The sequence below is a fragment of the Oryctolagus cuniculus genome, chromosome 3 (assembly GCF_964237555.1).
Source record: "Oryctolagus cuniculus chromosome 3, mOryCun1.1, whole genome shotgun sequence".
Lineage (NCBI taxonomy): Eukaryota > Metazoa > Chordata > Mammalia > Lagomorpha > Leporidae > Oryctolagus > Oryctolagus cuniculus.
The window spans coordinates 118,143,429-118,213,377 of record NC_091434.1 but is presented as its reverse complement, the minus strand read 5'-3'; the positions used below and the strand labels follow the sequence as shown (position 1 = coordinate 118,213,377).

The 69,949-nt window shown below is 56.7% G+C and overlaps 3 long non-coding RNA genes across 4 annotated transcripts in view; 1 reads left to right on the top strand and 2 right to left on the bottom strand.

The window, feature by feature from the left end:
* Positions 1–794, bottom strand: part of LOC138849184 (uncharacterized) — a 20,038-nt gene extending 19,244 nt beyond the window's left edge. Inside the window, exon 1 of the long non-coding RNA XR_011387614.1 lies at positions 1–794. This exon is cut by the window's left edge and continues 923 nt beyond it. This is a non-coding gene — a long non-coding RNA (uncharacterized lncRNA).
* Positions 795–28,966: 28,172 nt separating this feature from the next.
* On the bottom strand, positions 28,967–50,791 carry LOC103348738 (uncharacterized). Of its 2 annotated transcripts, none has more exons than XR_517026.3 (3): positions 50,609–50,791; positions 49,129–49,207; positions 28,967–29,234 (listed from the first exon to the last, which is right to left on the bottom strand). It is a non-coding gene; the product is annotated as an uncharacterized lncRNA (long non-coding RNA). The 2 variants fall into 2 exon arrangements; XR_011387613.1 differs by lacking the exon at positions 50,609–50,791 and adding an exon at positions 50,067–50,204.
* A 1,050-nt stretch (positions 50,792–51,841) lies between these two features.
* On the top strand, positions 51,842–56,978 carry LOC127491627 (uncharacterized). The gene is made up of 2 exons (XR_007920445.2): positions 51,842–51,981; positions 56,840–56,978. It is a non-coding gene; the product is annotated as an uncharacterized lncRNA (long non-coding RNA).
* Positions 56,979–69,949: the final 12,971 nt, after the last annotated feature.

Genomic DNA, 69,949 nt, shown 5'->3' with positions numbered 1-69,949 from the left:
GGCTCTGGAGAACAGGATGGGGCCGGGCGAGGCAGGAGAGGAACAGCGGGAGAGGCCGGGGGCAGGCGGGGGCGCGGGAGGAAGTGTCACTGTCAATCAGGGCGCTGACCCATCTAATCCAGCCTCCCGGCTCTCCTGATCCCAGGGACAGATGCCGAGTAAAAAGGTGCAAACTCGGCGGGCCGGGCCCTCCCCGCAGGCCTGCAATACGGGCCCCTCCGTGGAGAGCCGGCTTAATCTTGCCAAGAGATAAGCTGTCCAAAAGGCGCTCTGCGCCGCGCCCGCGCGCTTCCGCCGGCCTCCACCCCCACCCCGCGCGAGTCGCACTGCACACCGCGCACCGCAGATCGGCCGCGTGTGAGAGGTGGGCCCGGGGGGCCTGCCCGGCCCTCAAGGGCGGTGTCGCACGCGGACTTTGGGCTGGTCAGTCAGCCAGCGTGACGGATGAGCTCACGGCCCTGAGGAGCCATGGGAGGCAGCTCCCCAGGACGACGCCACCCCCAGTCTGTCCGTCCATCTGTCCATGCGTTGCAACGGTCAGGAGTGGATCTGCACAGCAGCGGCTCCACCCGCGTCCTGTGCAGGTGAGCACCAAGCCCAAGACGGAATTCACATCTCCCTGGGGAGCTCTTCACGCACTCCTCTTCCCTGCAACCCTCCGCAAGCTTCCACGGCCTTGCTCTGACACCAGGAAGTGGCTCGTGCCCCGGAAGTACTGACGCTTAGTGGGAGGTGCACCAGACCGGAAGCGGAAGTGGAAGCGACCGGGGGCCCCGGGAATGGAGACTGTGGTAGTGTCAGAGGGGCTTCCGGGAGGCCCGTGGGTCCTGGGGGCCCTGGGGTGCCTAGGGCCCTGGGAGACTTCGTGTGTGACCTCGACGCCCTTTAGGCCCTGTGGCAGAGCTGTGAAGTCACAGCCTGCCTTCAACTGAGCCTAATTCCATTCAGAAGTCCTTAAAGTTTTCCGTTGTTGCTCTGGGCGGCAGTGGCAGCCCCGCGGTGGGGGAGGAAGTGGGCAGGAGGTGTCCGCAAACTTCTTAAGCCTGGCCCTTCCCCCAGAGCCGTGGGACGCGGCTTGGCCCGAGGTGAGCCTGCAGCGTCACCCTGGAGTGCCTGCCACTGAGCACCCAAGTCCGGCATTGCAATATCTGGCTTCCAGGCTGCCTCTGGCTCCTGACTCCAGCTTCCTGCTAACGGATCATGGGAGGCAGCAAGGATGGCTCACACGATGGCGTGCTTGCCACCCCTGTGAAAGGCCTGGGCTGCTTTTCCTGGCTCCTGGCACCAACCTCGGCCTACCTCCAACTATTATGGACAGTTGGGTTATGAACTGTTATGAACCAGAAGGTGGGAGCACTCTCCCTGTCTCTCAAATAACTTTTTAAAAATTAACTTATTTGAAAGTTACGGAGTGAGAGGCACACACACACACACACACACACATCTGCTAGCTCACTCCCAAATGGCTACAATGGCCAGGGTTGGGCCATGCTTCAAAACACAGCAGGACCCACGCGCTTGAGGTGCCTCTCGGGTAAACCCACCTACTGCACTGCCATGCTGTAAAAACGCAGCCTGTGGGCTTAGCACTGAGGTGCCACGAGGAAAGCCACTTCCTGCAACACCAGCATCCCATATGGGCACCAGTTCAAGTCCCGGCTGCTCCACTTCTGATCCAGCTCTCTGCTGTGGCCTGGGAAAGCAGTAAAAGATGGCCCAGGTCCTTGGGCCCCTGCACCCATGTGGGAGACACAGAGGAAGCTCTTGGCTCCTGGCTTTAGCCTGGTCCACTGCTGGCAATTGTGGCCATCTGGGTAGTGAACCAGAAGATGGAAGATTCTCTCTCTCTCTCTCTCTCTCTCTCTCTCTCTCTCTGTAATTCTGCTTCTCAAATAAATAAATAAATAAATCTTTATTTAAAAAATACAGTATGTGGCATTATGGGCAGCAGCTAGAACTTGTAATGATATCACCGAGATGTGCATTGATTATGCTACCCTTTTCATCATTATTGCAGGGTGCGTGCCTTCTACTTACACAGGGGAAGTTCACTGTCAGGCAGCCGACCATGTTATGTGGGCAGCAACCTCATACATTTGTTCATTGCGTCTCCCAAATGCATCAAGAGGCCACGCTGAGTGATAGACCCGCCCACCGACATGTGCACAGGTCTCCACGAGGGTCACTCAACTACACAACAGCCTAAGGACCCATTTCTCAGAGGCCACCAAGACTGTGTGTGACACCAGGGCTTCTCAACAGAGTGCAATTCCCCCGGTGTCTCCCGCGAGCCAGGGGCAGACCCTGGGGGATGTGTCTGGGCCATCAGCTAGCTGGCTCTTCCGGACAACCTGCAGCTCCAGGCAGCTGTCCCCAGGCCCGGGAGTGTGCTGAGAGCTGTCCAGAGATAGGGGGGATGAGGAAAGTCCCAAAAGCCATGGCTGGTGAAGGGCTTGGCAGCGTGGGAGGTAGGGCAGGTGTTTGTGGGGACCTTTCCCTACCAGGCCTGCCAGGCTGGCACTACTGTGCCCAATTCACAGATGAGGACACTGAGCCCAGAGTAGCCGTCCATCCAGTGTCCCTTGGTGACAGTGCCTGGAATGGGTCTGAGCTCAGGGGACACCCCTTGGCTGATGGAATGGAGGGGATCCCGAGTTTGAGTGGGCCAAGAAGATGAGGGCGGGGTTGACACCAAGTCTGTGAGGGGCAGAGCCTTGGGGGCGAGCCCAGCTGAGGCAGAGGGGCCTTGCTACCCACTTCTGTGTACAACGGGAGAGGCGGCCCCAGAGTAACTCGGGTTGGGAGGTGAGGGTGGCTTTGGGGTAACCCAAGTGAAAGAGGAAACAGACCTATGCACATCCCCGCCCCAGTCCAGCTGTGCTGCTCCACAGCTGTGACCTTGGCCTCTCCGTGACTCAGTTTCCCCACTTGTAGATTAAAGCTGCTCTCCCCTTGCAGGATCGCTGGAGTTTTAAGTAAGACCACGGATGTAAAATGTACAGCCTGGCGCGAGGCCTCCAGTGGGCTCCTGGGAAGTCCTCTTCCTCCTCCTCCCTCTCCTCTTCTTCCTCCTCTTCACCAGGACATTATCTTTCTTTGTGGGCCTCCCTTGAGCACAGGGCCAGGACCACTGGCAGCCTGAGGGCATTGGGTGAGGCTCAAGATAGCAGCAGGGTGGGCATCAAGGGACAACTCTAGCATTTTTTATGAAAACATTTACCTATTTATTTGAAAGGAGAGTTACAGAGTTACCGAGAGGAGAGAGAGAAATCTTCCATCTGATGGTTCACTTCCCAAATGGCTGCAATGGCCAGGGCTGGCCCAAGCTGGAGCCCAGAGCTCCATCTGAGTCTCCCACATGGGTGCAGGGGCTCAGGCACTTGGGCCGTCTTCTGCTGCTCAAACCAGCACTCACATGAGATGTGGGCACCACAGCTGGCCAGCTTAACCCCCTGCGCCGCAAGGCCCGCCCCTTGGCATTCTCGTCGCTCTTCACGGTCGTAGGTCACTGGTGAGGGTCACTTCCGCTTCCTTGACCTCATTTTATCACTGTGAGACGGAAAGGAGAAAGGTGGAACTGGTCAGGTCCTGAGACCTCCTCTGACTGCAGAAGCAGCTGACGGAGGGCTGTGGGGGAGCTAGGGCAGACCCAGTTCCCCACAGGGGGGCCCTCATTGGTCAGACGTGTGTGTCCCATCTCCATGGCAGTGGGGGGATGTGGCTTGAAGGGCGTGCTTCCCAGCTCCTCTCCCAGTGAGAGGTGGCCCCATAACCAGCCCCTGGGTGACAGGCAGCCTCAGGAACATGCCTTCACAGGTTAAGGTGTGCCGGCAACACCAGCATCTCATACAGGAGTATGGGTTTGAACCCTGGCTACTCTGTTTCCAATTCAACTGCTTGTTAAAGGGCCTGGGAAGGCAGCATAGGATGGCTCATATAATTGGGTTTCTGCCACCCACGTGGGAGGACAGGGTGGAGCTCCTGGCTCCTGGCTTCGGCCTGGCCCAGCCGTGGCCATTGCGACCATTTAGGGAGTGAACCAGTGGATGGAAGATCTCTCTCTCTCTCTTTCTGTTTCTCTTTCAAATAAATAAATAAATAAATAAATCGAGAGAGAGAGAGAGAGAGGGAGCGCACAGTACAACCTTATCCCTTATTCCCTAACCCTTTCCTTTCTCCAGCGGGTCAGAGCATGGGGTGATGGCTGCAGCAGCCACTGGATGTCAGGTATCGTTGGGACCCAAGGCCACGCGTAGTAGAGCAACAAGCTAGAAGAAGCCTGGGCCCCGAGGACCTCATGGGGCAGTCACCCAGCTAGCTGGAGAGAGAAAAGTCTCATTCTCTCTTGCTTAAACAACGTTATTTTGGTCTCTGTTACTTGCTACCAAAACTTAAGTCACCTGACCCTATGCCTCGAGAAATTGGGTTCCTGCCCACCCACCTGGGAGACCGACATTGAACTCCTGGCTCCCAGCTTCAGGCCCAGCCCAGCCCAGCCCCCAACTGTCGCAAGCATTTGAATAAGAGCTCTGTTGGTTTTTCTGTCTGTCTGTTTCTCTCCCTACCCCTCAGATAAATAAAAATAAAGTTTATAAAAGTTATGGGACAAAAGCTGACTTTGTCTCCCTTAGAAAGCACCTAGTGTGTGCAAGCAGAGCTGGCTTAGAGGCAGCTGGCCTGAGAACTTCTCATCGCTTCACACAACTGGCCAGGGGTCCTGGAAGCATTGTGAGTGGGCCTCATGCAGGTGTGTGTGTGTGCTTGCGGACGGGAGTCCCATAGGCACCACGTGTTCCAGCGTGTGTCTACCTGGACGTGTGACTTTGCATGCCTGCACATACATGAGTGTGTGTGTGCACGTGTGTGCGTTTATGTCCACGCACGCCTAGGTGCATGTCAGTGCATGTGTGTGTCAGTCTCACAAGGGCCCATCTGGTTTGCACTACACAGAGAACGTCTTCTCCCACCCAGGGTGTGAGCGGGGCCCAGACTTCCTGATTGCTGCTCTCCTGAGCCGTGCAATCACTCAACTTGGTCACCCCCGTGTTATGGGGTTGGGGGCCGAGGGATGCTGGCCTCTCTTTGGGTTTGTGTCTTAGTTGGCCCCGAGCACTGGGTGGTGTCCCCCCTCCCAGCTAATGCTGCGAATTGTCCTTTTGCAAGCATCCGTCTCGGACCACATCTGTTCACAGTAAATACCAGTGCCGAACAGGGCCAGTGATGAGAAATTCATGTATTAGGGTCATGTCTATACTTCCATTGTCAACGGTGGTCGTTATTTATTTGAAAGGAGGCCTTTCTCATTTACCGGGCATCACTGCCGTGAGTAGGAGCATGTTTAAGCCTTAATAGTTTTCATATGTCCAGGACTCCAAGAGGGGAGGGTGGGGGCTCCCTGTGGCAGCCAGGAGGAGCGTGGTCCCACGGGGAGTGCTGGCCTCGCATCACAGAAAGGGAAGTGCAGGCACGAGATAGGAGAGGCGACGGTCAGCGAGCACCTGGTGGCCCCAAACACGCTCCAGCTTCTTGGCCCAGACAAATGACCTCCCAGGATACCCGGGGAATTTGCAGATGTGAACTCAGACCCTCCGTCAGGAATCTTGGCGACGTCTTTGAGAGCTGGAGGCTGGGTCCACGAGCACATCTGTCAACCCCCAAACAGGAAGCCAGCACATTTCTAGCAACTGCAGCTGGCGGGGAGCAGTGTGCTGCTGGGGAAAGAGAATGTGGACTGCAAAGAGCCTGGAGGGAGTCTTCCCGGCTTGCGTGACCTTGTGCAGATCTTTTGAGCCTGACTGTCCTCATCTGTGAAATGGGATCATTGCAGGCTGAGACTGAGACTGGCCCTCTGTTCATTCCGCATCGTCAGATTCCACCGACCGTGGATCAACCGGTCGGGGTGCTGGATTCTGTCCCGGTTGCTCCTCTTCCAGTCCAGCTCTCTGCTGTGGCCCGGGAAGGCAGTGGAGGATGGCTCAGGTCCTTGGGCCCTGCACCCGCATGGGAGACCAGGAGGAGGCACCTGGCTCCTGGCTTAGGATCAGCACAGCGCGCAGGCCGTAGCAGCCACTTGGGGGGTGAACCAATGGAAAAAGGAAGACCTTTCTCTCTGTCTCTGTCTCTCTCTCTCACTGTCTAACTCTGCCTGTCAAAAAAATTATAATAAAAATAAATGTTTGGAGAAACCACTGTGTTTGTACTAAATGTAGCAAGACTATTCTTTGTCATTCTTCCCCAAACAGCGCAGTGTAGCAACTATTTGCAGCTACTTGATTTGGGGTGTACGGAGAAAAGTCGCATAGGTGATAGGCAAGCGCCATGCGCGGCTTACCCAGGGGACTCGAGCATGCGCAGATGCGGGTGTCTGCAGGGGGTCCTGGAACTGGTCCCCAGCAGACACCAAAGGCACTGTCCAAGTTTTCTCCGTGCAGGCCAGGCACAGCGTCTGCTGAGAGATGAAGAAGGGGCTTGGAAAGGATAGGAGATCGTGACGGGGTCACCTCTACCGTGCTCTCAGTGGACATCCGGGCCTCCGGGGTCAGAGGAAGCGGTCAGCCGGATGCTGCGAACATTGCCAAAGGCTTCTCTGGTCACAGGGCTGACACCGTCCACCTGGATGGGGCGTGGGCTCCGTGGGCCCTGGAGGAAGTGGGGAAGAGCTGCCGGGCTGTTATAACAGGTCGTTGGACTTTCAACTGTTAAACAATTGTATTCAAAGAGGAATGACCGCTGGCCCTGGACCCACGGGAAGGGCCACCAGCACAGTGACCCAGAGCTCAGTGACCCACCGACCAACCGTCCTCTTTTCATGCCCCGGAGCGGATTTTTTTAATCCATGCGTTCAATAAAAACTTGGAAGTGGTGCTTATTCCATGTCCAGACAACACACAGAGTGGGTGGCTAAGCAGGAGGCAGGTCGGCGTTTTACAAACTGATTTTTTCCTGGACAGGCTGAGTGCCTTGCCTAAGAGTTAGGTTAGGAGGTGGTGGAGCCCAGCTTTGGGGGAGGAGGGGAGGCAGGGTCGACGTGGCAGCTCCTGGCCTCTCAGAAACTCCCTCCTCAGGCCTTCTTCGTCCCTCCATTTGACCACCACTCCGGGGACACCTGGCGTCTGCCCCCGGCCCATTCCAGGCCCTGATGATTCAGCAGAAGCCACAGCACCCAGCCCGTCTTTCCCTCACAGCGCAGGGAGAGGAGCAGGTCAGGGAGAGAAAACAATGACAAAATACACAAGAGAATGAGTGAGGCGATCTCAGGAGGTGATAGCCAGGGTGGAACACTCCTTGCGTGCCAGGTACTGCTCTGGGCTTTCTGTGTATTTCCCAACGGCATCTTTGTAACACTCCTAAGAAACAGGTGCTAGCATTGTTCCTCCTTTACAGCGGAGGGAAACTGAGGCACGGACAGCTTGGGTGCCAGAGTTGTGTCCTTCACACTCCCAGGGGGTTGCCGGGCTTCTTTTGAAAAACAATGCAGAACAAGATTGAGTTCATCTATCTGAAAGGCAGGGTAGCAGAGAGGAGAGACAGAGAAAAAGAGATCTCCCATCCACCAGTTCACTCCCCAGCTGGGCCAGGCCAAAGTCAGGAGCCAGGAACTCCATCCAGATCTTCCACGTAGGAGCATGGCTCCAGGTACTTGGGCCATCTTCTGCTGCTTTCCCAGGCGCCTTAGCAGGGAGCTGGATCAGAAGCGGAGCAGCCAGGACTTTGAACTGGTGCTGTGATGTGGGATGCTGGCTAGTCACTAGTGGCAGCTTAACCCACTGTGCCATGACACCAGCCCCGACTAGGAACTGTTTGAGCCTGGACCATGTCCTGCTTGGCATTGCCATGGATAGAGATCAGGGAGAGCTTAAGATGATGCTAAGGAAGCCCCAGGAAGGTCAGAGGGGATGGCAGGTGCCCAGGGTCAAGGGGATGGTAGAGACGGGCTACATGGTTGAGAAATAGAAAGACTCCCGGAGTGACTGAACTTGAGGGAGAATGGGGTCAGGGTCACGGGCAGGGCCAGGGGGCTGGGGTTTTGTAGGCCTTGGCAAAGTGGTTGGAGTCTCTTCCCTTTCACAGGGGTTTATGCAGAAGAACAGCCATGAGGTCTGTTTCTATCGGGGCCCCAGGTTCCTGACGAGCCCAGAACTGAGGCTCATAGCTTGTCCATAGTCCCCCAGGACTTGACACTCCGAGTGGTGGGGAATGGGGAGGGGTGGAGCTGGAGAAGAGGAAGCAGGGGAGGAGGGACAGGGGAGGAGGGTGGGGCTGGCTTAGCAGAGGGAGTCAGGGAAAGGGACAATTACAGACCCTGCGGGAGCTGCCAGGCAGGGCCAGGGGGTGGCTGCTCTGGGTGTTTGCTTGTCCCCATTTGGCCCCCTCTGGACGAAGGCCTCTCCACTGCCACAGCCTAGGGCAGTCCGGGCATGGAGCAGGTGTAGGTAAATATTTGCTGAAGGAGGGGAGCTGGGGGTAGGTGATGCTCCCTGCACTCGGCTCCTGCCCCAGCAGCCCACACCTGGCCCCATGGGCAGTGGGGAGGAGGGCCTGGGTCCCCAGGGAGGCCTGGGTGTTGGGAGTACCAGGACCGCCAGCTGAGCAGGGAGAGGAGTCAGGGGTGTGCCCTGGGGAAGCCCACAGGGGAGGAGCTCCAGGGGGCACCGTACAGTCACAAACATGGACTGGGCTGGGCTGGCTTGGGATGCAGGGCGAGAAGGAGTGACTGCTGAGAGCAGGTCCTGGCTCCACACACACACACACACACACACGCACACACACACGCACACACACGCACACACACAGGCTCCACACACACACACACATGCACACACACACACACACACACACACACTGAGCATCTCTTGTGTGCCTGGCTGCCGGCAGGGTGCTGGGACAATCAGAGCCAGCCCTGCCTTCAGGATAGCATTTTGTGTGGGCAACAGCCCAGGTACCAGCAGATACCACGCGGTATGATCAGTCACCACTCGGTGTTGCTGGAAAAGATAGGACAAGTCTAGGAGGGCTTCCTGAGGGAGGTGCTGACAGAGTGAAGATCGTAAGAACAGAGGAGAGGCTTGGCTAGCAGCTGCAGAAGGTGGGACTGAATTGCTCATGTCTCAGCTGCTACAGATACAGGGGGCTCCACCCCAGGCTGCAAAGAGGAGGGTACTGTAGGGAAGGGGAGCGGAGCGGAGGCTGGGGAGCCACAGCTCTGGGACAGCCCCTGGGTGCCACCACAGTGCCTGCACCATCTGCCCAGTGACTGGGCCAGCCATGGAAATCAGAGTTGCTGCATGGCTCCCCAGGGAAGGAGACGGCTGGAAGGTAAGAAGCCCACGCCTGACCTCACAGTGCCTGGATTTCACCCCTGACGGCAGCTCCTGACCCTGGGAGGCTGCAGTGATGGTTCAAGCAATTGCAAGACCTGGGTTGAGTCCCTAGGTCCTGGCTTCTGCCCTGCTGAGCCCTGGCTGTTGTGGGCGTTTGAGGAGTGAACCAGTGGATGGGAGATTTCTCTTTCTCTTTGCCTCATAAATATACATGCATATCTTCATATCTATCTATCTATCTATCTATATCTCTCTTATTTTTTTAAACCCTTAACTCTTCATCAATTTCCTGACTTTGGAATACATGGTGGTGATGTGGGCAGTAGCCACTAGGGGCAGCTGGGTGATGGGTAAACAGGACCTCCTTCTGCTCTTTCAAACTAAAGATAAATAAATAAAAACAAACAGCAAAGCTCCTGCTCTGGAATCACACGCAGCCACCTCGAGCCCTCCTCCTGACACGAACGGCGTGTTGTGCAAGGAAGCAATTGTTTCCCATTTCGTAAGTTTTAAAGGATCTGCTTTTGGACGCGCTCATGAATTTGTGGTTTATGATGTTCCCTTTCAAATTCAATCTTATTTCTCTTGGCATAATTTTATCAAGTAAACGAAATATGAGTTTCTCCCTGTGGGCGCTTCCTGTCTCTTTTTAATCCCAGACCGTGAACTAAATGGCTTATTTTCTAATGAGCCCTCTGGCCTGTCCAAGGCCACTGGGGGCCTCTGGAGTGGGTGGTGTTTGGGTGAACTGGGGCCAGGGCGGTGTCGGGGGGCTGCAAGCCCGCAGCTGCAGGAGGCAAGCTTAGGCAGGCAGGTGCAAAGCCCCGGAGCTCTGGACACTTCTGATGAGCAGGGAGGATGTGGCTGAGCAAGAATCCCCTTTCCACCTGGGAAAAGTGCCCCCTGCACCTTCCTGTTGCTCTCAGCATTCCAGGGAGGGCGCTGAGGGGTCTGGGCCTCGGCTCGATCCTGGGGTGTGCTCGCCCGGGCAGGAGCATCTTGTTCTGTTTCCCTCTGACACTCACACTGGTCAGCTGGGCCACCAGCAGGTGCACCCTGCAGCATCTAGCAGGAGGAGTGTAGCAGGCCTGACCCTGGGTGACTGGGATGCTCAGGACATCCTGGGAGCCCTGGCAGGGGCTCCTGCCAGTCTGGCCTGTGTGTTGAGTGGACAGCAAGAACACGTTTGCGTGCCGAGTCCCCAAGCTCCACCCACGCCGGGCTCTGAATGGAAACATGACCACAATTTAATTACCTTTCCCCATCGCAGCCTGAGAAACCTCACTCTTTGCCCAGAATGCCAACCTCCAGCAGAGCCAGCGCTGAGCGGAAGCTGTGCCCTACCAGGGGCGATGGGAGAGGCCCCAGGGGCCACGCAACCTTCAGTGACAGTTCAAAGTGGCCCACGGGCCCCTGGCCCACAGCGGGACCCGGCAGGTCCCCCCCACCAGCCATGGACAGCGAACCCCAGAGCCAGCCGGGCACATGGATTTTGTTTGGAATCTCTTAAGGGTTTTTTTTTCCTCCTTCTTTCTTTTCATTTCTTCTTCTTCCTCTTCTTCTTCTTCTTCTTTTTTTTTTTTAATAAAATGAGTGATAAAGGGTCCTGCCAGGAACCATTGTCTTCCGAAGTCTAAAGTGTTTGAAATTAATTTATCCGCTTAGGACGGTGTATAAATTTCTCATTACGAGTGTCAGTGATGAACAAGAAATCATTCCAAGAAATGTCTCGGGCCCTTGCCAAGCCCCGGGCCCTGGGTCCCTGGCGGAGCCGGTGCCGTGACAAAGGCTTTCACACGGTGAGGAGCGTTAACTATGCATGCTTTCCCGTTGCCCGGGCTCAGCCAAATGCCCTGTGAGAACCACACGTCCACACCCGCTGTTATTATTCCACACAGATGCCGGCTTGCTGTGTATTTGCAGCTTTGTGGAGCGGAGTGTGGGGTGCTGGGGGTTTTGTGGGGAGGGGGCGTGTGCTCTTTTTACTCTACGCCCCTTCTTTTGGGGACCCGCTCCCATCCGCTCTCCACTCCCACCCTAAAAAAAGGCTGGGCCGAGGACAAGGCGGGAGTGTGTGTGTGTGTGTGTGTGTGTGTGTGTTTGGGGCGGTAGTGGGGGTAGGCCCAGAAGGTTCTTGGAAGGGCCCAGGGTGGAGTGGAGGAGGGGATTAATGAATTGAGTCTCTTTGAGGTGTGTGTTTGGGGGTGGTGGGGGTGGGATTGGAAACCAAAGAGAGGAAGGGGAGGGGGAGGTTAAACCCTGGGAAAAAAATGGCACCCCGGGCCCTGGCTGGGCCAGGCAGCAGCAGGAGATCCTTGCTCCTGTAGCCCCGCCCAGCACCTGGGCCCCACCTCCCAGCTGGCCCCAGGAGGGCCCTCGCAACAGAGGAGATGTGTGTGTCACCCTCCAATTCCCAAATGCAGATGGCACCCTGGGAAGAGGTGGCAGGGCTGGGACTCAAACCCAGGGCGCTGGTGATGCTGTTAAATCCTTCCGCCCGCTCCTCCCCCCAACTGCCCCGGGGAAGGATTCCCTGTTCCCCTCCCAAGCCCATCCAGGAGGAGCCCCACGGGAAAGGCTGCACCGGCCTGGGCTCTGGTTCTGCGCTTCCTGCTCAGAGCTCCAGGCAGGGTCTTCTCTGGCTAAGAAGGCCCAGAGTGGAGCAGGGAGCCAGCCCCTCGGAGCCGAGCAGAAGCGGCTTGGCGGGGCCTTCCTGGGGTGGCGACAATGCTGAGACCTCGCGGGACTCTGCAGGGGCGTTCTGCATGTGTCAGCATTTGCTCGTGTGTCCTCTCTGACCCTCAGAGTTGTCTTCTACCCACGAAGGGCTGGGTCCAGGGATCCCCGGGGCAGCCCCTAGCTCTGGGCTGCGGGATGGCAAATAGAGGTGGAAAGTGCTAGCCATGGATGCCACCTGCACTGACCACAGACTCAGCAGCTCGGACTTATTGGGGTTCCCCTGCTCTGTGGGAGCAGACCCTGGACCAGGTACCAAGGCCCAGCCCTATGATGGCACAGCCTGCAGTAACCACCCCCAACCCTCAAACACACACCAGCCCCTGAGGTAGGCCTGGCCTCTTTCTGGACCTCGAGCCCGGCCAGGGGGCTGGGCTGGGCATGCTCAGACACAGGGACTGCCGCGCGGAACTGCCAGTCCCGGCTGGCACGCTCACGGCCGGCCTCTGCTCCTGGACGCCAAGGGCAAGGCCTCTCCAGAGTGGCTGATTGGGATGCTTGGCAAGTCACGGGCCCCGGGCAGAGGGCCAGCCCGCAGCCCCTGTGGAGGTGGCCTCATTAAAGGCCTCATGGTCCAGTGGGCAGGGCATCAGACTGGACATCTGGAGGCTTGGGGCCTGGTCCAGCTTGCTGCTGCTTTGCTGGGCGACCTTAAGCAGATTACTTGGCCTCTCAGTGCCCCATCTGCCCCCTACCTCCTCCCTGTCTGGCAAGGCTCCCTGGAAGGAATATTAATGGGGCAGCTCGCCGGGGCTTGGACTCTATGGCATCAGGGCTTTAGCCACTGCAGCCAGGCCACGGTTAGCAGCGTCGCGCAGGAGCCCTTCCTCCCGTAACCCTGGAAGACCTCACCAGCTTTGCTTTCTGGGCCTCCTGGGGCTGTACCTGAGGGGCCAGACTGTGCGGGGCGGGGGATGGGTGGGTGCAGGAAGGAGGGCTGTAGCCTCTGAGGGCAGGACCTGTGGGCAGCTGGAGGAGCTGGGGCCAGGACACACAGCCCGGAGGGCACTGCTGGTCTGGGAACCCGAGCGTCCCTTCTCCTGCACCTGCATTTCTCCCCGAGTGGTTCGCTGCAGACTCTCTTCCCAACACCGGCGCTGATAGGACCCCACCCACCCTCACTGACCTCCCATTCACCAGGTGGGCAGCACCTTGGCCTGCATCCCAGCCCCCTTCTCTGCAGGTTGCCTCTGTTCCCTTCCTGTCACCCTGTACAGCCTAAGCTGTGGTGTCACCAAGGCGTTAGCTCCGGCCCTCCATGCTTACCTGGGACCCCTGCCCTGTGCCATTCCAGCCACCTGGAGGGCCCTCCTCAGCTTGTCTCCTGGGTGAACCAATATCTCCCCCTGTAACACACCTCTCTCTCTTTAAAGATTTTGTTATTTATTTGAGAGGTAGAGTTACAGGCAGAGGGAGAGACAGAGAGAAAGGTCTTCCATCCATTGGTTCACTCCCCAAAAGCCAGGAGCCAGGAGCTTCTTCCGGGTCTCCCACACAGGTGCAGGGACCCAAGGACTTGGCCATCTTCTACTGCTTTCCCAGGCCATCAGCAGGGAGCTGGATTGGAAGAGGAGCAGCCGGGCCTCAAACTGGTGCCCATATAGGATGCGGGCGCCACAGGCGGCCCCTGCCCATGGCCCTCTCTGACAGCGGGGCAAGCAGATACTCTGTGGGACACCTGCTTTAAGCTGTCTCCAAGGACACCACCAGCGTCCCTCCTCTTCAGTCCCGCAGGACACAGCCTGGGCGGTGGTGGCCTCACAGGACAGGGCCTGCCTCTCAGCCAAGGGTACTGGCTGCCCAGTAGATGAAGGCTCACGAGGTCCAAGCCAGCATCCTGACCCCATAAGCTCCCTGACCCCTGCCTCCTACTCTCCTCTCCCCTCTTGAATGGAAAGCTTGGTCCAAGGGTGATGACACCTTAGGTTCCCAGCTGCTGCTTAGTGGAGCCAGCCTGGGCCCATCTGCCCGAAGCCTTCAACTCCTGTCTGTGTTGCTGCATCCCAGGCTAATAATAACAATGACAATGATGGGGTTAATAATAATAATAATAATAATTAGTAATTTTTGCTTATTGTACTCTTACTTTATATGACTTGCAAAATAATATCTTTTCCTGAAATCAACCTTTCAGCTCAGGGTGTAGCCGAGGAAAGCCAAGTTCAGGGAGATGAAGTGGCCTGCCCGGAGTCACACGGCTCACAGCGTCAGAGCTGGGAGCTGAGCCCAAATCTGAGTGGCTTCACAGCCCAGGCGCCGGCCCCTGCCAACACCTGCTCTTCTCCACGAGCTGTCGGGGTGCTGTTGAGAAACAGGACATCAGCCACGTCACTGACACCAAAGAGGGCTTCCTGTGCCCGGCTTTCCCTCAGCTCCAGGGGCTATGGAGCTTCCTGCAAAGTCGGCTTGAGGGTGACATCTCAGATGTGGGACTGTCTCGCGTTAGCTGCTCCATCTCTGGTCGGCTACTCCCGCCCCCCTCCCTCCACTCTAGATTGGCTCAAGCACTTGTGTGGGTGTGTATTTAAAGATTTTATGTATTTGAGAGATAGAGTTACAGAGAGAGAGAGAGAGAGAGAGAGAGAAAGGTCTTCCATCTACTGGTTCACTCCCCAAATGGCCTCAACAGGCTGGAGTTGTGCTGATCTGAGGTCTACAGCCAGGTGCAGGTGGAGGGTGCAGGGGCCCAAGCACTGGGGTCATCTTCCACTGCTTTCCCAGGTGCATTAGCAGGAAGCTGGAGCAGAAGTGGAGCAGCCGGGACTCAAACCGGCACCCATATGGGATGGTGGTGCTGCAGGAGGATACTTAACCACAGCGCCAGTCCTTTACCTGTGGTTTTTAATTGACCTTTTCAAGTGCTGTGACTCAGGGCAGCAGTAAGAATTAAAATGTTGATCAAAATCCCCCAAGGACTTAAGAATCAGATCTACCCCAGTTGATCTATAGATTCAACACAATCTCAAAGTCTTAGCAGGATTTTTTTTAAAAAATTAGAAATTGAAGGGCCAGTGTTGTGGCACAGCAGTAGTGGCTTGCAACACAGGCATTCCCTATCGGAGCTCCGGTTCAAGTCCTGGCTGTTCGGCTTCCACTTCTGATCCAGCTCCCTGCTAATGCTCCTGGGAAGGCAGCAGAAGATGGCCCAAGTGCTTGGACTCCTGCCACCCACGTGGAGACCTGGATGGAGTTCCTGGTTCTGGCTTTGGCCTCGTCCAGTCATGGCTGTTGCAGCCATTTGGGAAGTGGATGGAAGATTTCTCTCTCTCTCGTTCTCTCTCTCTTTCTTCCTCTCTCTCTCTCTCCCTCCCTCTCCCTTTGTTACTCTGCTTTTCAAATAAGTAAAATAAATCTTTTTAAAAATTTAGAAATTGACAATTCTTTTCTAAAGTATTTAATGAAAACACAAAGAAATTATAAGAATCAAAACAAGCTTAAAAGGAAAAAAGTTAATGGAGTCATCTTCCCTGATTTCAAGACTTACTGTACAGCAGCAAAAATCAGTATGGTGTGGTACTGGCAAAAAGATAAACACATAGACCAATGGGAAGAAACCAGGTGTTCAAAATGCATTCCATATGTATGGTCGGCTGATTTTCGACAAAGATGGCGGCAGACAGTGAAGAGTCTCTGAACAAATGGTTGAGATCGACACACAAAGAAACGAGTTTGGACCTTTCCTCATGCTTTCAACAAAAATTAACTCAAAATGGATCACAGGCCAATAGCAGGATAACTGGAGCCAATAAAAGGCATAAACATACTTAACAAATGAGTAGGAAATGGGATTAAGAGATAAGTTTATTTTGGTGCAAAAACTTTTTGAAATCCATGAAATCCAGTTGTTCATCACATCCATTCCCATGAACTTTTGGAAGACCCTTCGTATTGTGTATTTCAAAACAGTTAGAAGCAAAGTCTTTGTGTGCTCTCATCACAAATAAACGATGCATATTTAAGGTGATAGATATGCTAATTACCCTGCTTTGAGCAGCACACAATATATATGTACCAAAACATCACCTTGTATCCTCAAAATATGTACGATTAGGTGTCAGCAATAAATTTATAAAAAAAGGATCCTAGATGTCAACATAAAGCCTAAACCTATAAAACTTCTAGGAGAAAACTTGACCTTGGGTTGAAAAGATTCCTTAGATACAACATGAAAGCACAAAACATAAAAAAGTTGACACATCAGATTTCATCAAAATGAAAACCTGTGTGTGTGTGTGTGGTGTGTGTGTATTTAAATTTATTTCACAGACAGTGAGAGAGAAAGAGAGGCAGGAAGACAGACAGATAGAGCTCTCATCTCTGGCTCACTCCCCAAGTGCTCGCAATGACTGGGGATTGAGGATCCAAAGCCAGGAACCCAATCCAGGTCTCCCATGTGCAAGGCAAAAACCCAATTATTCAGTCATTACTGCTGCCTCCCAGGGCCTGCATTAGTCAGCAGTCAGAGCTGGGAACTGTAGCCAGGACTCCAGTGTGGGACGTGGCCACCTTAACCACTAGACTAAGAGGGTCCGTCCACTTGGGGGCAAACAGTTCTCTTGCCTCTCAGCGATGTACTGTTTTGGTTCAGTTCAAGAACTGATATTAATGATCAACTATCAGGTTATCAGGGGTGGGCATTTGGCTGCTTAGGACACCTGCGTTGCACACTGGACCTCCTGGATTTGACTCCCAGCTCCGGCGCCTGACTCCAGCTTCCTGCTAATGCAGACCCTGGGAGGCAGCAGTGATGCCTCAAGCCATTGATCCCCCACTACTCTCACGGGAGACCTGGATTGAGGTCTTTTTTTTTTTTTTTTTAAGATTTGTTTATTTGAGAGGCAGAGTTAGAGAGGGAGAGAGAAAGTCTTCCATCTGTTGGTTCATTCCCCAAATGGCCACATGGCCAGAGCTGGACCAATCCAAAGCCAGGAGCCAGGAGCTTTCTTCCAGGTCTCCCACACGGGTTCAGGGGCCCAAAGATCTGGGCCATCTTCTGCTGCTTTCCCAGGCCATAGCAGAGAGCTGGATCGGAAGAGGAGCAGCCGGACTTGATCTGGAACCCATATGGATGCAGTGGAAGCTTCCCGGCATTGCGCCACAGCCCCAGCCCCTGGGTTGAGTTCTTAGATGCTAGCTTTAGCTCCCCAGCCATTACAGGCATTTGGGGAGCGAACCAGCAGGTAAGTGTGTTCTCTTACTCTTTCTGTTTCTCAAATAAATAGAATTGAAAATAAAACAATGTTGTGATAAAGTTCAGTTCTCTTTAGGTCAGGAGAGTGCATATTTAGAAAGTGATTGATGCAGATAGAGACAGGAAAAGCCTGTGGCCTCATAGGGTACATTGTCCATCGTGTGGAAGCGTCGGTCACACAGCCACTTCACCCTCTGAGCAGGCTGGAGGACTGGGGTGCTTCAGCTCAATGGAGGCAGCAGTCAGGGGTACCCCGGGCCCCAGAGTAGGGAGTCCGGCAGACTGGCAGTCTCCCCCCAACTGGGGCTGCGGCCAAGCTGGGCTCTTCCCAGTTCCTCCAACCTTCTGATCCGCCCTCCACCCACGCCCACCTTAGGGACAGCCCACTCCCGGCCCCCTGCATTTCTCCAGCTCATCCTGTAGATCTCAACTTCACGGTGGCTTCCCCAGCGAGGCCAGCCCAGACCCGCCCCTCCATGCGCACTCGGTGTGTTGCTGGCAGGAGGGACTAGGCAGGTGCATCCACTGTCTCCTTTCTGTGGCCTCTGCGAAACCAAAGGCTCCTGGGCCCGGAGCTGCAGAGGCGGCCGGAGACAGGTGCAGGAACCTGCCGTGTGTGAAGTCAGGTCCTTTCATCCAGATCCTATATGACACGGTGGCATGGCTGGGCCTCCACTCAGAGTGACAGTTCCAGAGAGCTGGCTGGAGCCCGATGGAGGACGAAGGTCCACCGTCAGACGTGGAACCTGCTGCATTCGCATCAGCTTGGGCAGGGACAGTGCCAGCCCTCAGGCCCCGGGCTCTGTGTGGCCCAGGTGCCCCCTTCCTCATCCTCCTAGCTCACTGCTCTCTCACTCTCATTTTTCGCCCTGGGGCCTCACACTGTGCGTTGCTGGCATCATGGCTGTGTGCAGAGCCGCTGTCTCCGATCATTCTCGTTTCCTTTGTAAAAATACTGGTTTATTTGACAGACAGAGAGGCACCCACGGACAGCTCTCCTATCTGCTGGGTTACTCCCCAGATGTCCACAGCCAACCAGATTGAGGCCAGAGCCAGGTCTCCCAGGTGGGCAGCAGGAACACAATCACTAGAGCCATGCCTGCTGCCTCCTGGGGTATACGGATTAGCAAGACACTGGCATTAGGAGCAGAACTGGGACTCAAACTTAGGCACCTGGATATGGGACGCAGGTGTCCCAGTGGCGCTCCACAATCTGCTGGCTGTGCTGACCGCTTTCTGCCAAACCTTTGGGTCACAGGCGGCTGGGGGTGGGGACCCTGGGATCAACTCCCTGCTTGGGATCTGAGCAGGGGACCCTGACACCGTGTCGCTCCTGCACCCGCACTGTGCTTCCTTGGCAATTGCTCCTAGGGGGCTGGGGGTCTGCAGGAAAAGCCTAGCCCCACCTAGCCAGTGTCTGCCACTCAGCTGTCACCCCTAAATGACAGTCCCTCCCCTTCCTGAGGCCACTCTGCTGGCCTCGCAGGGCAGGCACTGTGGGCTCAGTTCACAGCCCTACAGTCCCAGGGATTGGGTGTCCTATCCCCTGCCTCTCAGCTCAAAAGCGACAAGGTGCCCCAGCTTCCGGTGGCGGGGTCTTTGCAAGACAGCACACCCCTGGGAACAGGGGTGAAGCGGGGTGGAGAGCAGAGGATGGTAGGGGTGCTGGGGTGCCATCGACAGGGCCTCTGCACGGCCCAACAGTGTCGCAGTGCTGCCAAAAGGGCGGAGAGGCTGGGAGCATCCTTGTCACCATCAGGATGGGCCCCAGGGCCAGAGGCGGGGGTGGGGGGGTGGGCAGAGTCAGAGCAGCTCTCCCGGACTTGCCCCACCTGGGCACAAGGTCACTGTGACCCTGGAGAGATGAGCGTCCCCGCAGGGCTCCCGGGCACCACGGCAGGCACATCAAGTCATGGCACGTCCGCCTTATTTGCCAATCTGTTGACCGTGCCCCCACTGGCCCTTGAGGCCTATTCATCGGGCAGTAAACATGTTACCTAGCAACCGAGTGTCAATATCAACAAAGGCACGGATGAAGTTGTTAATCTGGGCAAGACTGACAGTGGGGCCAACGGGCTCGGCACACTGCTCCTCCATGTATTGTCTGATACTTGGCCTTGCCCATGAGGGCATCGGCACTCAAAGGGGCCCCCAGCTCCCTGCTCCATGAGAATTAAATGAAGTGTGCATCACCCCTGGGGAGAAGGCCCGGCACTAGCCTGCCTGGGGTCTTTCTTTCTCCCTCCCTCCAGTGCCACAGCCTGGGGCGTGCGGTGCTTCCCCTGAGTGCAGCCTCTGTGTGGGAGCCTCCAGGCTCATTCCCCAACCCTCGACCCAAGGAGACACACCTGTCATTTGTCCTGTCTGTAGGGCCCCAGGTGGGATAAGGAGGGCGCAGGCCCAAGCCAGGCTGTGGGCTGAGCTGGACCCACGTGACGGGTGTTGCGTGGGGTGGGTGCTCAGAGATTGGCACCAGCAAAGCCTCAGGACTCTGCTTCCTGGAGCTCATGTTGCAGTGGAGAGAAGCAATTGGCAAGGACAGAAAGGGTCCCCCAAGCTAATGCTGTGCAGGTGCCTGGGCACAGAGCTTTGCAGGATACGGGGACGGCTGAGAAAAGCTTATGGAAGGCGGATGCCTGGAGGATCCAGGACAGGGCACAGAGTGGGGAAGGGTAGGGGGTACCCAGAGGATGAGGCCAAAGCTGGCTGGGCCTGCTGGGCCAGGGTGAGGACTTTGGCGCTAACCTGAAAGGGGCGGCGTGGTCGGATTTCCAGGGTGGTGGCTGTAAGAAGAGCAGGCAGGTGCTTGGGGGAGAGAGAGGGAAGTCAGGGAGGAGCCTCCAGCTGAGGGCAGGCCAGAGGCTCCGGATGGCAGGTGGGCAGGTGGCAGGTGCATTAGCTGCCCAGGAAGTCCCGCCCTGAGGCTGTTGTTGGTGGAGGGCGAGGCAGCACCAGAGCGTTTGCAGCTTGGATGGGGCTAGGGGTCAGGAGGTCTCAGCTCTCCCTCCCTTACCCTCTGGGCACCCCAGGCCCTCTCTGCTGGTGAGACTCCTCTTTGTCCCCTTGAGCCCTTGTAGCCCTAGGAGGAGGGGCAGTCCCAGGAGGTGGAACAAGTGTGGGTTTGTACAGAGCTGGGTTCTGAGCCCCACTGTGCCAGTCACTAGCTCTGTGACCCTAGGTAAACTTTGTAACCTCTGAGCCTCAACTGTTCTCTTCTATAAAATGGGCTGAAGGTCTCTGCCTCCCATGGCTGCGTGGTGGCTGCTGGATGATTTATCCAGCGTTATTTTTAGCGCCAGGCACTGTGCTAGGGCTCGGGACGAGGAAGCCTTAGCCTTAGCTGACCAAGAGCAATCATGGGCCGGGTGGTCAGGCCCTCAGGGAGCCCCCCTGCCCCAAGGCCCCTGCTGCTGTCTGGGGAGCAGGTTGGTAGCAGTGGAAGTGAGGGGTTTTGCTGGGTTGGGCGGGAGAATGGAGATCTAGGTTCTCGGTGGTCCTGCCAGGTTCGCTGGGCCAGCCTGGGTGTTTCTCTTTCTCCGAGTCTCTGTGTCCCCATCAGGAAAGTCATAGAATGGGCCGGTGGCCTGGGCCTTGCAAGGAGAAGGCCTGGGGCAGTGATGAGCTAGGGTGCCTGAGGCCCTGTCTCAGAATTCGTAACACCCACTGCATTTCAAGACAACTGCATGACATCTCCACCAAACGGGCTACTCAGTGGGCAGATTCCAGGAGCATGGGATGCCCTGGGGTGACATCTACAGTTGGATGGAATAGTATCCCTTCACCACTTTTTTAAAAATATTTATTTTTTATATTTATATATTATTATTATATTTATTAAATATTATATTTATATTTTATAATTATATTTATTATATATTATATAATATAATATATTATGTATTATATATAAATAAATAAATATATTTACATATTTTTGAAAATATTTATTTATTTATTTATTTGAAAGTCAGAGTTACACAGAAAGAGGAGAGGCAGAGAGAGAGAAGTCTTCCATCTGATGGTTCACCCCCCAACTGGCTACAACAGCCGGAGCCAAGAGCCAGGAGCCAGGAGCTTCTTCCAGGTCTCCCAAGCGAGCTCAGGAGCCTAAGGACTTGGGCCATCTTCCACTGCTTTCCCAGGTCATAGCAGAAAGCTGGATAGGAAGAGGAGCATCTGGGTCTCAAACCGGCGCCCACATGGGATGCTGGCACTGCAGGCCAGAGTGCTAACCCACTGCGCCACAGCGCCGGCCCCTCCCTTCACCACTTTTTTAAGTTTTAAAACTCTTCCGATTATGCAAAGGAAAAACTGGAGCTCAGGTGCTCTTAACCTCAGCATTCTTTTTTTTTTATTTATTTTATTTTATTTGAAAGACAGAGTCACAGAGAGAGGTAGAGCCAGAGAGAAAAAGAGGTCTTACATCTGCTGCTTCACTCCCCAGATGACCGCAGCAGCCAGAGCTGAGCTGATCCAAAGCCAGGAGCCAGGAGCTTCTGCTGGGTCTCCCACGCAGGTGCAGGGACCCAAGGACTTGGGCCATCCTCTGCTTTCCCAGGCCACAGCAGAGCTGGATCGGAAGTGGAGCAGTTGGGACTTGAACCGGCAACCTTGGCATTCTTGCTTCTGTCTACCCAGAGAAGAAGAGGGCAGCCTTGGGGTGTCATCTTCATGAGGAAGAACAACTAAGTAGTTGGTGGTAGTACCGTATTTCACTGTATATAGGTGCACATAAAGTCTGATTCAGCAACTCGTTTCCTATATACAGCAGAGGTGTAAGGTTGCTTTTAAAATACTTCCATTTAATGAACCAGGGAAGCCAATTTTTGGGTGGGGGAATATACTGTGTTGAGCCATATGAAATTGCCTAAACTTTACCACTTCTAGCCTACCAAAAAATGGCAATTTAATATGGTTCAACTAATAGAAAGCAGTGATGATAATAATAATGGCCAGTATTTATTGAAGACTTACTATAACCTGGCACTACTTCAACTGCTTTATAAGGAGTATGTCACTTAATCCTAGAATTAAGAATGCACAGACCTTACTGTCCTATATTCTATGAAATACGGTACTATTGCTAGATTCTTATAAATTCTTCCTTCAGAAGACACTACCCCAATGATGATTACTGATATTTCTGTAAGAGCAAATTACACGGATGACCGCGGGGAGCAGCCTCATGTGTCTCCTTTGCCATGAATCTTGGTCGTACCGTTGTTTCCTGTGTGTGATCTGTTATTTCATTCATTCACTGGGACCCCCAAGTGTTCAAAATGCACTCTGACATTGCCACTATGAGGCTACACTGAGTGACTGGCCTGGAAATGGAATGAAAAGGGATTCAGGACTGTCGCTCCCCCTCTTCATGGAGGAACGACACTAAGCCCTGCCTAGGCTTCATATCCGAGTCACGGCACCATTATGTCGCTCCCCCTCTTCATGGAGGAACGACACAGGACCCTGCGCTGTTCTTTTGTCTGCTCGGCCCTCCCCGGGTTTGCTGCTGGTTCTTCCCGGGTTGGCTACCGTCCCTTCCACCTCCGTGGAAGGGCGGTTCCCCCTGCCACTTTTCCCCACTTCCGCGGGGGAGCGGCACACCGCCGGCCGGCTCTCTCGGGGGCTGCACAGGTGTTCCTCTTAGATGTTCCCCTTAGATGTTCCTGGTGCATGTTGTCTCTCTCCTCCTTTATAGTCCTCCTCCGCCAATCCCAACTCGGCTGCCCACACGCCAAGTACGCTGCTCTCCTCCAATCAGGAGCAGGATCAGCTCCTGGAGGTCAGCACTCAAGTTGGCAAGAGGCAGCTGCGTAGAAGCTGTTTCCTCCTCTCCCAGCACCATATTGTGGGAGAGCAGGTGCATAGAATAAGTCTTAATTCCAGTAACTCAGTCCAGTCCGAGTTGCTCCCCACACAGGACCCCGAAAGCAGAGAATCAGGGATGCCTGCAGCTCACCCGCCAGGCACCCGCCACGCCAACATAGCTAGGGTCTGGGAGAACAAGAGCAGAGTGCTTGTGGGGAGGCACCGAGCTTCCCAACAGCTAGAGACGAGCCTGTGTCAGGTACGGAGCAAACACAGCCCTCCCAGCGCCATGAGGGTCACAGCCCAAGCAAAAGCCACGAGGAAAGAAGAGGCCGGACTCAACCACAGTGTTAAAGTGGCTGCGGGCTCTGGGTGGGTCCAGTGATTCAGCCGTCGGCGTTCATTACGTAACGTGACGGTGAGTGGGGAGATTGGGAGCTCTGCTGTGAAGGCAGCTGAAGAATGCCGGCAGTGGAGAAAGCGGCAGCAGCCTGCCTGCCCGGTGTGGCCCAGGTGTGCGGCAGGCTGTCTCCGGCTGGGCTGGTGTGAGCGTGCGCTGCGGGAGTTTGCACAACGAGAAAATGCCTTAGTGACGCACTCTCAAAACGTATCCCTGTCATTAGCGATGCATGATCGTACCAGAAAAGCACAGCAATGATTTATACGCGGGCCACACAGGCTCCGGGGTCTTGGGCAAACAGCTCTGGCTCTGCGGGCCTCCCTTCTCTGCCATTCCACAACCCAGGAGCCTTCCCCGGGTACACTGCTGGAGTAGCACTGACACGTGCACTGGCTGGTGACGGCTGTGACTGGGGAGCAGGGCTAGGGGACCGCATTATGGCAAGGCATTGGCCCAGCCTTGAGACAGAGAAGCAAGGCGGCGTGGGCATGTGACAATGGGCCCAGTAGCCAGACAGTCCCCACTGTCCAGCCCGCAGGGACAGAGACACTGGCATGGCCATAGTGGATGGGAGAGGCTGCCCCAAGAATCCACAGCGGTGTGAACCCTGCAAAGGCCAGGACTGAGCTGTGAACAGCTGAAGGGCACAGGTGACCAGAGAAGAGAGTGACAATGGGCATAGGTCATTGTACACAGGGCCAGGGGAGACGCAAGGGGACACAAGCAGAGGCGGGAGATGCAGGTACCAGATGGCAGGGACAGTCCCCAAAGGATGTTTCCGGGCCATCAGGGACCATGTGAGCATGAGGCTGTGCCACTGCGCCACGGGACTCTCACCTGATGCCCGTGCGCAGTGCCGAACACAGCACCAAGGTCAGTACAGCCGGGGACAACCGTACCCAGAGGTGCTGACGCTGGGCCACGTGCACCTGCAGAAGCATCTGCCTGTCCCTGGCTCTGTCCCCGCAGGGCCCCGGCTCAGACTGGCTGGAAGGGATGTGAGGCAACCCACACTTAGTGGCCTGCAGAAGTGGGGACACCGGGGCCCCTAGTGACAGACTCCGTGTCCAGGTGTCACAGCGGGGGGCAACTGTGGCTTCAGGCTCAGTGGGAGAGCAGAAATCAGGTGGAAGCTGTGAGCCGGTTGGAGCTCATGTCACATAAAAGCCTCTCCTTTGACTCTGGGTTACAGTAGATGCCAGGAAGGTGGCCAGTGCCCAAAATCACGGAAAAACACAAGGAGTTGTTAAAACGAGGGCCCCTCGCAGTAGGATTGAAGCTAGAGACTGAGCGGTGTGTGTGTGTGTGTGTGTGTGTGTCGGGGGTGTCTGGAGAAGGGGTGGGGATATTGCAGGCCTGGGGGCTCAGGCAGCATCCACTGTCCAGCTGTGCTGGTCCTGCACCCCAAAGCAGGGGCAAAGCGGAGTCAGTGTTAGCCTGATGCGGTCTCCTCCTCATCCGTAAAGTGGGGCTGATATCCCTGCCCTCCTTGTGACTGCGGTTGTGGGACAGGAACTCGCTCCTCCCCCATGGTGTCCCTTATCCTGGGCACACAGGCCACGGCTCAAGGCTGAAGAGGAAGCCTAGAGTGCTTGGAGGTCAAGGTCTGCAAAGCCCACGCCGTGGAGGGCTCCCCCTCAGGCTGTGGAAGATGGAGGAGCAGGCCGGGCTGTGCAATGAGGGTGAGCAGCTCTCCTGTCCCCACAGCTTTCTGTGCAAAGTCCCAGACAGGGTCCCTGGGGAACCGGCAAGAAGGGGGTGGGCCAGGGACCAGGTTGGGGGCGGGGCAAGGTGCATTCAAAGTATAGGCTCCCTGATGCAGGCAGCTGGCTCCATGAGCCACAGGAGCTGGAGAATCACAAGCCTTGCGGGGACAGTCTCGTGCCCTCCTCTTGGGAGCAGAGCTGGCGGGCAGGGCCTGTGCTGGCTGTTTGGTGTGCCTCAGGCATTGGCATGGGGCCCAGGCTGTCCCTCAGCGTGACCCCAGGGCAAGCACTGCCCCGCCCCCTGCAAGGCTGCCGCCATGCCCCCCAACCACCACCACCGCCACTATCGCCAGCCTCAGCCTTGGGCCGGGGGTTTACCCAAACCAGAGCCTGGGTGGCTGCCTTGTTTAGTCTGGGCCCAGCCCAGAACGAGGCCTGCTCCTGCCTGCCTGGGTCACAGGCACCACATGGCCCAGTGCTGGCCTCCAGGGCCTGGGTGCTCCCTGGCTCTGCAGGAGCGGTCTCTGTCCTTTGCCCTTGGCCTCCCGTCTGTGACACCCCTCCCCCCACCCCGTCCCCTGGGCTTTCCCTTCTTAGCTGGCTGCTGAGCTGAGACCCCTTGCAGTGACCCTGGCTCTATAAGGGATGTGACACAGGGCCAAGTGTCGCTGACCAGAGGCACCGGCGGTGAGGGTTCGACCGCGGCCAGCTGACGTTGGGTTTTTCACTCCAGGGCTGCAGCTGACTCATCTTGAAAATAACATCCATGCGACAGCCAGTTCCTGCCTAGAGGATGCTCTGCTCGGGTGGGGTAGGGCCACGCCCCCGTGGCTTCCTTGCCCAAAAGACAGAAGCTGAATTTAAGCATGAGCCGCATCAGGCAAACATACATGGACAGGTGTCTCTACAGAACAGCTGTTCGGGCTCCTCGAAAGTGCCAAGGCTGTGAAAGACCAGATAAGTGGCGGGAGGGGGGACTGTCCTTGATGGGAGGGCCCACGGGGCAGGACCGCTACCTGCTAAGTGGGGTCCTGTGCCAGCTGTGGGGCGGGGCCCAGCACTGCCTGTGGGGTCGTTAGCAGGCTCATTTCTTTCTGTCGGTGCCCTGGTTCTGACCTCGGTGCCATGCATAAGAGGAAACTGGGGTGGGGGAGGAGGAGATTCGGGGATTTTTGAACTATTTTTGCAGCATTGTTCAAGTTCAAATTTACTTGGATATAAAAAGTTTTAAAACTTAGGATGAACCAACAGCATCTCTCATAGGTTACGGGGGAGACTATGAATGTGATGAGAGGGGCTGGTGTTGTGAGGCAGAGGGCTCAGCCACCACCTGAGACACTGGCCTCCCATGTAGGAGGGCGGGCTCCCGGCATGCTTGCTCCACTTGGGATCCAGCTCCCCATTAATGCACCAGGGGAAGCAGTGGAGGATGGCTCAAGTCCTCTGGCCACTGCTCCGACGTGGGAGACCAGGAAGAAGCTCCTGGCTCCTAGCTTGGGCTGTTGCATCTGTTTGGGGAGGGAAGATGGTTGGAAGATGTCTCTTTTTTTTCTGTATTTCCCCCTTTCTCTGTTACTCTGCCTTTCAAATACATAAACAATTTTTTCAGTGAGTAGAGGTCAAATACCCCAAGGAATGCCAGGGCTCAGGAGATGTCCTTAGGTGCCAGCTGTCATGGCCACCATTTTGCGGGTCAAGGTCAATGGCCTGGCCCAATAGCCCTGAGCCCAAGGAGGCAGTGACAGGGGAGCACAAGGCCAGCTCCCTCTCTTTGAAGCAGCAGTCACCCGTCTGTCTACAGGGTAAACATCTAGGAAGCACCGCTGGGGTCTCCACAGCCTTGTACGCGGCACTGGGAATATGGCAGGGGGTGCTAAGGGAGGGGACGGATCCTAGCAGGGTCCCTGACCCCAGGAGTGGGGTGGCTGATGTGCATGGCTTTGTCCCAAAAAGTGGAGCAGGGTTCCACGCAGCAGGGAGGGCTGCACGGGAGCGGAGGCCTGCAGGGACTGCCCCTGGGGCTCCGTGGGCCTCACCGGACAGCAGCTGTGCCAGTGCCACTGCAAGGGTGGCAGGGAGTTGAGCTGGGAGGAAGAGGGGTGCTTGAGCCAGGGCAGCACCCTGAAGGCTTGAGAAAGGAGGCAGCTAAGAGATGCGCGATCATGGTGACCAGAGCCCAGTGGCACTGAGAACCGGGGGCAGGAGGGGGCAAGGCAGGGGCAGCCACCCAGACCTCCCCCCCACCCTCACTGCCCAGTTCCTGACCTTGGCTTCCCAGCATGCTGTGGGCAGGGGGAGGACCACCATGACCCCAAAGGTGGCTGCATTTAAACTGCAAACACAGCCCAAGCTTGCGAGCACGTCCGTGAGCCAGTGGGCTCCGCCTCTAGCACTCGGCTGTGCTGGAACAGAGACCTGGAGCGCGCGTCCCAGCTCTGTGGCGTGGGGTCGGGCGATCCCGAACCTCGAGTCAATCTGGTCTCTAAAGAAGCAAAAAAGCGCCTCCAGGGACTTTCCCCGACAAAGCAGAGCCTGGCACAGGCACCTCGCGGATGCCTTCTGTGTGCGCGTGGACACTGGCCAGGGTCCCCGGGACCTGTTTCACAGAAGCTTCACACCCAGTGCATGGGGGCGGCACCAGCAGATGCCTGGGCTGCGCTCAGCACACAGAGCCGTGGGCGGCTGAGCGCCAGGGCAGCCACAGGGCTCCTCACACCCAGGCGGGGGCCCTGCTCCCCCGGGGGAAGCTGGCAGAGGGCTGGGGGCGGGGGGCAAAGGGACTTTGCAATCTTCCAGAACAGAGGACCAGGCGGCATGGAGGAGCAGTGAGCCTGTGGCCCAGAGAGTGCCGGTCGGGTCGCCAAGGCCCGTGTACCTCACACGTCTCGTTAGGAAAATGGGGATACAGATTCACTCTCGTAGGAGAAGGGTGAGCCCCGGAAGTGGTCAAAGCAGCGATGACGGTGGTGCCCGTTCCTTTTCACTCTCCTGGAGCACTTACCACCTGCCCATCAAGGAGCAGGGGCTTTGCCTGTGGCAACTCATTTAGCCACCCTGGAGCAAAATCAGGTGCTGGCGTAGTCCTACTCAACACACACACACACACACACACACACACACACACACACGGGAGAGAAGGCGGAAGTCAGGGCAGTGCGTCTACGAGCCTGGAGTGCCCCATGTTGCCAGCAAAGGTCTAGAAGCCGGGAAGAGGCCAGGCCAGCGGTCTCCCTCTCAGCACTCAGAAGGGCCCATCCAGCCGACACGTTCATCTGCAGAACGGTGGCCCGCTGAGTTCTGGGGCTGTCATCACCCAGTTTGGACCCGTGGCTGCGACAGCCCTGACAAGTCAGTGCACTCACTGTTGCGATCTCTCTACAGCATTTCCCAAATCGGTCCCCATTGTGCCCGAAATGCGTCCCGTGGCCTCATCATGCTTTCGGTACTCTTGACGAAGCCCTGGAACCAGGGGCAGCTGTAGCCATATCTGGAGAGGCAGCCGCGGCTGATTGATTGGCACCTTGGGAGGGTACTCCTGGCCAGGGACGCTCCCTCAGCACCCTCCAGGGCATGGGACAGTGCCCAACCCCCAGAATCCTCAGGTCCAACGTGTCCCTGACACCAAGACTAAAAACTCTAAGACAGTGTGAAGACTAAGAAAATGCCCATGAGCTTACACACTCACGCGTACATCCGGTCCTTACACTCATGTGCACATGCACACATGTCCACCCACCCACTCTGCACCCAATCCAAGGACGCACAGGGTCCCGACCCCTCCCCCGGAGTTATGAACCATTGCTGCTGCATTACCACACAGGAATAATATTTCTATGGTCAGCAACCAAGACTTTCAGCATAATCAAGAAGAGACACAGCTGTACGATAAAATAAGCAAGGTTCAAATCCCTGTAATCATGAACTTGAACTGGAAATGTCCATTCATAAAACTGGTTATCTTCTAGATTTGTCTGCCGGAAAGCCCTCGTAGATGACTCAAGCCGGAAGCAATGAGTGCTGTAGCTGCAGGCCACAGTGTCCAGGGAGCCTCAGAGAAGCGGAGGATTCTAGGGCTGAAGCAGGGAAAATGCAAGATCAGTGGGTAAATCACCGCCTGCTGTGCAGGCATCCCATATGGCCGCCGGTTCGAGTCCCAGCTGCTCCACTTCCTATCCAGCTCTCTGGTATGGCCTGGGAAAGCAGTAGAAGATGGCCCAAGTCCTTGGGCCCCTGTACCCGTGTGGGAGACCCAGAAGAAGCCCCTGGCTCCTGGCTTCAGATTGGCCCAGCTCTGGCCACAGTGGCCATTTGGGGAGTGAACCACAGATGGAAGACCTCTCTCTCTGTCTTTCCCTCTCCCTGTCTGTAACTCTGCCTCCTAAATAAATAAATCTTTAAAAAAAAAAATCTGAGGAGGGGCATAGACTGGTGGTCAGGAGAGGTGACCCAGGAATTAGCACAGGCCAGGAGGCCCGGAACCTGGTCTCCCCACGGGTTCTGGACCCTTCCCACCACCACATCTGCCTCTCCTTGGCACCAGTGCTCGCTGTCTTCACATGGTGAGCATTCTTCCTTTACGCCTATCACCGCCAAAGGAAAACGTGCCCCAGGAGGCGGCATGGTGGGGGGCGGGGAGGGCATGGTGTGTGGCCTACCCGGTCAGTGTAGCCAAGTCCCCTGCAGGGCAGCTACTTAAGGAGAAGATGGAATCAGGGAGAGGCAGGCCTGCGGCACAGCAGCGGAGCCACTACCTGGGCTGCCCGTGTCCCACATCGGTGTGCCTGGGTTCTAGGCTCCATCTCTGCTCCTGATTCCAGCATCCTGCTAACGAGCTGGACCCTGGAGGCAGCAGGTGGTGGCTCAAGTACTTGGGCCCCTGCCACCCACATGGGAGACTTGGATTGAGTCCCTGGCTCTGGGCTTCAGCTAGGTCCTGCCCCGGTCATTGTGAGAACATCTGGGGAGTGAACCAGCAGACAGAGCTCTCTCTCTCTCCACCCCCCCCATAAATAAATGCACCCTTTTTTCTTAAAGATACAATTGATCTGAATCAAGGGGTGTTCCACGAGGTATCTGGTGATGTCCTGTAGTTGAAATGTGCATGATTTTTTTTTTCCACGTGCTGATTCATAGTCCCCATATCGTCTTTGGTTGAGTGTCAGCTCAAATCTGTTGTTTGCTGTGGCCGTGCTGGGGTGGGGGCGTGTTGCTAGCTTCCTTATTGCTGATCTTAGGGGGAAAGCATGCAGCCCCACCCCACAGGGGCTGGCACCACGGCTGGGGGGGGGGGGTCCATTTGTGTCACGTGGATGGCCTGCCTTTGGTCCTGGTTCGCCGAGGGTCCTAGTCACGAATGGGCGTCAGCCTCTGTCACTGGTCCCTTCTGCATCCGCTGAGCTGATCCTCAGATTTTCTCAGTGAGTCCATGAATACGCTGAATTTCATTCATGTTTCAAGTGTTAAACCAACTTGCATTCCTGCGAGAAACCCATTTGGTCGTAATATGTTATCTGTTTTGTGTATCATTGGATACAACTTGCTTAAACAATTTAAGGAATTTTTGCCTTGATGCTCATGAGGTCTGTAATCTTGTGATGTCTCTCTCTGGTTTTGGCATCAAAGTTAAGTCTGGCCTCATAAAATGGACCGGAAAACAGCTCTTCTTCTTTCATTTTCTGCGAGAGTATGTATGGAGTCGGTGTGATTTCTTTCTTTCATTCTGGTTGTTAATCACTTGCCGAATGAACCCTCCCACCACTGCCACGGGTTTTTGCCAAAACCACTCGTGTTTCTTTAAACTGCCCGATTTTTTTGGAAACGTTCCAGTGAAGCTCTGTTACAAGGACATGTTCTGTCTGATCATCAGTGAAACCGGTGGCATTTGTGCGCCAGCTCTGACAGTCTGGGGTCACTGGTCAGAGTCCCCTCACCCTAGCTCCAAGCCCCCAGGGGTGGGTCCCCAGTGGTCCTGGGGGGCTGTGGGCCTTATGCCGAGAGGGGCTGGCCATTGAGACAGAAGCTAGTTGCTTCCGCGGGGTCCCTGTGTGCCTGAGCAAGGTACTCAGCAAGCTCAGAAGCCCAAAGCCTTGGCCAGTGTCCTCCTACCCCAGAGAAGGAAGCAGAGGCTGAGCAGAGCAAAGCAACCTATGGTCGTCTGGTGAAGAACCAATGGTCGGCCGGCGCCGTGGCTCATTAGGCTAATCCTCCGCCTTGCGGCGCTGACATACTGGGTTCTAGTCCCGGTCGGGGCACTGGATTCTGTCCCGGTTGCCCCTCTTCCAGGCCAGCTCTCTGCTGTGGCCAGGGAGTGCAGTGGAGGATGGCCCAAGTGCTTGGGCCCTGCACCCCATGGGAGACCAGGATAAGTACCTGGCTCCTGCCATCGGATCAGTGTGATGGGCTGGCCGCAGCGCACCGGCCGCAGCGGCCATTGGAGGGTGAACCAATGGCAAAGGAAGACCTTTCTCTCTGTCTCTCTGCCTGTCAAAAAACAACAACAACAACAACAATGGTTTTCCAGTGAAGAACCAATGGCAGAGCTGGGTTAGGAGCCTACCCTCTAACCACCTTCCCTGCTGGGGGGGGGGGGCGCATACCCTCTAGACACCCCACCCTTGGCTGGGTCCAGCCACTAGTGGGAGACTGGGGGGTAGAGTCAAGCCTGCGCTCCCGCTCTCTCACGTCTCACTCAGGGCACGGTGGATGGTGTCTCTGGGAGCCATGGGCTTTGCTGTGGGCCCTCCTTCCACATCTCACACTGTGGGGTTGATTTACTTTTTGCTCATTTGAAAGGCAGAGTCAGGAGAGAGAGAGAGAGAGAGAGAGAGAGAGAGAGAGAGATTGATTTTCTATCTGCTGGTTCACTCCTCAAATGGCCACAATGGCCACAGCTGGGCCAGGAGGAAGCCAGGAGCCTGGAACTCATCCCAACCTCCCAGCTGGGTGCAGGGCCCCAAGGACTTGGGCCATCCTTCACTGCTTTCCCAGGCTCATTAGCAGGGAGCTGGATCAGAAGCGGAGCAGCTGAGACTCAAACTGGCACCCATATGGGATGCTGGTGTTGCTGGCTGGGAGGCTTCACCCCCCACGCCACAACGCCGGCCCCCACATCTCACACTTGGAACTCAGCTCCTGTGCCAGTTTTCTCCCCTGCCCCTTTGGGCCCTGAGGTGGTGACACTCCCCTAGAGTGGTGACAGCGGCCACTCCACCAGGCCTCATATCCTTGTTCCTTTAACTCCGGGGATCTCTGTAAACAGCTGGGTTGTACACAAGCCTTTCAAACTCCCAGCCCCTGTTTCTGGCTCCACCCAGGCAGGAGTTCTCTGAACGCCTCATTCTGCCTACCCTAGAAGGCTCAGGCCCCGGGGATGCCCCTCTAACTCTGAGGCCTTTAACTGGCTGTTTCTCCATTTGCCTCTGCTCCCTGTGTGCCCCTGCTCAGCTGAGGCAGATCTGGGACCCCAACAGGCGCTTAAGTGGCTTGAGTTGAGGGAAGGGAGCACCTCTGTAAGGTGGTTCCTTCACAGGTGACACACAAGTGGGTGACTTCCAAAACCAGGGTTCTGGGACTTTTGCAAACATACAGGGTTCCAAGAATAGGAGGGCCCATGCTGGCCACAGCTCACGCTCATCCAAACCAAACAAGCAACAGGCCTGCAGGCCCTGTGTGGGAACTTCCATCTTAAAAACCGTTCTTGACCTTGATAAGCAAAACACACAGAGACACACACACATACACACACAGCTTGGGTTTCGATTTGCTAATGATATTTGCACTGAGGGAGCTGAAAAGAAAAAATAGAGACACTGAGTCTTTAGGGAGCTGTGCAGAGGAGAGAACCTGCGGGTGCACCTGCTTTCTTTGGGGACTGAGGATCTACAGCACCTCACGGGTGTCCCCAGGATGACACCGTCAGCAGACATCCGCACACCAGAGCAGACCTCATGGCCAGCACGATGACCTGAGCTCAGGCCTCATGGCCAGCTGGCTAGGAAGCAGGGCGGACATCCCTCTCGCCCCGCCCCGTCTCGCCCCGTGGATCATGGCATAGTAGCCACAGCCGGCTGATAGGCAGCAACGCTTCTGGGGGCCCCGCTAGACTGGGGAGCAGGAACCTGCGTGTCGGGGGGCTACCTCTTCTCTGGGGGAATCACCCAGCAGGCATTGATTTACCCACCAGGTTGAGGGGGCTCTGAGTGGTAAGACGGAAGAGAAACTGTATTTACCTAGGGCCGGTCATGGGCCTGGCTGGGAGCCAGGGGCTTTACATTGGTGTTTATTGCCCATGACCATGGACGCCGCAAATAACGACCATAACTGATGCTGATAACGAGGTCACCGGGCCTTCCCGGGGCACAGCTTCATATGCACAGGGATGGCCGCAGCTCCGCGGCCACCCTGCTCTCTGAGGACAACCTTGAGGACCAGCAGGCTGCAGAGGTTGGCCCGCCGGGGGCTGGCACGCGGCCGGCAAGGGCCGGAGCTGGAGCGCCCACACTTGAGCCCTCACCTGCCGTCTCAGCGCCGTACCCAGGTTTGAAAGCTCCTCAGCCCCCAGTGCTAGAAACAGCCCCTGACATGTGGAGACAGACAGAAACCTGGTGGTACTCGGCAGCAGGTCAGAGCCCACGGCGGCGCGGGCGGGGAGAGCCTGCACTTTGGCCAGGGGGTACCCCCCATTCAGCTCTCAGGGTCCCGACAGTGTCGTCAGAGCGCCGCTTCCCAGGCAGGCAATTTCCCAGTGGTCTCTGTTCACGGGAGCTCCAGGCCCGGGGAGCAGGGACACAGGTGCCGGGGCTGGGGACAGCCGTGTCCTCACCTGCTCTCACTTCCTACAATGAGTGAGACATTGCCTCGGTAAGCACTGAGTGCAGGGCCTGGCGCAGGGGGCCTCGCAGAGAGATGTCGGTTCCCTGTCTAGCCCATTCGCTGGGGCACCATGGGCTTGGAGAAGATATCATTAGGCCCTACCCCTCAACAAACCTTCTCAGCACACAAGTCTGGGTGACAGCCTGGGGCGGGGCTGCAGGGGCCTGAGCAGGAGAGCGGGGGATAGGCAAAGGGCAAAGGCTCTGGGAGGGAGCATCCCGAGGCCCAGTTGGGCCTGCTCAGCTTTGGAGCTCCGTGCTGAGTGACACACCTGCACGCACGCTCATACGCTCCCCCCACCCCCGAGGTTTCCTCCAAGCCAGGCCTGCAGGCACTTGGCCTGAAGGATGTTGGGAAGAGGCGGGTCCGGAGCCAGGGCAGCCATGCGGGCAGATGTGTGCCGGTACCTTAGGGAGCTCCGGGTTCCAGTGGGCGAAGCTAGTGATGAGGCACGAAGAGGACCAGAGCGCGGGCAGAGGCGATGCGGGTACAGAGAGGATGACGCTGACTGGGGAGTCTGAAAGACCAGCCAAAGGCAAGGACGAGCAGCACCCGAGCAGGTGCAAGGGCGGTGCCCGGACAGCCACCGTGAGGCCAGGAGGGGGCCCTCCTCCCTGGCAGGCTCTCTGTTTAAGCACTCCCTCATTGGCATCCACTGGGCAGATGGAAAACCTGCCCTGGAGGCCTATGTGGGTCCTTCTGGGGTTCAAATAACCAGACTCCGCCTCCAAGGACCTCATCTTTCCCACCATCATCCATCTTGGGAATCTCCACGTGGCCCCAGGGACCCTGATGTCCCCAGATCAGGGGACAACTGCAAGAAACCCATGGATGCGAAGGATATATGCTCCTGAGGCAGCTTCTGTGTATAACCCCAGGGCAGGCAGCTGCAGATGGCCCAGGGCTGCTGCTTCTCACATGTAGGGAAGTCCCCTGGGGACATAAGAACCCAGGTCGGGCACAAAGGACTCGAGAATGGAGGAATCTTCGAGAAGAGCTTGGGAAGCAGTTGGGAGGTAGGGGTTCAGTCTCCATGTCACAGAGTGGCCTAGAGCAGGCCAGAGCTCACTCCGTATTCCAGTTCAAGATTCCAACTGCAGAACTATGGGAGCAGGTGGTAACAGCTCTCCTCCCTGTGGGTCACTGTCCAGGTGGGTGACCTCTGGGCCCTGTCCTGCTTGATCTTTGATCACCAAGACCTCTCCAGCTTGTTGGATCACCCTCTGCCAGTCTCTCCCCAGGCCCAGGCCCAGCTGCCAGCTGTGACCCACTGCCTGGGTTCCAGAGGCTGGTTTAACTCTGCCCTCACCCCCACCTTCCGGAACTTTAAATTCCAGAATGCAAAGGGGAATCCCGCCTACACCTCCTCCTAACCTGACCCAGCTTTCTCCTCTCCTGGCCTTGAGGTTCCGTGTGCTGAGAGCCCCAGGGTGGCATCAGAGAAAGAGCCCGAACCTAAAGTCCATCCCAGATCACTTGCAGGTTCTGACAACCCAGCTAATCCCTTACCCTCTCCGAGCCCAGGGCCCCTCCACCGAGGGGTTCCTACCGCACCGCACCCATGGCGCTGTCTGAAGAGGCCAGGATCATAACGAATGCATCAAGGTGTCCATCGGTTAACAGCGCCGTGTTTACTCAGCAATGCCAATGCCAGCCCTGTGGGGACGGTGAGAGCGTGCACGCCCGTGTGGACCCAGGCGCCCACCATCTGCAGGGCTTAGCATGCCATGTGAACTAGCTGGGACTAGGTGTCACAAGCGCCAGCTTCAACTACTTCTTGATTCAGTAAAGAGGAAGAAATAAAGGCTGCCCTTAGCTAGAGAGCGCCTGAGAGCTTGGGCAAGCGGCCCCGGCTACAGGCTGCTCCCTGCCCTCCCGCCCACAGAAGAGTTCATTGCCATGTTTTCCAAGGAGCAGCAGGCAAACGGGCAGCTTGCAGTTAGGGACCAGAGCCAGGGCAGGGAGGGCAGGGGAGGGGCAGGCAGAAACGCACCTCAAACACAGAGACACAGGCAGCCTTGAGACCCCATCCAGTGGAGCACAAAGGGACAGACAGAGGGCAGGAAGAGCAAAGTCACGGTCCCAGGGCAGGCGAGCTCCCGCCTCATACACATCGCTCTCTCTCCATCCTGTGCGGCTCACTTGTCTGATTTCAAAGCCCATTCAGTGCTGCTTCTCTGACAAGAATCCTGCACTTGGAGACCTTGGATTTCAGTTAATCTGGTGCCTTCCTCACCTTCCTCCTCCTTAAACCCGAATGCAACACCCCCATCCAGGAAGCGTCACTGTCCATCCATTGTGATGACAGAGTTACGCACTGGGGGACAGTGTCCCTGCTTGGGGACCCTTCTGGCCACCTCTGGGGCCCACCTTCCAGAAGCCCAGGGATCTGGGGGAGGTGGTGTGAAAAACACCAGGTGACCTCAGCCCCTTAACGGCTGAGTGAAGGCACACCTGTGGTTTTCCCTACCAGTGCACACGGAGTTGCTCCATTCACAGAGACAGAACATTATCTTGTTCACAAACTGGTTTGCATGTGCTGGGCTGATGAATCACACTAGATTGCCAGTTCAAGGTGGACTCTGGGTTCTGTCGCCTGGGGAAAGCATTTGCAAGGATTCTTAGACACCCTGGCGTGAACTAAACCAGAGGGCTCGGGCCAGCATCTCCCTGGACAGGTGACTGCCCATGTCCCTGCCTGGTGGGGAAGCACAGCTGGGGTGAACACGCTCAGGGGGCCCCCAGGACTGTTTTCAAGCCCCCAGAGCCTCCAGCTGCCCAAGCAGCCGCACCTTCTCAGGGAAGGCCAGGTGGTGGGGTGTGGGGGCTACGCCAAGCTCAGGCTGTGTGGAGGGCAGGACGAGGGGTGCGGGTTTGGGATCACGTGGGCAGGTGCGGAATCTGGCCTGATATGGTGGAAGTTCAGCCCCAAGAATGGGGGGTGCACAGCTCCCTCTCAGGGTGCCAGTGAGGGAAGCACCCCCCACGCCACCCTGGACTCCATAAGCACCAGTGTTGCTGGGACACACGTGAAGACCCCACACTGAGTCTCTCACGGGTGCGAGCCCTTCTGATCCCTTTCAAAGCCTCTGTCTGGCTGTTTGCATTGTATCCATTTGCAAACCCAGAGGCAGGTGCTCCGCGGGTCCTGAGAACTCTCACCCAGTGGCACACACCTCGCAAGTGAGGGGGCCTCACTTGTGTTCTCATGAATCTGTTCTGTACCCATCCCATCACCTGCAGATGAGCTGTGGGAGGGAGTGGCAGGAGGTCTTCCACAAAGCTGACTTTGGAATCTGACCTTCACGGGTGCCTGGTACATCCAGGACAGGAATCAGCACGCAAGCCCCAGCGGGCATCACGGACATCAGAAGAGACTTTGAACTGGGGCAGAGCCAGGCCCAAGGAGCCACTGAGTGAATCTGGGTGCCTCACAGCACTAGTCTGTGGCCTGCTGGATCTGAGACTGAACTATATGCCATAGTTATTGATTTATCTGAAAGGCAGAGTGAGAGAGAGAGAGAGAGAGAGATAGAGCTCCCATCTGCTAGGTCACTCCCCAGATGGCTGCAACAGCCAGATGTGGGCCAGGCTGAAGGCAGGAGCCAGGAGCTTGGGCCATCACCCACTACCTTTCCAGGGACATTAGCAGGAAGCTGGATCAGAGTTGCATAGTTGTCAACACTGGAACTGGCACCGGATACAGGGTGCTGCTGTCACAAGCAGTGGCTTAACCTGCTGCACCACCACGCTGGCCACCTCGCTGCTCTTGAGGTCAGTCACGTGTTTGTGGAAACTAAATTTATTTGCTTTCATTACTCATTAGAGACCATTGGAAGCTGGTAGCACACTCAGCTCCTGGCCAGTACAGTTCCGTGTGGACACGCTGAGAGGCCCCAGATCAAGAAGACTGGGCATATAGTAGGAGCATAACAGCTCTGGAGGAGTTGCATGGTGGACCTGATTGTTGTACAACCCCGTGTGGCTCAGGCATGTTCACGTGTGTTCTGTGCAGCCAAGCAAGTGGCTTTCCCCGTGGTACGGCTCACCTGCCCCCCATCTCTGGTGGCCTCACTCTGGGTGCCATGGGCCTCTCATTGGCACCTGTCCTCCCTGGTTGCCTGCTTGGCCTCAGGTCAGCCGCTCTAACCAGACCCTCACCCTTGCCGAGTGAAGTCTAAACAAGGGAGGAACTGATTTCCCCCGGTCTGAGCCCCTTGTCTTTGCAGGTCCTCAAACACAGGCCGGCCTGTGGTAGAAACAGAGGCTGGCCCATGGCAGGAGCACAGGCTAGCCCGTGGTAGAAAGAAGGGGGAAGAAGTCCAGTGCCCTGCGGGGTCAGGGACAGGCAAATTGGATAGGAAGACTAGCATTTTTTTTAATCTGTCTTATTTATTTGAAAGGCAGAGTTACAGAGAGAAGGAGAGGCAGAGAGGAGAGACAGATCTTCCATCCCCTGGCTGGTTCACTCCCTAGATGGCCACAATGGCCTGGGTTGGGCCAGGCCAAAGCCAACAGTGAATAGCCAACAGCTTCATCCGGGTCTCCCATGTGGGTGCAGGGGTCCAAGCACTTGAGCCACACTCCCTTGCTTTTCTCAGGTGCATTAGCAGGGAGCTGGATCAGAAGTGGAGCGGCCGGGACTTGAATATGGCCTGCTGGTATCTCAGGCAGCAGCTTAACCTGCTGCATGATGAGGAGACCAGTCTTTTGCAATGTTGACATTCTCCAGCCAGGGCCCTCTGCCCTTGCACTTGGCTGCAGCTGAAGAAAGGTGGACTGGGAAGTCCGCAGTGAGAGGCCTCATGGGATGCTCTACCCCTGCTCCTGGTCCTTCTCCTGCGAGCTCCCAGGTGGGCGCAGCTTTGCAGCCGTCACCGTCACAGCTGGGAGGGGCCCAGGGAGTGGGGGAGACGTGGAAGCTTCCTCTATCTCCAGTTCACCCTTGAAGGGGCTGCCGGGACTGTGGCTCTGGCGGGCAGTGTGGCCGCCCTGGCGACCCTCGGCATGTCCTGGTCGGAGACGCCCCCACGTCACTTCCCCTGAGCCTCCCTGCAGCTCTCCAGGGCGAGGCCTGGCTTCCGGCTGGAGCGCAGCATCTGGTGACTGAGCAAGCTGCGCACCCTAGGCAGCCAGGCCGTGCTCCCACACGGGCCGGACTCTGCCCTGAGCCTCTGCTTGATAGGAGACCGCCCAGGCTTCCCCGAGGTGTCCTTCCCACCAGTGGCACAGTTCCTGGGGGGCAACTGCCCGCACCCAGGACTCCATCAAGCCCTGCTCACTGCCCACCTGCCCACCTGCCTGTGAAGCACCCACCTTGCAATCGCTCCCGTGGGGTTAGGAGGCCTCTGCTGCCATGTGCAGCTGTGCTGTCCTCAGCCCTGGGAGGCAGCGACAAGGCCGCCAAGGCTGTCAGGGCACTGGTGGAAGGCACCCGAAAGCCAGGGCTGCTGCTGACTGGGCAGGGCTATGTGCGGCTGAGCAGGTGCCCTGGTAGCATTCCCTGGACCCCAGAGTGTTCAGCACTCAGCGCACGTGCACACACACACACACACACACGCACACACCCTGTCCCTCGAGCAGGCCCCTGGTCCTGGGGGCACAGGCTCTGCCTGGGTTTCTCTTCCATCCACTGTGTGCTGGGTGGCAGCAGCCCTCTCCTGACATGGATTTCAGGGCTGTCTCTACCTCCAGGTCCTTTTTCCCTGGGCTGAGGCTGCTGCTGCGTTGTAGTGGACTAAGCCTCCACCTGCAGTGCCCGCATCCCATATGGGCGCTGGTTCGTGTCCTGGCTGCTCCTGTTCTGATCCAGCTCTCTGCTATGGCCTGGGAAAGCAGTAGAAGATGGTCCAAGTCCTTGGGTCCCTGCACCTGCATGGGAGACCCAGAAAAAGCTCCTGGCTCCTGGCTTTGGATCTGCTCAGCTCCAGCGGTTGTGTTAATTTAGGGGGCATTGCTGTGGGTGAAGCACAGAGGAGAAATGGCTATACCAGAGGAAGCTGGGCTCCTCCCGAGAGAGGGGTCCCCGTGTCACCAGCGCTGAGAAGAGAGACACAAGTTTCCTGGCACCAGCACATCTGGGGCCCTTTCTCTAGCCACCAAGTTTCTTGCAAACAAAAGCCACAGGTGGGCCAAGCCCGGGGCTGTCCCACAGCAGGTCCCTACCCAACACTGGTTGGCATCAACAAGTACAGCATGTATTTTTTAATTAAAAAGATGTATTTATTTGATAGTGCATATGTTCCCATGTGCTGCTTCACCCTCCCCCCAAATGCCCACAATAGCTGGGGGAGGGGGGTGGTTGAAGCCAGGAGCCAAGAACTCCATCCAGGTCTCCCACGTGGTGTCAGGGGCCCAGCTACTTAAGCTGATGGGATGGCTTTAGCACGGGATCGGCATGAGCAGGAAGCTGGAGACAGGAGCCACCGTCAGGGACGGAACCCAGCAGCCCTGAGGTTAAGACACGGGCATCCTAAGTGCTAGACTAAACACGGGCTCCGGGATTGGGGTTTTGGAAAGATCGGTCTGATGGCAGAGCGGAGAACAGAGCAAGAGTGGGAGCAGGTGGAGCAGTCAGAGGCTCCCGCGCCAGTGCAGGCAGGAGGTGGCGGGCAGGAGCGGGCAGAGTCTAAATATAGTTCAGAAGGAGGCTGGCAGCAGGTAGGGGTGGGCCAAAACCATCCTCCGTGAAAATTGCCCTGCGATGCTTCAGGAATTACGTCAGCGCACATGGACCCAAGCCCACGGGGAGAGTCAGCTGGAACTCTGAGAGAGACAGCAACAGGTGCTGCGCCGAGTCTGTGTGACACGCAGCTCTGGCCCCCCGTGTGGCTTTGGGGAGGTCACTCTGCCTCTCTGGCACTGGCAGACAAGAGGCAAGGCAGATTCTGTCCCCCGCCCCTCCCCAGGCCCCTGCAACCTGCCTATCAAAGCTCAGCTGTGCGATCCAGCTCAGAACCAAGGCTCCAGGCTGGACCACACAGGTCCCCTGAGGCAGCTTCCTCATCTCTGCCCGGAGGGGTCCTGGGCTGCGGCCAGCCCGCCAGGGGCTCGCACAGTGCCCCGCCCTCTGACCTCACCCTTCCGCCTCCAGGCAGCTGCGCAGGGAGGAAGAAGAACCTGGAATTCAGACTTGGAGCTGGAGCAGTGCGCAGCCACGTACTCACGCTGGGGAGACACTGGCAATGACCAAGGTGGCCAGCTTCTGGGGCAGGGTTTTGCAGATGGCGTCCCATGCAGGCATTAAAGCTGGTGTCGTCACACAACTTCTCACCTTAGGAGCAGATACCTCCTGTGAGGAGTTAGCGGCCAGAGCTGGAGCAGAACTTTTTATGTTATCAAGCCAAGGGGATATTGCTTCCGTCAGAGGCCACTGCAGGTGAATGAATGCTTTGCAGAGAAGTGGGGGGCAGGGCGGTGTCTTTTTTTTTTTTTTTTTTTTTGACAGGCAGAGTTAGACAGTGAGAGAGGTCTTCCTTTTTCCGTTGGTTCACCCCCCAAGTGGCCGCCACGGCTGGCGCGCTGCGGCTGGCGTGCTGTGCAGATACGAAGCCAGGCACCAGGCGCTTCCTCCTGGTTTCCCATACGGGTGCAGGGCCCAAGGACCTGGGCCATCCTCCACTGCACTCCCGGGCCACAGCAGAGAGCTGGACTGGAAGAGGGGCAACTGGGACAGAACCAGCGCCCCAACCGGGACTAGAACCCAGGGTGCCGGCGCCACAGGCGGAGGATTACCCTAGTGAGCCGCGGCCGCTGGCCAGGGCGGTGTCTTCAAAAGGCTCTTGGACAATTCGTTTTAGGAAAAACCACTCATGGGTTTCAAACAGTTTGGCCATAAACGTATCTTTGAATTCCATTAGCCGTGAACTTTATGAAGTTCCTATGTGGAGGGCTGGGAAGGAAGGGACCCAGTGCCCGTCCCTGGATAAATTATTTTTCTTCCCTTTACTTCACCACATGTCTAACTGTTCTCCAAGGAGAGCCAAGTGGAGCCAGGAGTCCTATACATTCTCCATGGAGGTGCCCTGTGCTCATGACACAGGGCAGCTGGGTTGGCCTGGTCTCCAGCGAGGGGACGTGAGTGATTCAGCACTGCCCGTCACATCGGCAGCCACCCCTGGAAGTGCAGGACTCGGAGATCCAGCAGGAGCCAGAGCCCCTCCCAGGGGTACACAGGGTCCTGGGAAGGAAGTGAGTAACGCGCCCCAGGCATCAAGCTCAGGGCCAAGGCCAGAGGCAGTCCCGAGGCTGTTTTGCTGCCCGCTGCGATGACTAAGCGTGCTATAGCACCTCCAGGCCCCTGGCCATAGCAGGTGGGCGGCAGCTGGCCTGCAGCTGAGGGCCCCTGACTCATGGAAATAAGGCACTCGTGCTCTCTCTCTCTCTCTCTCTCTCTGGCTCTTTCCCTCCACCTCTCTTCTAGCTCTGCCTGAAGACAAATCCCTGCTCATAGCCACGTTTCCAGTTTCAGGAACCCTGGGCAGGCACATTGGAAAGCTGGCACGGGCCTGGGTTGAATCTTGCCTCTGCTCTGTGGCCCGGGGCAAGCTGTTTCACATCTCTGGGCCTTGTCTGCTCTCTGCCAAATAAAATCAGGATGCCCCTGCCCAAGTTCTTGAGAGAACCGATCCAGACAGCACTCACAGGATTCTCCGAGGGTCACCCGGAAGGGACTCAGTTCACCGCCATTCCTCCTCCCCTCTGCTCCCGGTTGCATGTCGTTTTCTTGCTCTGATGACAAGCCTGGGTTTCTGGAGGGCCACTCTAGGACTCAACCAGAAGCAGCCCCCTCCTCCTCCTGTCCAGAGGTCCCTGGCTCGGGCATGTTTCCCTTGGATACTGGTGCTGGTGTGTGGACGGCTGGGAGAAGTCGGTAGATGGTGTTATCCACAAGGGGCTTCCGAAATTTTGCAGACACACAGATGAAGCATAATGGTGGAAAGTTGGGGTGCAGAGCTGAGAAAGGGGGTCTGACAAGGCAGACCCTAAGGCATCCCTGAGCTCACTCTGCACTAGCAGCTGGGCCAGGTGGAGGGCTGGGGTCAGCAAGAGACAAGGGGGTGGAGAGGCACTTCCTGCAGGCTCCGGGTGAGTGGGTCAAGGGTTGAACCCTCCTCCCGCCGCCCATCAGCTGTGTGACCTTGGGTCGCTGGCCTCCCCACCTCCCTGGGTCCCCTCATCTGCAGAGGATAAACAATAACAACGCACAGATTTGTTGTGAAACAGGGGCAGGAAGGTGCCTCGCAGAGGGCATTCGACGAAGGGTGCATCAGGAGTGCAAAGGCCACTGCGGGCCACCATTTCTCTGAGGTCTCCGCAAAGTGACACGGAGGACGGGGGAAAGGCACCCTCCCACGGGACTGCCTGGTGTCGCTCTGGTTACACCCCCCAAGGAGGGAGCTGCCTTTAGGGTCATCACACTCAGGCACAGGAAGCTCGGGACCACTTGCTAAGGCCGTGAGACTGGGAGCTGGGATTTGATCCAGGGTTTTAGGGAGCCCTGAGCCTGGAAGTCCCTGCCCCCACCCCCAGCATTCCCCAGCCGCCAAGCTCTGAGTCTACCTGCGGCTCACTTGCACATGCCAAGACAAACACGCTAGGGGCCCCCTAAGCTTCACAGAGCCTACAGAAAGGGAAGGCACGGAAACACAGAGAGTGAGGGGCACAGTCTGTCCCTCACCCGGTCCCTCTCCCAAAACTCACCCAGCCAGTGGTGGGTCCAACCCATCAGGCGGGATCTCAATTGCAGAGTTGCTAAAAAAAAAATAGCTTGGAGCTGGTGCTGTGGCGTGGCAGGTTAAGCCACCACCTGTGAGGCCAGCATCCCATCTGGGCTCCGGTTCGAGTCCCGGTTGCTCCACTTCAGATCCAGCTCCCTGCTAATGCGCCTGGGAAAAGCAGTGGCAGATGGCCCAAGAACTTGGGCCCCTGCAGCTACATTGGAGACCCAGCTACATTGGAGACACTCTCAGCTCCTGACTTCGGCCTGTTTATTCTAGCCATTTGAGGAGTGAACCAGCAGATGGATGACCTGTCTCTCCTGTCTTTATGCAACTCTGCCTTTCAAATAAATAAACTATTTATTTTAAAAATAAATTTTCTTTTAAAAAGAAAAAAAGTGGCTCACGGAGGGCAGGACCCAGGCAAAAATCTGAAGCTTGACAGGGCAAGACATGTTCTGGATGATGGGAGAGGACCAGGCCAGCCAGCACTGGGGACTCAGGATTGGAAATTTCGCAGTAGGCCATAGGGTCAGGCCAGCTCGAGGAGAGGGTCGGCTTCATCCACCTCACCTGTTCCTTCGACCTCACACCCAGCAGCCTCGTGGCCCTGTCCAGGGCTGCCTGCCCCACTGCACGGCAGGAGGGCAGAGGGGGGCAGGAGTCATCTTTCCAGAACTCCTTAAGATCTCCTCTTGGGCACCCATTGGTGTTTTGCTGGCTCCCAGGCAGGGCAGGCTGCATGATAAGAAATCCAGGAAGGTCAATGTACCCACAATGCTTAGATCTCACTGTGGTTTTTGCCAGAATAAACAGGGCCCATGCAAGGCTTCAGGGCCTTGTCCCAGGGCAAACACTGCCCTGTGCCAAAGAGGGAGTTGTTTTTGCAAAGGCAGTGTGTGCACTTGGTGGCTGGGTGAAAAGCAGCTGCACCAAGCCCTTCGGCCACACATCCCACCCAGGCTCTGACCTCAGGCCTTAGTAACCCTGCAGCAAGGGGGCCCAAGGGTGGGAGGAGACTCTCACAGCCCCGAGTGACAGGTGCAAAGGTTGTCGCAAAAAACCAAAAGAATAAGAATGAGTAAGCTCAGTCGTAAAGCCCCTAAAGAGGAAGAGGAAACCACTCAGGTAACCCAGGCCTCGTGCTCCCTGGGGACTCCCAGCGCCACCGAGGCACCCCCTCACCCCACATTCCAGCTCCCTTGAGGCTGGCAGGAAGGGGAGGATGAGCCAGCCTCCTGACCGGGAGAACCGAAGTGTGTGGTGCTTGCTTAAGCAAACCGCAGGGTGGCAGGAAAGGGCACGCAAAGCCGGGCCTGGCTGGATTTAGACTGTATCCCCCATTCAGACAGTCTAGGCAGGTCCCCTGGGTGCTGGAAGGTACATTTCCTCTTATGCCATGCCACCTACAGGGACCTCACTGAGACCACCCTGGCCTGCACTTGACCTTAGCGAGACAAGTCCCTGTCTTGGAGCCGGGCTCCCCCACCCATCAGGGGCACAGCAGCCCTGAGGACCCCGCCAGAGGGCCACAGCTCACACGAGCTGCTGCAAGCGTGAGAGAAACCCACGTGCCCACAAACACACACTCAGCTTCCGCTTCAACGTCACACACCGCCACGGCACGCCTTGTTCGTAGGAGTTAGGTGATCGCAGTGACCAAATAGTGAGAGATGTGGGGAAGAAAAGGGGCACGCCACCCCGATGTGACACAGTTCACGCTTGGTCCTCCACAGTGAGCCGCTCTGGTGTGACGCGTGTTAATGAGTTACTGTGCGGCTCTCGGGCTGGCCCCTGGGGCTCAGGACTCACCCGAAGGGGCGTGTCGCCGGCGGCTGCTTCACCAGTGAGTTTGACAGTGTCTCCGCTCACTCCGATGTGACCATCCACGCCCTTGTCTTGTCCCACCATGCCACGCTCTCTGCAGCCCCTCGGCACAGGACACACCCTCACACTGACACCCGGTATGTCCAGGTCTAGCCAGAGCTAGACCCAGAGACAATCCGGAGAACCACACTCTCCACAATCACTCAGGAAGGTGCACGTGTGCAAACTTGTGCTCCAGGCACACGAACATGTGCACACAGGTGCTCTGCACGCTCGGCAGGTGCACACGGCAGGAAAGGAGGATGAACAAACCCACGGGAGCACAGCCAGGGAGAGAGAACATGCCCGGAGAGGCCCCTTACCTGACCTTGGCCGCCTGCTCCCCGCCCACATGGCCCCACGCGTCCTGGGGCCACCCAGGCAGACTCCTCCAGCTACTCCGGGCTTTTGTTCACGCTGCGGCTTTTGCCGGAAGCGCCTGTCTGTCCTCTCTAGGCCTGTCACAAGTCTCTGCTGGGGGCTCTGCTCCATGCTCCACACAATCACTTGGGGACCCAAGGGGCCGATAGCTGCATTTTCTTGTGCCTCACCAGCTCCTGCAGCAGAGGGTGACGCCTCGGCCTATAAGAACGGTGTCACCTGCTCACACCCTGATCAACCAGAGTTGGGGCCATGGGACCACTTAACTGCAGGGGCACCAGGAAGCACGGTCACCCATGTTTGCATTTCTTCCTGATGCTTCTGTAAGCAATGAACACACTCGTCTGGGCATAAGCAACATTCACACACTCTCTTCCAGTCCTGGCAGGGTCACAAGGCCACCAGGCAGCCAAAATCAAAACGTCAGCAGGGCCACTGCCTTCTGATGGTTTCCAGGGCGCCCACATCCCTCGGCTCATCCGGTCCCCGTTCTTCCATTTTCAAAGCCACTGAATAGCATCTTCCGCCCTCCGTGACCTCCTGCCTTCCCATAGAAGGACCTTCGTGCACACCCAGATGATGCAGCCCCATGTGCCTGTCCCAAGGGCCTGACTTTATCGCAGCCACAAAGGGCCTTTTGTCATGGAAGGGAATAAGAGAGGCAGCTCCCATCCTATCCGCTGCTTCAGTCCCCAGGTTGGGGCTGGATGGGGCTGAAGCTGAAGCCGGGAACGCAATCCACGTCTCCCATGCGAGCGGCAGAAATTCAGCCACTTGGGCTATCACCACGGCCTCCCAGAGTCTGCGTCGGTAGGAAACTGGGGTTAGGAGTGCAGCCAAGTCTCCAACCTGGTACTCCAACGCGGGTGGGATGCACCTTCACTAGCGTCTTAACCACGGCGACAAACACCTGCCCCCGTATGTTGAACTCAACCCCCAATAAGATGGCACTCGGAGGGGAAACCCTTGTGCTGTGATGAGGTCATGAGGACCAAGTCCTTGTGGTGGATGCGGTGGACCTTATTAGAAGGACCAGAGAGGCCGGTGCCACGGCTCACTAGGCTAATCCTCTGCCTTGCAGCGCCAGCACACCGGGTTTTAGTCCCGGTCGGAGCGCCGGATTCTGTCCCCGTTGCCCCTCTTCCAGGCCAGCTCTCTGCTGTGGCCAGGGAGTGCAGTGGAGGATGGCCCAAGTGCTTGGGCCCTGCACCCCATGGGAGACCAGGATAAGTATCTGGCTCCTGCCATCGGATCAGCGCAGTGTGCCGGCTGCAGCGTGCCGGCCGCGGTGGCCACTGGAGGGTGAAACAACGGCAAAAGGAAGATCTTTCTCTCTGTTTCTCTCTCTCACTGTCCATTCTGCCTGTCAAAAAAAAAAAAAAAAAAAAAAAAAAAAAAAAAGAAGGACCAGAGCTTGTCTTTGCTCTCTCTGCTCTCCGCCACGTGAGCACACACAAGAAGGCAGGCATCTGTTACACAGGAAGAGGCCCTCGCTAGACCCTGACCCCCCGGCACCTTGATCTTGAACTTCCAGCCTCCAGGACTATAAGAAATAAATGCCCATTGGATAAGCCACCCAGTCGACGGTCATCTGGTGTAGCAGCCCTGAACCAAGACGCTGTCTTAGGGGGACCACTGTTCCAGGAAATAGAGCTACGACACAGGATTCTGAGGACACACGACGTTGCCCCTGCCATTCACGCCCCACCCACAGGGGTGTCCCTGTGGCCTCTCCTGAGAAGCAGACGAGCTCCCCACGGGCAGGTGCTGGCCATGAGCGTCTCTGCCCAGCAGGTGCCTGGCACACAGCAGGAGCCAGGACGGTCCGTAGGAAGACAGGAGGGAGAAAACTGAATGAATGAATCTGGCACACTCAGCAAGTGGGAGAAGACGGAGTAAGCAGGAGAGGACGTGGGCGGATGGAGACGATCGCATCAAGCACCACCCAGAGGGGATGTGAGTTTCCTGGTAGTAGGAGTTTCGAGGGAAGCATGGCACTGCACGCCCAGACCTGGTGAGGGGGAGAGGACTGGAGAGGAAGGGCAAGAAGGGGGCAGCAGGAGGCCCTGAGTCTCAGCCGGGCACTGTGCTCAGTGCTTGCCTGTCGGCGGCGCCTCGTGAGGTCGCCAAAGCACGAGGTACACAGCAGCACGGGACGAGGAGGGGACTGAGACCCGGCAAGGCGTGTCCGGTTCAAGTTCACACGGCTGGACTCCTGGCTGTGCCAGAATGCGTAGCTCCATTTGGCTGGTTCTGAAGCCAGCTGCCATCCCAGGACACCCAGGCTGTGCCAGCCCTTGCCACACTGCCAGTAGCCTTAGGGCCCCCCCACCCCCCGCCACACTTTCAGCCTGTGCTCCTTTATCTGCAAAATGAGGAGGTCAGCCTGGGGCATGTCCGAGCGGCCCTTCCGTTCCCACCTCCTTGAGTCCACTGATAGCTCTGGCTAATCCCAGTGGGCTTCCTGGAAGGCTTGAGGATTCGAGCTTTTTCCCACTGACAACAGACACACAGTTCCTCTGTGTGTTGCCAAGAGATGATCCAGACTGAGGAGGGAGAGGCCCGCGGCAGAGATGACTCCATGCCCTAAAAATGAGACTCACAGCAGCTCACAGGATTGTGCAAGCTGCCCGCGAGGCTGCCAGGCAGCCCTGGCCCCGGGGGGGCGGACTGTTTACACTCCCTGAGTGTGTGCCTGCCTGGGTTAACTTCACGGCCATGTGCACAGCCCGTAAGCGCTGCCAGCAGGGTCTGGGTAGGGACGACAGAGACGGGCCTCATCAGACCCTTTAATGCAAACGCTAGGTACTGCTTGTTCACGCATTCATTCATTCATTTATATATGTGTTCATTCTTCCAGTCACTCGCTGAGTGAGTGCCACGATGCAGGGCCCTGAGGACACAGAGGTGAACAAGACAATGACCAGAGGAGTCTCCAGGACCCAAGACTTCCAAGAACAGAGGCACTCACAAAAGCTCTTGCGCCTCCCGGCAGGTTCGGTACACTGACACAGGTATGCGCCTGGAGCGCAGGGAACACAAGCCAGGGCACTTTGGTATCTACCTCCGGACAATATTTACCTACTAGTTAAAAAAAATCAAAGGTGAGAAAATGACTCTACTCATTTACCTTGAGAGGCGATTTTTCCCGCGAATGTGGATGTGTGAGAACGTCACATTCAAAGTTTTCTTCGAATCCCATTTGAAACCTGGCCGGGAAAACCAAACTTAGACATTTTTCAAGACCCCTGTGTCTCCTGGGACTGTGCAAATGACCTGGGGTTTGCATAGCCTGCTAGGCTCCTTCCGGAGGGCACAGCCCTACATATGCAGAGGCTGCAGGCAGGCTAAGGGCTCAGCATGTTGTGCCACAGCCCTGCTTTGACTCAGTTTCCCTGGATAAACAGACACTTTGGGGAAAACATGTCGCTTCACAGGGTACCGCTATGACGGGAGCCCAGGGCCAGCCTTTGGAACCTGGGGGCCCTTCCCAGATGCTGCGGAACTGTCCCACTTTCTTCTCACGTCTCGCTCTCTTTTCACAGTCTGCTTGGTTTTTTTTTTCCCACAATCCTCTTCTTTCACAAGAGGGGAAAAGGTCACCTGTAAGCAACATGTCCTGGAGTGCCAACAATGCCCTGGGATGAGAGCTCCACACCTGGGACACGGGGCGGGAAGACGAGTTCCTATAGCAGCAAGTTATGTGCGGCAGCCAAAACACCTGCCTGCTTTTGCCCCTTCTTTAGCATTGATTTTTTTAAGAGTGGAACGGCAAGACGGCTTGTTTTGAAAACCCCTCTGAAACTGCTCTTCTGAAGCGAGCGTGCTATTTCAACCACCCCACCACCACCAGCATCAGATGCTAGGGTGTTGGGGTGTTGGCCTTTTTGCATCTTCTTAGTTATTTTGTAAATTACAGAACCTCACTCTCTGTATTTGGACTGTTCTCTGATTATCCATACCATTCCCTGATTTTTAAAAGTATGATTTTGATTTTCAGCACAGGAATTTCTGAAAAAGATCCACGGGACACTGCAGATCTTGTCAACATCACGTGTGTGTTCTCACCTGGGGCACCTGGCGGGCCATGTCTGGCTGGGGAACTCCGATGCCTGCTTCTGGACCCTACTTAAGTCTCCCTGCCTCTGGGGGGCCTCCCACTTCCTCCCCAGAGAAGCCGACGCCCTTGCCCGCTGCGGGGCTCTGGCATCCAGCCCACTGCAGTCAGCCTGGGGCACAGGCCCGGGCTCCGTGGGCCCCAGCTTCCTCCCCGGCACTGTCATTTGGAGTTCCGTGGGCATGCAATAAATCAAGTCTGGAAAGTGCCCAGCGCCTGGCACAGGGTACGTGCTCGCTGAGTTTTGGCTTCCGTATTGTTATTATTACTATTATTATTCTCCCCCTCACTCTGGTCGGCCAGGGAGTGGCTTTTATCTCTGCATCTCTGGTTTCAGGCCCAGAATGTCAAAGCAAATCAATCTAACTGCTTATTGAGTAAGCATTTCTCTGCCCTTGGCACCGGCGTCTCAAGACCGTGACTTTCCCCCCTGGCTGCGGCTCCCGCGGGCGACCCCAGGCCCGCTCCCACCCCCACACGCCCACCACCTCACCTGGCTCTGCGGTAGACGCTGGATAAACAGGGGCAGGCGTTCCATTCCCAGCATCCTTTGCTGCCAGGATAGTCATGTGACCTGCCTCTGGCCAATGAGACACCACAACAGGGGGTTTCCTAGGAGACCCTCGCATTTCCCACGGCGCTGAGGCCACCATCTTACCACCACGAGGCAAGATGGCGGAGACAGAAAGCTCGGAGAGCCCAGTCCAAGTTGGCATTACCAGTAGCAGAGCAGAACTAGCAAGTGTCCAGAGTTCTTACTGTGTGAGGGCAATAGAGCCCTGGCGAGCCGGCTTTGCTGTGAAGGGAACACCCATGAACTTGCTTTACGTGCTCGCTCCCCTCCTGCCTGCTCCTCAGGGCCACAGGCACCCAAGAAGTCATCGGCAACCTAAGCCAAGAACAGACCCAGCTGGGGGGAGCCAGGGCGAGGGCGCCGGTGCAGGCTGAGGGCTGCATGGCGGTGAGGGCCTGTGCTGGCGCTCTCTGCTCCTGCGGTCAGGGTCACGGAGGAGGGCGCAATCCTCCAGCCTGGCTCAGGGAACGGGGAAGAGCCTGCCCGGTGCTAAACCCAGAGGAACTGGGTACTGAGTGTCTACTATGTATCGAGCGCCTTTCATCTTCCTGAGAGCCTTTTGATGCGGGACTGCCCGGCCTCTACTGTGAAGGAGGAAACTGGAGAGCGAGCGAGGTCCCGGCTCGGCTGCCCAAGGCCGCCCCACCGGGAAGCGGGGCCACGGGGTTTCCCACCCGCAGACAACAAGCCTTCGATGCCCCGCGCTGTCCCACACAGCGCCTTTGTCCTGGCACTGCCTGCGCCCAGGCCCAGAAAGCACCTTCCTACTCTCTTGGCTTCTGATGCCCCGATCCTGCCTGGGCCTCGGGTCGCTCCGTCCCTCACGATGAGGACACTGGGGCTCAGCGGAGCACCTGCTGGCAGCCAGCCCTGCCCTAGGCCTTGTCTGCAGAGAAGCCCCGGGGAAGGGGAAGAGGCAGGGGCGGCTTCCAGGTGAAGGTCAGGCCTCCCGAACACACTGGATCGCGCCCCTTCTCCTCCCCCCAGCCTCTTCCCGCAAATTGGCGTTGACCTTCCGCGGCCTCGCCTTTGAGCTTGTCCCCATTCAATCGGCAGTCACAAAGGAAGAAAAGAGAACTGACAAGAGGGAAAGGCCCCTCCCGGGCCGGCCCCGGGCCACGCCCCCGCAGGCCCGCCGCCTCCGGGGTCTGTTGGCACAGTCGGGGCGCTGCGCGCTCAGGACCCCACCTCCGGGAGAAAGCACCGCGAGGTCATCTGTTTACCCTGGGATTAGCGGCTCCCCGCGGGAGCCCTTTTCCTACGAGATGAAAAGAAAGCGGACAATCTGTCAGGTAAACAGGCCGCATTGTTCTCAGCTTGTCTGGGGGGGTTGGGGGGCCGGCCCTTTGTGGGCCGGGCCTTTTGAGTCCCCGGCTCCGGGCGCGCGCGCGGGGAGAACGCTTACTTAAAGGGAAAGCGAGGCCCCGGCTGGCGGCTGGCGAGCAGGTCGCCCGCTGCAGCTCCGGGGAGCGACAAAGGCCCCGGGACAATTCCTGCCTTTCCTGTGCCCGCCCTCTTTGCAAGCCCTTTCCTCCCCGTGCGTCTCTCTCTTGAGGCGTCCAACGAGCCGGGCACGGAGCCCGGTCTCACGGATGGGGACAGCCGAGGCTGGTGGCTGCTTCCCACAGCTCCGCGGAGAGCTCCGGGAATTCCGGGGGGGGGGGGGGGACACCAGCGACCTGGTCGGCCCACCTCACTCTTCCCCTGGGGAATCATTGCAGACAAAGGAGGAGCCCCAGGCTGCCCCAGGTGCTCCAGTGAGGAGGGTGGGGCACTGGGCTGTTCAGTGTCACCCATTCACTGGGTGTTTGAACAGCTGAATGGTGGGGCTGGTCAACGCTCTGCCTGCCCCCTCCCCGCCCCCACCTCGTGCATCTGTGTAACCAGGTATCTTCCTGGGAAGAAGGGAGCAGAGTGTGCAAGCCCCTCCCCACGCAGGCTTGCGGCTCAGGACACCTGCAGTCAGACTGGCTCAGTGGCCCCCTTTGCTCTGTGACCCCAGCCAAGGCACTCAGCCTTTCTGGGCCCCTCTTGTGCATCTAACAAGTCATGAGGTGCTCTCCAAGAGCTGAGCCGACCCCTTTCTGGCCAAGGGGAGGCTTGTGATGAGCATGGGCCTCTCTGCAGGCAGTGGCAGGGTGCCCTGGTCCCAGAGCAAAGCTCCAGGCGGGATACCATGTGTAGAAGAGGTGAGACCTGGGCCTTGGTTGTGCTGGTCGGTGCCATTGCAGCCTGATGCTCACCAGATGCCTGCGCTCAGACAGTCACTCAGCATCCTGGCCTGGGAAGGGGCTGGGTCAGGCCTCCGCAGTGAGGGTCCTAGAGCCACAGAAGTGGAGGGCGTTCTCCGTGCCACTCTCCACCCTCTGCCTCCCTCTCCCGGACCCCTCCGCCACTGCCCGCTCCCAGGAGGCCTCCCACCTGCCTGGCCACTCTGGTGCCAGGTGACAGCTTGCAGAGGGCAGATCTGGAAGCACAGGAAAATCTAAGTATGCCCCCCACCCCACCCCCCAACAGGATCAGGAGAGCTCCGTGCAGGCTGAGTGCAGCCCAGAACCCTGGGCTGACGGAGTGGGTATGGGCCAACCACAAATCTGCCCTCGTATCCGCCATGAACCCCACACTGTCCTGGGACGGGCTCCATCCCATGAGCACAAAAGCAGCAGACCAGATGTGTGCTCATCCTCAGCCACGGGCCCGTGACTCAGGGCCTGATACTCACAGGCCTGCTCAGCGGGAGAGAAATCCGAGGCCCGCATGCTGCAGCCACGCTGATCCAGGGTCCAGAGCCAGTCTCTGGTGACCTGGAGGGAGGCGGCCCAGGCCTGAATAAGAGCAAATGTCTCCTCCTCCCACCCCCTCTCCCCCATACCGGCTGTGTGATCCTGGGCAAGTTGCATGTCTTCTCTGAGGCTCATCTTGCCGTATTAAAATAAAATGGACAAAAACACCTACTGCGGAGGTTTTGCAACGATTAAAAACCGTGTTTGTAGAAGTGCCCATTTCGCCCCATCAACCGTTGCTGCGTGGGGATCACCCTCCTGGCTTTTATCGCCACTTTGCCTGGACTTCCTTTTTTCCCACAAGGCTCTGCGCACCCTGACTACAGATGCCACCGTTGTCCATGGCCAACATAACAAAAAGATTTGTGACAATGGCAGCCGCTCGCTGAGAGTTGACTCGGAGCCAGGCCCTTTGCCAATAAGGGTTTTACCTGCTCTGGGCCACTAAGCCACAGAGTGCTTATTGTATAACCAGCTGCAGATGTCTCTCTCGGAGGTGCTGGAGTCAGGATGTGAACCCATGTTGGGTGCCCTAAGTTGCGTTCTCTTGGGCACCCATCACCCCAACTTATGGAGCACTGCATGTCAGGCCTCAGCTCCTCAGAGCAGACAGAACTGGGGCTCAGATTCAGTGTCGTCCTGTCACCCTGTGTGTGGACACCTGGGGAGGCCTGCCAGTACAGCAGGTGAGGGGGACAGGCTCCGGCAAGCTCTGGAACACCCTCTCTGCTCATGGCTACCACCCCAACATGCCACTTCTTCCTGTCCGCTGGGGCCATCAGCTCTCACTGACGACAGGACCAGGTTCCCTGGGACCCCCCCTGGAAGCCATCGGAGGTGATGTGCCCTGACATTTCCTGTCCGTCTCTAGGTGCTCGCCCACTCTGGCCTCCCAGGGATAACTGCAGTGAGGATGAAGAAGGGGCTTCCAGGGGCCACCTTGGTGCCTTCTCTCTCTGAGCAGGTGCTGGGGCTGGGCCTCCCCAGGCAAACAGCCCCTTACACCAAGGCCTACCAGCCCTCTCCCCTTGCTAGCGTCTGGAGCCTGGCTCCCAGAAACAGGGTGGAAACTCGCCCCTAAGGATCTCAGTGTTCAGAAAACCCCAGCATCTGGGGAGAGACAGAGCTGCAGGCCCCAGGACAGGGCAGGGGGCGGATCCCAGTGGCCCACTGAAGCTCACCTGGCCTCAGTGGTGCTGCCAACCGCACCCCTCCCATGCCTCACCCCTCCTTGGTCGTCTTAAAGGTTGCCCGGGTCACGTGCTCCTCATGAGATGCCACCATGTGAGTGTGGTCCAAAGGCCTGTCCGAATCACGGAGCCCTCCGATCGGCACTTGGCTGCCTCAGCCCGATATTGCTGACTTCCGGCACGAGCATCCATTCTGCAGACACTTGCCTGTCTGCCTGCAGCTTCCACCTGACAGCCTGGGTCCAGCATCCGGAGCATGGCAGGGGGGGAGGCATGAGGGCCAGCTTCCCCAGACCCACTGGCATCTGCGTCCCAGTAGCTTCTGGTGTCGGCTGAGTGACCCTGCACATACAACTTGACCTCTGCGTGCCTTGGTTCCTCTCTCTGTAAGAGATGGGGTCTTAGGGGCTGGCGCTGTGGTGCAGCGGGTTAACGCCCTGGCCTGAAGCGCTGGCATCCCATATGGGCGCCGGTTCTAGTTCCAGCTGATCCACTTCCGATCCAGCTCTCTGCTGTGGCCTGGGATAGCAGTAGAAGATGGCCCAAGTCCTTGGGCCCCTGCACGCACATGGGAGACCCGGAAGAAGCTCCTGGCTCCTGGCTTCAGATCGGCCCAGTTCCGGCCGTTGCGGCCAATTGGGGAGTGAGCCATCGGATGGAAGACTTCTCTGTGTGTATGTGTGTGTGTGCGCGCGTGTGTGTGTAACTCTGACTCTCAAGTAAAAAATAAATATAAAAAAAAAAGAGATGGGGTCTTAGGGGACATCTTAGAGAGTGTGGTAGGGCTCAGACGAGATGGCATAAGGAAAGCGTTCAGCCCGATGCACAGCCTCACAGCAGACGGTCATTTGTTGTGATTTGTTCCTTTGCATCTGCAATGCCTCAAAGCCAGCCAAGGGCTCCGAGCGCCTCTCCCACGCCCCGCCCCCATAGGCAGCCCTTGCCTTCGTTATCCACGCTGGAGCTGAGTCGTGGACTCTAACCTCCCTGGCTAACCTGCTCTCAAATTCCCAAAAGGGAGAACTGACGGAAGGGAAGGAGAGGCCTCTTCTCGTTGGTAAGACAAACCTGTGGGTGTGGGAGAGACAGGAGCGCAGCCAAGGGTAAAACGAGAAGCAGTGGGTGCCCAGAGAGGGGAGGCAGAGCTGGGACCAGAATAAGGACCTTCTGTCCCTTCTGAGGACCAGAGCTGCCCCACGGTGGGAGGGGTTGCAGCGAGAGGGAGGGACTCCCCACGCCTCGGGGTGTTCACGGTGGAGGAGCCTTCATCAGGGATGCTACAGAAGACGTTGGGTCCACACCGAGTGGGGAGTTGAACCAAATGACATAGAAGCCACAAGCACACACCTCCACCCATCACCCAGCAATGCCTGGCACTGTGCCAGTGCCCTCCCCCAAGTACACGGTTCACACCAAGGACAAGGGTATGAATTCCGGAAGCATTTCATGAACACGCGGCTACTTGGAAGTCCCTCTGCGCCTTCCCCATTGCATCTGCGAACCAGTGGGGGCAGTGACAGTGCCAAGCCCATGGGAGCAGCACGCAGACACCCAGAGCAGCCTCACACATGGTGGGCACCGCTGAGAGACGGCCGTGCTAAAGCTTGTTGTGCTTACTGCTGGTGTCACTAACATGACTGAAATCCAGGCAAGGCTTCGTCTCTTTCTTTTTGCAGAAGCTTCAAATAGCTCGTTATGCACTCAGTCAAGTTCCAAGGGTGAGACCCAGCTAAGGCGCGCACGCAGCACACCAGGGCCAGTGTGGACGCCGGAGCTTCCTGCATCCCTTCCTTCTCCCTGGATTACAGGATCCCGTTCCTCATTTCCTCTGTGTTTTAAAGAGGCCCCGCAGCCATTCTTCTAGGGTAGATGTGCTGGTGACAGAGCACTAGCTTCCCTTCATCTGGAAATGTCTACATTTCCTCTTCATTCCCGAAGGATGTTGTGCTGGGCTTAGAACCGTGGCTCTAAATCTTTCTTTCTCTTCTTTCAGCACTTGGAGTATCTTAGACAGAGACGGGGTTTAGCCTGGCAGTGAAGGTGCCTGCCTGCCTGCCCCACTGGAGAGCCCGAGTCTGATCCCCAGCTCCAGCTCCCGGTGCCAGGGTCCCCTTACGGCGGGCCCTGCGGGGTAACAAGTGATGACACAAGTAATCGGGCCCCTGTCATCCATGCAGGACACCTGGATTGAGCTCCCAGCTCACGAGCCTGGCGCCAGCCCAGCCTCAGCCTTTGCAGTTCCTGGAGGGGTGATCCAGCAGATGGAGGCACAATCTCTCTCTTCAAATAAATAATAATTTTTTTTTGAAAAAGAAATGTGTTGTACTATTTTCTCCTGGTTCTCTTCTCCCAGATGAGAAATCTGCTGTCATGCTGTCATTTGAATTGTTTAAGGTATCATCCCTCCACCACCACCACCACCCCACATCACCATTGGCTACTTCAGTTTTCAGAAGTTTAATTATAATTGGTATGGATTTCTTTGGGTTTTTCATATGTGAGATCACATCAGCTCAGGCTGCTGTAACAAATACCCCATAAAACACTGAGCGGCTTAAACAACACGCATTTCTCTCTGGAGTCCACGAGGAAGGCGCCGGCACAGCCCGCATCTGGAGAGATCCCACCTCCAGGTCACAGACGAGGTCCTCCCAGGAGTTCCTCTGGGACAGGAAGCCTGCGCTCAGCAGGCCTGTGCACACTCGTGGGGACTCCAACCTCATGACCTCACCTAGTCCCAGTCAACCCCTGAAGACCCCACCCTCTGATGCTCTCTCACTAGGAGGTAGATTTCCAACATAGGAACTGGGCAGGGGGACGCAAACATTTAGTCCATAAAAGGATTCTCCCACCTTCTGTAGGCTCGGGTCTCAGGGCAGCCCTGGGCAGTTTTCGGCCACTGTTTCTTGGAGAATGTCTTTCAGCCCCACCCCCTTTTTCCTCTTCTTTTGGCCCTCTGACAATGTGGTAGTTAGACCCTGGCTAACCTCCAAGTCCCTGGGACTCTATTCTTTCTTCCTCCTTCCATCTGTTTTTCTCTCCACTGGTCAGAGAGGCATCCCTTGAAGTTCACTCTGCCTTTTCTGTCTCTGCTGCTGAGCTCGTCCACTGAGTTTTTAGTTCAGCTATTGGATTTTTCAGTTCTATAACTATCACCTGGTTCTTTAAAAAAAAAAAAAAGATTATTTGTTGTTTGAAAGGCAGAGTTATGGAGAGAGGAAGAGACAGAAAGAGAGGTCTTTCATCTGCTGGTTCACTCCCCAAAAGGCTGGAGCTGGGCTGATCCAAAGCCAGGAGCTTCCTCCAGGTCTCCCACATGGGTGTAGGGGTCCAAGCACTTGGGCCATCTTCCACTGCCTTCCCAAAGCCACCAGCAGGGAGCTGGATTGGAAGAGGAGCAGCTGGGACTCGAACCGGCACCTACGTAGGATGCTGTCACCGCAGGTGAGGGCTCAACCTACCCTGCCACGGTGCTGGCCCCTTTGTTTTGTTTCATTGGAGAACGGTCTTTAAACTGAGAGTGGAGTGCAATGTGTGCTAATCGCTACTGGGAGTCACTGCTTCGGGGCCCTCGTTGCAGACAGAGCTGGGAAAGGTATAGAGTAATCCATGCATACCACACAGGTGTGAACACACACGTGTTCATACTGACACCTCCAGCCCCAACCCAACATCACAGGGCTCTCTCTAGCATTCTCTGTTGATTATTTGTGGGCACTTTCTCTGAGGTGAGAGACCTGGCTGTCATCATCCACAATAGATTTACTTATTTGTCCAACCCCGGCATGCCCGCACAGTGGCTTCAGAATGCTAATGAATTCACAAGCGAGGAGACATTTGTGAAGAGCGCGTTTTTCACTCAGCCTGACTATAGCCAAACAAAACGCTCCGAGTAGTTCCAGAGTGACTTAGGGCATCTCCTTCCCTGCCCCCCACCCCTCCTCCTTCGCTGTCTGCATTCCATTAGGGGTTCCCCCAAGAGCCTGGTGGATTTTTAAAAATCCACTTGTGTGTGGTGCTGCAGCCCCGTGGGTTTTGACAGATGCACAGTCATGCTTCCAGCCCCCACAGTCTCAAACCGAACAGCTCCATCCATCCAAAAACTTCTGCCCTCCCATGCGCTGAGCCCGGTTTCCCCACCCCGCAAGCCACCAATTCGCGTTCTGCCCCCAAGAGTTTCATCTTTCGCAGAACGCCTATAAATGGAGTCGTACAATATGTTGCCTTTTGTTTCTGGCTCCGTTCACTTGGCAAAAGGCACTTAAGTTTCTCTCATGCTGTTTCGTGAGTCGGTGAGTCCTTTCTTTTTGCCGCTGGGTAGCAAGCGTTTTCCGGCGGGACCACGGGTCGCCTATCTCTCTTCCTCTTTGGATGGACATCAGGGCTGTTTCCTGTGGTTGTTGATTATGAATAAAGCTGCCATTAGCATTCGCAGACACGTTTTTGCGCGGACGTAAGCTTTCGTTTCGCTTGGGTAACGATTTAGGAGAGCAATCGCTGGGTCGCAGGGTCGGGTGTGTTGCACTTTTTAAGAAACTTGCAGACTGCTTTCCAGAGCATTGCCCCTTGGTGCATTCCTACCGGGAATGTAGGAGGGTCACAGCTGGTGCACACCGTCGGCAGCCCTTGCTGTTGGCAGGTTTGTCGGTTGGTGCGTCGGTTGTAGTATCCTAATCGGTGCGTAGTGGTAGCTGACTGGGACTCCGATCTGCACATCTCTGAGAACTAAAACCATCTTTTCATGCGCTTACCTGCCCCCAGCACGTCTTCTTTCGCCCCTTGTTGAAATTGGGTTTTTTCTCACCATCCACTTCGGAGAGTTCTTTATGTATTTCTGAACACAAATCTGTTTTCATTTATTTAACTGCGTCTTTATTTTTTAAATTCTTTTTGAAAGGCAGAGAGATAAAGACAGAGAGACAGACAGAGATCTCCCATCTGCTGGTCAGCCCCCTAAATGCTCACAATAGCCTGGCTGAGCCAAGCTGAAACCAGGGGCCAAGGACTCAGGGTCTCATATGTGTGTGCTGCCTCCCAGGGTAAGAAAAGCTAGAATCAGGCCAGCTTTGTGGTGTAGCGGGCAAAGCCGCAGTCTGCAATGCCCGCCGGCATCCCATATGGGCACTGGTTTGAGTCCGGGCTGCTCCACCTCCCATCCAGCTCTCTGCTAATGCACCTGGGAAAGCAGTGGAAGACGGCTCAAGTGCTTGGGCCTCTGCCACCCACATGGGAGGCCTGGAAGAAGCTCCTGGCTCCTGGCTTCAGCCTGGCCATCTCGGGAGTGAGCCAGTGGATGGAAGATCTCTCTATCTGTCTCTCCCTCTCCCTCTGTACCTCTTATTTTCAAATAAATAAATGATTTTTTTTAAACAGCTGGACGTGGAAGTGGAGTCTGGACTCACTTGTGCACACTGACGTGACAGGTGAGCCTCACAACAGCGTCTTAACCACCGCACCACGCACCTGCCATAATGTCGTGCTAAAGGACAGAAGTTCCACGCGGTGACAGACTCAGTATCAGCTTTTCCTATTATGAACTGTGCATTTGCCTGACCTAGATCACGGAGGTGTTACCCCAGAAACTTTGTAGCGTTAGGAGGTGTTACCCCAGAAACTTTGTAGCGTTAGGTTTCGCATTTAGACCTAGCGTCTGTTTAGAGTCCGTGTTGAAACGTGGTGTGAGGAGTGGGTCAAAGCTGTTTTTCAGGCACACGCATGTCTGACTGCTCCAGACCATTTGCTGAAAAGGCTCTCCTGTTGCCAGGAAGTTGTCCTTGTCTCTTGGTGGAAGATGAATTACCGCGACTCACACACGTGGATCTGTTTCTGGACACCGGGCACTCTCCATGGATCTACGTGTCCACCCTTTCTGCAGTACCACCTTGTCTTGATTGCTGTGGTTTGGAAGGAATCAGGTCGTTCTCTCCCTTTGTTCTTCCTCACAGTGGTTTTGGTATTTAGTCCTCTGGCCCAGCTGCCCACCTTGGCCCATAGAAGCCCCGCCCTGACTGCCTAGCAGAAAATTACCCCCGTCACAGGCCCATTAATCCCTGCCCCTGGGTGTGACGCCTCAGATTACCTTACTGTCCCATGGCCCTTGTTGCCTCATGGCGGCTGAGTGGCTGCCTCCATTTCTCCATTCTCTCAGGCTCTTTCTCACACAGTCTCACTCCTCTGGTCTCCCCCGCTCACTTCCTGCCCCACCAGGCTAAGCCTCCCTGGTCTTGGGTGGTCCATCCTCCCACTCCTGTCCCCTACCATCCCTTCTTGGCTTTTCCACCTGTGCACCTGCTCTGACCATGCAGCGGCCTGGTACACCCCCAGTCCCTCCCCTCTATAGTCCAGGTAAACTCTACCTTCCCAGAGTCAGAGAGACTAGATCTGACCTTGACAATGCCTCCTCTGACAACCCAACCAACAGCAACCTTGAGACCCGGGGTGGAACACCCGGGGTGGAACAGCCGGGCTGGGCCAGAAGAATGGGGGTGCAGCACGGTCAGAGGCTTCTCTGCCCAGACTCTGCTGTTCCCACAGTCTCCCGGCTGGCTCGTCACTTCTGGCCGCGTGGAAGCCCTCACGGCACTTCCTCTTGGCTGTTTCCAAGTCTCCTGCTATGGCTCTTGAGGCCGAGGAATTTCCTGTCCAGCAGAGTGACTCCTCGTCGTCATCGGCCGTGGGTCCCGGGCTGCTTTAAGGACACCCTGCTTATCAAAGCCACAGCCAAGGCCACATCCCTGGATGGCGGGCCCAGGCGGTCTCTCACCTCGGCACCCTCTGGCACAGCTACTGTGTGACCTCACCCCCTGGCTCAGAGAGTTGTGGACGGGCCACGTCTGTCTGACATCTTTCCAGTAAGTGGCGTGACGGCTCCTGTGCTGAAAGAATGCGGCCTCCCATGTGACTTTCTGAACGGCTGCCCGCATGGTGACGCGATGGAGGAAGCTGTGCCATTAGCCAGATGTGGTCCTGTGCGCACGGACACGGCGGCCACCTGCTCGGTGATCTGGACATGCCAGCGTGTGAATTGTCCCGGTTCTGCATGTGTAACAACCCACGCACGAATTCATTCCTCGATTCACTGAATTCACAGCCCCTGCCCTGCACTGGGCTTGTGGGGTTGGAGCTGGATGCTCAAGGAGGTGAGACCCCTGATGACTCCCAAACCAGCCAATCCGACTTCCAATGCAGATCTTGCCCCACCCACCAGGACCCGCTCAGAAATCACTGCAATTGGCCCTGATGGACACATGCCCGAGGTCAAGGGCACCTACCTCTGTGCAAAATACATGGGTGGTGAGCCTGGTGGGGGAAGGGAGGCTGTCTTTCCAGAAGCTCAGATCAGCGCGGTGCGCCGGCCGCAGCGTGCCAGCCATGGCAGCCATTGGAGGGTGAACCAACGGCAAAAGGAAGACCTTTCTCTCTGTCTCTCTCTCACTATCCACTCTGCCAGTCAAAAAAAAAAAAAAGTGTACATATTTAGTTATTTGAAAGGCACAGTCACAGAGAGAGTAGAGTTCTTCCATCCACTGGTTCACTCCCCAAATACAACAGCCAGGCTGGGCCAGGCTGAAGCCAGAGGCCTGGAACTCCCTCCAGCTCTCCCAGGGGGATGCAGGGGCCCAAGCACTTGGGGCATCTTCTGCTGTTTTCCCAGGCACATTAGCAGCGAGCTGGGTCGGAAGTGGAGTAGCCGGGACTTAAACCAGGGATACTGGTGTCATAGGTGGCGGCTTAACCCTCTATGCTACAGCGCCAGCCCCCAGAGTCTAATTTCTGACCAATACCAACTGTTTCTGATCACAGTCCCCCAGTGCTGCCCTGTGGGAGGCCCCTGGAGGAGGAGAACAATTCCCTGCTGGGATTCTGGCCACCACACCCCAGATCCTGTGCCCTGTCTCCTTCTGTGACCTTGAGCCAGCCACCTGCCTCTCAAGGGCATCAGATCCCCAGGCTGGGACCAGTGAGCTCGCCATTCCCATTGAGTGCCATACGTGTCAACTGAGCAACCCTTCCTGCGGGCCTCTTCCTCCAGCCAGGCACCAGGCTGCACTGCCCCCTGCCCAGAACCCCTGAGCACCACCCCACCCCATTTCCCTTCAGGTCCCATTTTCAGAGGCCAGGAGCCCTATGCATTCAGGCCCCTGCTGCCACAGGCAGGTGGCCACTCCCCCCAAGGGTCTCCAGCCTTGTCCTAGCACAGTCCAGAGACTCCCTACTGCAGCCCGGAGGAGCATCCACCCCAGCCCTGGAGACACAGTCTGAAATGAGGTAGGTTTGAAGAAGCTGGAGGGGCCAGCGCTGTGGAGTAGAGGGTAAAACTGCCACCTGCAGTGCCGGCATCCCATAGGAGTGCCTGTTCGTGTCCCGGCTGCTCCTCTTCCCATCCAGCTCCCAGTCAGTGTGCCTGAGAAAAGCAGAGGAAGACGGCCCAAGTACTTGGGCCCCTGTACTCACGTGGGAGACCCTGAGGAAGTCCCTGACTCCTGGCCAGCTCCGGTGCTGGCCATTGTGGCCTTTTGGGGCATGAACCAGCTGATGGATTTCTCTCTGTCTCTCCCTCCCTCTCTCTCTGTAACTCTGACTTTCAAAATAAACACGCAGTCTGGCATTTGATGGGGGCGGTGGAACACGCGTGGTGGGAGGGTCACAGTGAGCCACAAGGCAGGCAGAGAGAGCTGCTGGGCCACGCTCAGCTCAAACAGCCAACCCTCTCTCCAGAACGACCTATAGGGACACTCCCCCCAGTGGGAGTGCTACACACCGCAAATATATCTGTCTCCCTTTGGCCATTACCATACGACTTTGGGGACCACGTCCCCAGTGCATAGACCTTTGGGGGAAACCTACACTATTATCTAACCCTTAACAGATCCCCTCCGCCCTGATAACTGAGTAGAGTAGTATTATGCCCATTTTACAGATAAGGAAGCTGAGGCAATGTCTTAAAAGCCGGACATCAAATAACAAGGCGCCAGGGTGGAGTGGACACCTGCACAAGGTAAGAGATCATCCTGCGCCCGCTGCGGGCCGAGGGGGTAACCTGTACGGGAAGGAGGTGCTCGGAGGTCTCTCCTGGCCCGGGGCAGCCCTGCCGCTGGGGAGGTTCCCTCTGCACCAGCTGGGGGTGGAGACGGGGAGGAAAGCAAGGGAGGCCCGGGGCCGGCGTGCATGAGCTTGGAGTGTCAGGTGCTCATCTGGGTAACAGCACCTGCAGCACGGGCCACCTCAGCTTCCTCCCCATTGGTCTCACATCTGGGAGGCGGTAAACTGGTCCCGCGCTCCTTCTCCCTCCACACCCTGATCTCAGAGCCCCACTGGCTGCTTCCTTGCCATTCTTGGGCCTGGCACTGGCAGGGAGAAAGATCCCGTTGGAGGACACCGGATCCCCAGCCTCATTTGTCAGATGAGTGAAGTGGCACCAAGGGCTTGGAAACCTGGCCAAGGTCAGCGATCTGCTAATGGAGCAGAGCTAGGATGGCGGTAGGGTCTGCCTGACCCCAAAGCCCTGGCCTTTGCCAAAACACCTGCGGCCCCACGCAGCCCCGGCTTTCCCCTTCAGTCTCCTGGGCCTCACCGCCAACATCCACCAAGCGGCCTCCCCTGCCTTTCCTAATCTCACTTTTCAGACCCACCTCCATCAGGAAGCCCTTCTTGTTTATCACAACAGGTATCATATACTGACTCCCTGGTACAACCACAAGTATACCATCTATCCCAAGACTCTTCATAGTTTTACTTTGTTTTCCAAGAATATCCCTGATTAAATTATTCTGCCACCTTCTACCCTGTGCCTGCAATAGCAGTAGGCACAGGGCAGAGAGGCGGTGACTATTCATTTAACTCAGGGCAACACTGAGTCCCTCTTCTGCTATTATCTGGCACTGGACACAAGCCATGGCAGATCGGAAGAGAAGTTGGTTTGGGGCTGCAGTCTGGGCTGCTTTATCTGACACACACACACACACACACACACGCCTGAAGACACATGTACACACACACATGGACATACATGCACACACATGGACACACATGGACATACATACACGCACGCACACGGATATACACATGCATACACGCATGCATGCGTGCACATACACAGGTGCACGTGCCAGCCAGGTCTCCCCTCTCCAGGCCAGGATGCCCTAGGAGCGAGGCCAGCTCCCAAGAGACTGAGCCAGGGAAGGCCCTCAGAGAACACTAACTATGGTGGGATCCACATCACCTCCCGAAGACACTGGCTTGTGCTCCAAGGCTGAACAAAGTTTGGCGAGCAATGGAGGATGGAAGCTGGAGGGCTCGGCTTTGCCAGTCCAGCCCTGATGCCTTGAGACGACCACTTGCCTCCCAGTCTCAGCTTGGCATCCTCTGGCTCTCCTGGGCGCCTCCCTTGAGCTGCTGTATCGGGGCTGCCTGGGGGTGGCCCCACCAGCCGGGATGGCAGGGCTGCCCGCTGCAGGGGGCTTGGCTTGGTGTGCGGAGCTCCCCAGGGCAGGGAACCAGGCAGGACACCAGCACTGAAGCCTGTGGGCTGTGTGTTTTCCTTCCCTCTCCCGGCGTGGGGCACCTCATTCCAGGAATACCAGCTGCTTCAATGGGAGCGCTTGTGCCTAGAGATGCTCACAGATAGCGCTCTGGGCCGCTCTGTTTGCAGCACTGAGGCCGCCCCACCATCGCCCCACACCACCCAGCTGGGAAGAGGCAGGTCAAGGCCTCACCTTGAACTCTGCAGGGGCTGGGCTGCTGCCTCACTGCAAACCTTGCCCTTGACATGAATTACCACAGGCACGTAGATCCATTTCGAACATTAGGAAAACACATCAGAGTGACCAGATACATACAACACAGCAAGCACCACCTATAATTCCAGCGGCTTGAGATGTCCACTTCTCACAGCCCTGCAGGCTGCTCTATGCCTTTGCATTTAGCAAGCAAATATCAGAAAACCAACGTGGATTACAGGAACGGTTTTTGGGGGGCGGGCGCTGTGGCACAGCAGGTTACACCGCCGCCTGCGGTGCCGGCCTCCCACATCAGAGTGTCTGTCTGAATCCCGGGGCTGCTCCATTTCCCATGCAGCTCTCTGCTAATGCGCCTGGGAAAATAATGGAAGATGGCCCAAGTCCTTGGGCTCCTGCACCCATGGGGGAGACCTGGGTGGAGTTCCTGGCTCCTAGATTCAGCCTGGTCCAGCTCCGGCTGTTGTAGCTATTTGGGGGAGTAAACCAGTGGATGGAAGATCTCCCTCTGTCACTCTGCCTTTCAAATAAATCAGTCTTTTGTGAAAACAAGCATGGTGTTGGTACCTACTACACAGATGTTGCTCTGTGCCCCCAAGCTTTAAGTATCTCCCTTGTTTCCTAACAATTACCCTGGGCAAATCATCCAGCATCCCCTGGCGTCGCGTATCTGATCCTCCGTGGCTGGGCATGGGCATTGTTCCCAGGGTTTCGTTACCTTGCCCAGTCCTCTACAGCCAATCATGCAGCTACCTGGTCGTGACCCTCCACAGAGCTGGCAGCCTCGGAGCACGGGACAGCCCCGCACGTCCCCCCTCGCCCCCAGCCCCAGCAAGAGACAAGGAGAGGACTCTGTATAAGGACATCCCACAGATCTCCAGGTTCCCCTGACGCCCTGAGCTTCCCTAACCCTGAAACTCTGAAATCCTAATTGCTCCAGACTCAGAACATTTTCTGCAGCGACACGAGGCCCCCTGAACGCCACTCCGGATGCTTCATTTCACGCACAAAACTATTAAAATATGGTGGGAGGCTGCCTTCTGGCTATCCGAATAAGGTAAACATGAGATGCTAAGAGATGTCATGCTTAGACGTGGAGCCCATCCCCAAGATGTCTCATTCCATCTCTGCAAAGATTGCTGGATCTGGAAGATCCCAAACACAAAGCACTTCTCCTGATCCCAAATGTTTCAGTTGGGGCGACTCAAGATACTGCATGGTCATTACATTGATTCTTTGCCCCGTGGAGAGTGGCCCTGCCTTGCTGGCATCCCCCAGTACAGGCTTGGTCCCACCAGTGTCACTGCACAGCCATGGCTATTGCCTCTGGCTAATTTCCTGGTAAAGGAACATTGGGGTCTAGGAGTCTCCAAGCATGGGGCGTCTGGGTCTGTGGTGTGTTCCCTCGCTCACCCTGGAATCCTTCCTCCTCACGCCCCACATTTTGACATCGTAGGACCATTGCCAGGTGCCGGGGGCCGTCTCTCTCACAGGCCATTCAGATGGTGCATGGTTGGATGTCTGTGGTCTGGCTGTGGTGGGAGCAGGTGTCTTGGGTACCCAGGTGCACCTGAGCCCAGAGGCCTCGGGGCCCGGGGGGGAAATGTCTCTGTTCCTGTGCGACCAGCAGGTGCAGCTCAGAGAGAGCCCCAAGCTATGGGGCTGAAGACAACTCCGCTCCGGAGCCAGAGGCAGGGGCGACCTGACCTGGGGCAGAACTGGCCTGGCTGCTGACTTCCTCTGCTCTCGTTTATAAAACGGGCACCACAAAAGACGTAATGGCTCTTGGGGTGACTTCCCGTTGCCCCTGGGAGTGACCCCTAATTGTCCCTGTAACCACTTGGGGGGGCTCCAAGTCCCATCGAGGAACCCAACAAGAAGACTCCCCTGTGGTGACCGGGCCAGCCGTGACCTGGCGACAAAGCTCATCCTCCAGCTTCACCCTGGCCACGCCCTCACCCCAGGGGGTCCTGGCCCCTGTGCCCACACCAAGCCCTCTCCCCAGGTGTCTGGTGTCTGGCACTCACCCTGTTGCATGCCCCCACTGGCTAGGCGCCCTTCCCAGAGGCCCTGGATCCTGTGACATCATCCCCAGGTGTGTCCCTCGTTGCAAGCGACCTCTTTGAGAAGAGCAGCCATGGCTGACTTCCCCGGCAGCCTCAGCAGAGAGCTTGGCCCAAGATGCTCTGCAACTGACTGACTGAGAATGATGTAGGGGGGCGTGGGTACACTGGGCGTGGGCTCTTCTAGTGTTTTCTGGAACCGGCTCCGGGAACAGTACAAAATCAGAAATGCCTTGAGACCTGGAAATTCAAGGGCCGAGGGGCTCCCAGCCACGAAGCCACTACCTATCGTGGACATGTGCAGAATTCCCAGGGGCATCAGCCAGGCCGTGGCACCAAGCCCTGCCCCGGATGAGAACCGCCCTCCTCCCACCCCCATGAGCACTCTACCTGTTTCTGTCTCAGAACAGACCCTTCCTTAGAGGAACGTGGCCTTGTCATCCTCACACCACCATCTCTGTCCATCCCCCGTGCGACTGAATGCCCCTGGCACACTGCCCCGGAGGAGCCAGCCCACCTAGCACCTGCCACAGCAGCTTAACTGGGGAAAGAATCTTTTAATGACAGCTCAAATGCCCCCGATTCCAGGAAGCCCTCCCTGACTGCCTTGCCCTTCTTCCTCCAGCCCTTCAGAGCAGCTGCTCTTTGCACCACACTGGTGCAGTATTGATCCATTCATCACCCATATTACAAATTTGCGGTTTTTTTAAAGCTTTCTCTAAGGATTGCATATTTAATGGCAGGAGCAGGGAGGGACACCCCCGGTACAGGCCCAGTAAAGCGTTGGCCAAACAGCAGGAAGCTCTGGTCAGGATGACTGAGCCCACGTTGCTGTTGTCTGGAGGAGAGCCTGGCCGCAGCTGTGGCAGCTCCCTGCGGCTGAGGCCACCGCCAGGAAGTTGACAGTCGGAGCCGCCTGCCGGCCACACTCCCAACAGTTGGGCAGCACATTTGTCCTTGGAGGGGACCTTGGTGGCTCCTCTCCGTGTCTACCACAGACAGGAGAGGAAATTTTAAATCAGCCTTGCAACAATTCAGGGATCAACAAAGCATGGTTCCCAAGCCGGATCTGGCCTGCTGCCCGTTTTTGTCAATAAAGTTTTATCAGGATGCCATCACGTTCATTGTTTCTGGCGTGAGGCTGTTGCTTTTGGCTGCTTTGGTGCTACAAAGGCGGCAGTGAGTGAGCTTGAGCCAGAAGGGCAGAGTGAGCCTCAGTTTCTTTATCCAGCAAGTGGGGTAACTCCCTGACCTCAGAGAGTCCCTGCAAGGCTGAACGGGAGCACGCACACAGGAGCGCCCAGGCTGGCTCCTGTGAGGTACACAGTAGGAACGAAAAGGGGGTGAGCTCAGAAGTGGCTGCAGCAGCAAGAACAGCAGGAGCTGCAATCAGCATGATGACAACACCCAGAATGTTCCCAGGTCCTTGCCAGTGCCCTGATCTTCCCTGGCTGGGCCCACCACCACCACCATCTCAAAGCCAGCTTGTCCACAAGGAAATCGCCCTCCACGGCTGCCTGCCCCCAAGGGGCTCCTTGACGGCACGAGAGATCCCGACTGCACGGCTAAGCTGCTCCCAGATTTCTAACCCAGAGACTGTCGACGCTGGAAGCCACTACGTTTTGGAGTAAGTCGTCACAGCAACCTGGCCCGCTCTGCAACCCTGCTTGTCCCAGTGGGTCCTTGTTCCAGGGCCTGCCCTCCTCCCCTCATCCTGAGGTCTCGGCTGTCACAGCAGCCTTTATCCTTGCCTGTGTCCCCTCTGCTCTCTGGTCCCCATTTCCATCTTCCGGGAGCAATAACAGCCCTTGGCTGAGCATGTGCTGTGTGACAAAGCACCTACTGTGTGTCCCGCTCTTGGCGCACAGTGCCACTCCTCCTAGAATAAGTTGCAACCACTGCAGGAAGCAGGCGTGTTGGCCTCATTGCATTGCTGAGGCACCTGTCTGGGCCCCACCCCCTAGCAGGTTAATTAAGAAATAAAATTAGAATGCAGAGTTGCCCCAAATCTTATGCTCTTGTCCCAGCAGGCACTGTCGCAGCCTGGATCTGCCTCAAATGCACCTCAGACCACCTCCATGGGCCCGCCCAAATCTGCTGAGAGCCCCTCACCCTCATGTCCCTGTCCTGTCCATCCTCCAAAGCTCAATTCAGCAGCCCCTCCTCAGGAAGCTCCCCCCCCCCCAAGTCTTCCCCATGAACACCCAGAACTCCTTTCTCTGGACGGCCACCCACCTGCTGTGAGTTTGGAGATGTTCTGCACACCTGGTGCGCCACAGTGCACAGTGGGGTCCTCAAAAGGGAGTCTGCACCACACCCATCTGGTGCCCCTTGCCCATGATAAGTGGTCTGGGAATGCAGGTGGCATGGATGCAGCACAACGAACAACTGAGTCTGTGAGCAACCATGCAGAGAAACAGGTGCATCAGGGACTCCATCGTGACAAGCTCTCCAAACATGCATCTTGGGGCCTGAATGAATGGTTGGC